General features: G+C 40.4%; 1 protein-coding gene across 1 annotated transcript; it reads left to right on the top strand.

The window, feature by feature from the left end:
• Window positions 1-23,079: 23,079 nt before the first annotated feature.
• Window positions 23,080-24,561, top strand: LOC140871070 (uncharacterized). Its single transcript, XM_073273513.1, has 4 exons — window positions 23,080-23,268; window positions 23,317-23,510; window positions 24,063-24,170; window positions 24,300-24,561. The coding sequence occupies exons 1-4, from the start codon at window positions 23,080-23,082 to the stop codon at window positions 24,559-24,561; spliced, it is 753 nt and encodes a 250-aa protein (XP_073129614.1).
• The last annotated feature ends 47,528 nt before the right edge of the window (window positions 24,562-72,089 follow it).

Raw genomic sequence — 72,089 nt, 5'->3', positions numbered from 1 at the left:
AATTTTTTCCTTCGTTTGTAGCCATAAGCCCAGCTTGACGTTATAAGCCGAATAAGACCTATGGACCGAGTCACAGTCGCCTAATATACTAGTAGAGAGAGGTTGTGAGAGTTTAGCCTATGGATTGTCGATTGACATTTTTGATGAATATGCATTTTGATCAAAACACGCACACACTTTATTCTTTCTTGAGCTAATTTGATTGTGAGCGGTTTTGATTGAATGTCCTTCGTGTTGATCCCGAGTTACCTTGAAAGTCCTCATGATCTATAGATGTTTGAATTGAGTTTGGTGGAGAATGTTGTGAACGTGAGTTGCGGAGTCTAAAAGCCTATAAGGTTGAGCTATGTTTTTTTTGCTTAAACAATTTTTCAATGTTAGGAGGATGTGATGTGATTGGATTTAAAAATTTTGGATTTCATTGCTGAGGCTATTGATACACGATAATTCTTGATGATTCTGGGGTGTTGTGTAAGTTTCTTTTTAGACATTTGGTTTTGTTCGGGACGAACAAGAGTTCAAGTTTGGGGGAATTTGATAAGTGCATTTTATGCGCTTATATTGTTAGTATTTTGCTTGACTCTTGTGTTTTATTGGTCGATTTTATGCGTTTTTCTGTTTTTTTTTTGTTATATGAAGGAAACGAGGCGTGAGAATCGAGTTGATGGATATAAGTGCAAAAGAGGGAAGAAAAGATCAAGAATTGAAGGCTTAAAGACTTGAAGAAAAGGAGAAATTCGAGAGCAAGGAGCGCCCGCCCTGCTAAATGGCGCGCCCGCGCGATGATCTAGAGGAACATGGAATTTTTGCGTGAGGGTTGAGCTCCCGCTCTATACCAAGGCGCGCCCGCGCCATTGCTGAGAAGAAAAGAGGAGAAAGTGCGTAGACACTGAGAGCCCGCGCAGGAACAATGAGCGCGCGCGCCATTCTTAGGAATGAAAGAGCGTAGAGGTTGAGCGCGCGCACCGATATATGGATCGCCCGCCCCGTTGGTGTCACAGACTTATTTTTGGAAGAATTTTATGTTTTTGTAACTCTTGTTTTAATTCCTAGGCTTATATTTGGACGATTTGCTACAAAGATAGGGAGTTTTTATTATTGAAAAAAAAGAAAAAACGTAGAAGGGAGACTAGGTTTTTTCTAAGAATTCTAGAATTCCATTTTTTCTTATGATTTTTATCTTGTTCTTCATGAATTGTGTTGGCTAGTTTTTAATACTTGGTTAAGGAAGACGAAGCCCTTGATTAATTTACTCGTGAGATTTTTGTTTTAAAGAGTTTGATTATTGTTGAGTATCAAGTATTATTCATATTTATTTCATGATTGTATGTTTGATTATTAGATTGATCACCTGATAATTCTTATATATAATCTACTGCTAAATTAGAGTTTGAATCCGTAATTGTTCGAATTATCTGATTTGCGAAGCAACTACAATTAATAATCGTCCGCTTGTGAGGTTAGGAATTGTAGGGATAATAATTGACTAGGCTAAATTCATCCGCTTGTGTATGAGTTGTCTAGATTTATCAGTTTTACTAGTTAGCATGCTATCGTGAGTTTAAATCTAATCGCTTGTATTGGGTTGATTCATTGATAAGGGTTATTTTAGAACGCTTGTGTCTAGTTAACTAAGATTAAGGTAAAACAGGAATTTAATTTCCAATGATGAATATTCAACGTGATTAAAGATTTTTAGATAATCGATGATCGAAGGAATGAAATCAAGGGTGTAGTTGACCGAAACCAAGTCTCGTCTCCTATTGAATTTCTCCAATCTTTATTTAATTTTTGCATGCCAGTGAATTTTAGTTGCTTAAATTTCTTAGTAGTTAATCCAAACTTGAAAACCCCCCTTTTTATTTTAAAGAACACTTTTAAATTTCCCTTTCCTCGTGGGAACGATCCCTACTCACACTACTACATTAATTTGTTTATCTGATTGTGTCGGGTAATTTGGGCATACGCGATAAGCGCTACCAAATTTTGGCGCCGTTGCCGGGGAATTCTTTAGGATGCTAGGTGTTGCTTTGTTTTGCTTTGTTTAATTGAGCGTCAGTTGTCTTTGTGTCCATGTCTAGTTTGTTAATTTATTGATTAGTGGTTTTTGTGTGAGTTGTATGAGTTGCATCACTTTTGAGAACAATGGTAAGATAACCAATGTTTAGTTGTTTTAATTGGGAAATTGAATCCTTGAATGTCTGCCTCCTAACAAACAAATTTTTTTGAAACTTCGACCAAGTGGACTTGAAATTCTTATATACTCTGTGAATTTCGTTTGACCCTGAATTTGAAACAGACAGAAATAAAAAGGATTGAGGCGTCGTTTGGATCAATTGGGCCTTTACTTATTTATTCATGCATTATCCATAGTTGCCCTTTGAGCCATCACATATACATGAGCACAAGAGGTGCATTTGCTGAGTTTTTTTTAGTTGTGCAAAATCACCGTTTACTGTTGGTGATTTCTTCTTTTTCTGCACTGGTCGAATTCATATGAGTTAATTGTGGAGAGAGATTAATCTAGAACTAGCTTGAACATCCCTCGAGGCGCAATACGGGTATACTGTGACTTAGGAATGAGATAGACAATTTTTCTAATTCGATTGAGCCTTTCAAGCCACCCTTAATACATTATGTCCCTAGTACCCCTTTTGAGCTAATTGAAAACGAATGGCATGCATGAAAACGTGTGATAAACCCCCATTCGGCATTATTTCAAGGTCCTACAATTACTACCTGCAGCTTAAACACTATTTCCTACCTTTAGGGAGTAATTGCATGTTTGATTTTTATACTCTTGATTTGAATACTTAAATGGATAGTGTGTTGAGAATTGCAATAAAAAATCGACAGAAGTGTAGTAGTAGAGGGAAAGAAAAAAAAAAGAAAGAAAGAAATAAGTTGGGTGGAGAAATCTAAAAAAAAAAAGAAAAGAAAACTGTGAAAAAGAAAAAAGCGGGATGAAAATGCAAAGAAAAAAAAAATGGAGTTGAAAAAAATGAAAAGAGTTTGCCGTGTGAGTGAAAAGGAGTGGATTAAGAGATAAGATCATATTTTACTCCCTCTTTGAATTTTTTCCTTCGTTTGTAGCCATAAGCCCAGCTTGACATTATAAGCCGAATAAGACCTATGGACCGAGTCACAGTCGCCTAATATACTAGTAGAGAGGGGTTGTGAGAGTTTAGCCTATGGATTGTCGATTGACATTTTTGATGAATATGCATTTTGATCAAAACACGCACACACTTTATTCTTTCTTGAGCTAATTTGATTGTGAGCGGTTTTGATTGAATGTCCTTCGTGTTGATCCCGAGTTACCTTGAAAGTCCTCATGATCTATAGATGTTTGAATTGAGTTTGGTGGAGAATGTTGTGAACGTGAGTTGCGGAGTCTAAAAGCCTATAAGGTTGAGCTATGTTTTTTTCTACTTAAACAATTTTTCAATGTTAGGAGGATGTGATGTGATTGGATTTAAAAATTTTGGATTTCATTGCTGAGGCTATTGAAACACGATAATTCTTGATGATTCTGGGGTGTTGTGTAAGTTTCTTTTTAGACATTTGGTTTTGTTCGGGACGAACAAGAGTTCAAGTTTGGGGGAATTTGATAAGTGCATTTTATGCGCTTATATTGTTAGTATTTTGCTTGACTCTTGTGTTTTATTGGTCGATTTTATGCGTTTTTCTGTTTTTTTTTTGTTATATGAAGGAAACGAGGCGTGAGAATCGAGTTGATGGATATAAGTGCAAAAGAGGGAAGAAAAGATCAAGAATTGAAGGCTTAAAGACTTGAAGAAAAGGAGAAATTCGAGAGCAAGGAGCGCCCGCCCTGCTGAGTGGCGCGCCCGCGCGATGATCTAGAGGAACATGGAATTTTTGCGTGAGGGTTGAGCGCCCGCTCTATACCAAGGCGCGCCCGCGCCATTGCTGAGAAGAAAAGAGGAGAAAGTGCGTAGACACTGAGAGCCCGCGCAGGAACAATGAGCGCGCGCGCCATTCTGAGGAATGAAAGAGCGTAGAGGTTGAGCGCGCGCACCGATATATGGATCGCCCGCCCCGTTGGTGTCACAGACTTATTTTTGGAAGAATTTTATGTTTTTGTAACTCTTGTTTTAATTCCTAGGCTTATATTTGGACGATTTGCTACAAAGATAGGGAGTTTTTATTATTGAAAAAAAAGAAAAAACGTAGAAGGGAGACTAGGTTTTTTCTAAGAATTCTAGAATTCCATTTTTTCTTATAATTTTTATCTTGTTCTTCATGAATTGTGTTGGCTAGTTTTTAATACTTGGTTAAGGAAGACGAAGCCCTTGATTAATTTACTCGTGAGATTTTTGTTTTAAAGAGTTTGATTATTGTTGAGTATCAAGTATTATTCATATTTATTTCATGATTGTATGTTTGATTATTAGATTGATCACCTGATAATTCTTATATATAATCTACTGCTAAATTAGAGTTTGAATCCGTAATTGTTCGAATTATCTGATTTGCGAAGCAACTACAATTAATAATCGTCCGCTTGTGAGGTTAGGAATTGTAGGGATAATAATTGACTAGGCTAAATTCATCCGCTTGTGTATGAGTTGTCTAGATTTATCAGTTTTACTAGTTAGCATGCTATCGTGAGTTTAAATCTAATCGCTTGTATTGGGTTGATTCATTGATAAGGGTTATTTTAGAACGCTTGTGTCTAGTTAACTAAGATTAAGGTAAAACAGGAATTTAATTTCCAATGATGAATATTCAACGTGATTAAAGATTTTTAGATAATCGATGATCGAAGGAATGAAATCAAGGGTGTAGTTGACCGAAACCAAGTCTCGTCTCCTATTGAATTTCTCCAATCTTTATTTAATTTTTGCATGCCAGTGAATTTTAGTTGCTTAAATTTCTTAGTAGTTAATCCAAACTTGAAAACCCCCCTTTTTATTTTAAAGAACACTTTTAAATTTCCCTTTCCTCGTGGGAACGATCCCTACTCACACTACTACATTAATTTGTTTATCTGATTGTGTCGGGTAATTTGGGCATACGCGATAAGCGCTACCAAATTTTGGCGCCGTTGCCGGGAATTCTTTAGGATGCTAGGTGTTGCTTTGTTTTGCTTTGTTTAATTGAGCGTCAGTTGTCTTTGTGTCCATGTCTAGTTTGTTAATTTATTGATTAGTGGTTTTTGTGTGAGTTGTATGAGTTGCATCACTTTTGAGAACAATGGTAAGATAACCAATGTTTAGTTGTTTTAATTGGGAAATTGAATCCTTGAATGTCTGCCTCCTAACAAACAAATTTTTTGAAACTTCGACCAAGTGGACTTGAAATTCTTATATACTCTGTGAATTTCGTTTGACCCTGAATTTGAAACAGACAGAAATAAAAAGGATTGAGGCGTCGTTTGGATCAATTGGGCCTTTACTTATTTATTCATGCATTATCCATAGTTGCCCTTTGAGCCATCACATATACATGAGCACAAGAGGTGCATTTGCTGAGTTTTTTTTAGTTGTGCAAAATCACCGTTTACTGTTGGTGATTTCTTCTTTTTCTGCACTGGTCGAATTCATATGAGTTAATTGTGGAGAGAGATTAATCTAGAACTAGCTTGAACATCCCTCGAGGCGCAATACGGGTATACTGTGACTTAGGAATGAGATAGACAATTTTTCTAATTCGATTGAGCCTTTCAAGCCACCCTTAATACATTATGTCCCTAGTACCCCTTTTGAGCTAATTGAAAACGAATGGCATGCATGAAAACGTGTGATAAACCCCCATTCGGCATTATTTCAAGGTCCTACAATTACTACCTGCAGCTTAAACACTATTTCCTACCTTTAGGGAGTAATTGCATGTTTGATTTTTATACTCTTGATTTGAATACTTAAATGGATAGTGTGTTGAGAATTGCAATAAAAACTCGACAGAAGTGTAGTAGTAGAGGGAAAGAAAAAAAAAAGAAAGAAAGAAATACGTTGGGTGGAGAAATCTGAAAAAAAAAAAAAGAAAAAACTGTGAAAAAGAAAAAAGCGGGATGAAAATGCAAAGAAAAAAAAATGGAGTTGAAAAAAATGAAAAGAGTTTGCCGTGTGAGTGAAAAGGAGTGGATTAAGAGATAAGATCATATTTTACTCCCTCTTTGAATTTTTTCCTTCGTTTGTAGCCATAAGCCCAGCTTGACATTATAAGCCGAATAAGACCTATGGACCGAGTCACAGTCGCCTAATATACTAGTAGAGAGGGGTTGTGAGAGTTTAGCCTATGGATTGTCGATTGACATTTTTGATGAATATGCATTTTGATCAAAACACGCACACACTTTATTCTTTCTTGAGCTAATTTGATTGTGAGCGGTTTTGATTGAATGTCCTTCGTGTTGATCCCGAGTTACCTTGAAAGTCCTCATGATCTATAGATGTTTGAATTGAGTTTGGTGGAGAATGTTGTGAACGTGAGTTGCGGAGTCTAAAAGCCTATAAGGTTGAGCTATGTTTTTTTCTACTTAAACAATTTTTCAATGTTAGGAGGATGTGATGTGATTGGATTTAAAAATTTTGGATTTCATTGCTGAGGCTATTGAAACACGATAATTCTTGATGATTCTGGGGTGTTGTGTAAGTTTCTTTTTAGACATTTGGTTTGTTCGGGACGAACAAGAGTTCAAGTTTGGGGGAATTTGATAAGTGCATTTTATGCGCTTATATTGTTAGTATTTTGCTTGACTCTTGTGTTTTATTGGTCGATTTTATGCGTTTTTCTGTTGTTTTTGTTATATGAAGGAAACGAGGCGTGAGAATCGAGTTGATGGATATAAGTGCAAAAGAGGGAAGAAAAGATCAAGAATTGAAGGCTTAAAGACTTGAAGAAAAGGAGAAATTCGAGAGCAAGGAGCGCCCGCCCTGCTGAGTGGCGCGCCCGCGCGATGATCTAGAGGAACATGGAATTTTTGCGTGAGGGTTGAGCGCCCGCTCTATACCAAGGCGCGCCCGCGCCATTGCTGAGAAGAAAAGAGGAGAAAGTGCGTAGACACTGAGAGCCCGCGCAGGAACAATGAGCGCGCGCGCCATTCTGAGGAATGAAAGAGCGTAGAGGTTGAGCGCGCGCACCGATATATGGATCGCCCGCCCCGTTGGTGTCACAGACTTATTTTTGGAAGAATTTTATGTTTTTGTAACTCTTGTTTTAATTCCTAGGCTTATATTTGGACGATTTGCTACAAAGATAGGGAGTTTTTATTATTGAAAAAAAAGAAAAAACGTAGAAGGGAGACTAGGTTTTTTCTAAGAATTCTAGAATTCCATTTTTTCTTATAATTTTTATCTTGTTCTTCATGAATTGTGTTGGCTAGTTTTTAATACTTGGTTAAGGAAGACGAAGCCCTTGATTAATTTACTCGTGAGATTTTTGTTTTAAAGAGTTTGATTATTGTTGAGTATCAAGTATTATTCATATTTATTTCATGATTGTATGTTTGATTATTAGATTGATCACCTGATAATTCTTATATATAATCTACTGCTAAATTAGAGTTTGAATCCGTAATTGTTCGAATTATCTGATTTGCGAAGCAACTACAATTAATAATCGTCCGCTTGTGAGGTTAGGAATTGTAGGGATAATAATTGACTAGGCTAAATTCATCCGCTTGTGTATGAGTTGTCTAGATTTATCAGTTTTACTAGTTAGCATGCTATCGTGAGTTTAAATCTAATCGCTTGTATTGGGTTGATTCATTGATAAGGGTTATTTTAGAACGCTTGTGTCTAGTTAACTAAGATTAAGGTAAAACAGGAATTTAATTTCCAATGATGAATATTCAACGTGATTAAAGATTTTTAGATAATCGATGATCGAAGGAATGAAATCAAGGGTGTAGTTGACCGAAACCAAGTCTCGTCTCCTATTGAATTTCTCCAATCTTTATTTAATTTTTGCATGCCAGTGAATTTTAGTTGCTTAAATTTCTTAGTAGTTAATCCAAACTTGAAAACCCCCCTTTTTATTTTAAAGAACACTTTTAAATTTCCCTTTCCTCGTGGGAACGATCCCTACTCACACTACTACATTAATTTGTTTATCTGATTGTGTCGGGTAATTTGGGCATACGCGATAAGCGCTACCAAATTTTGGCGCCGTTGCCGGGGAATTCTTTAGGATGCTAGGTGTTGCTTTGTTTTGCTTTGTTTAATTGAGCGTCAGTTGTCTTTGTGTCCATGTCTAGTTTGTTAATTTATTGATTAGTGGTTTTTGTGTGAGTTGTATGAGTTGCATCACTTTTGAGAACAATGGTAAGATAACCAATGTTTAGTTGTTTTAATTGGGAAATTGAATCCTTGAATGTCTGCCTCCTAACAAACAAATTTTTTTGAAACTTCGACCAAGTGGACTTGAAATTCTTATATACTCTGTGAATTTCGTTTGACCCTGAATTTGAAACAGACAGAAATAAAAAGGATTGAGGCGTCGTTTGGATCAATTGGGCCTTTACTTATTTATTCATGCATTATCCATAGTTGCCCTTTGAGCCATCACATATACATGAGCACAAGAGGTGCATTTGCTGAGTTTTTTTTAGTTGTGCAAAATCACCGTTTACTGTTGGTGATTTCTTCTTTTTCTGCACTGGTCGAATTCATATGAGTTAATTGTGGAGAGAGATTAATCTAGAACTAGCTTGAACATCCCTCGAGGCGCAATACGGGTATACTGTGACTTAGGAATGAGATAGACAATTTTTCTAATTCGATTGAGCCTTTCAAGCCACCCTTAATACATTATGTCCCTAGTACCCCTTTTGAGCTAATTGAAAACGAATGGCATGCATGAAAACGTGTGATAAACCCCCATTCGGCATTATTTCAAGGTCCTACAATTACTACCTGCAGCTTAAACACTATTTCCTACCTTTAGGGAGTAATTGCATGTTTGATTTTTATACTCTTGATTTGAATACTTAAATGGATAGTGTGTTGAGAATTGCAATAAAAACTCGACAGAAGTGTAGTAGTAGAGGGAAAGAAAAAAAAAAGAAAGAAAGAAATACGTTGGGTGGAGAAATCTGAAAAAAAAAAAGAAAAGAAAACTGTGAAAAAGAAAAAAGCGGGATGAAAATGCAAAGAAAAAAAAATGGAGTTGAAAAAAATGAAAAGAGTTTGCCGTGTGAGTGAAAAGGAGTGGATTAAGAGATAAGATCATATTTTACTCCCTCTTTGAATTTTTTCCTTCGTTTGTAGCCATAAGCCCAGCTTGACATTATAAGCCGAATAAGACCTATGGACCGAGTCACAGTCGCCTAATATACTAGTAGAGAGGGGTTGTGAGAGTTTAGCCTATGGATTGTCGATTGACATTTTTGATGAATATGCATTTTGATCAAAACACGCACACACTTTATTCTTTCTTGAGCTAATTTGATTGTGAGCGGTTTTGATTGAATGTCCTTCGTGTTGATCCCGAGTTACCTTGAAAGTCCTCATGATCTATAGATGTTTGAATTGAGTTTGGTGGAGAATGTTGTGAACGTGAGTTGCGGAGTCTAAAAGCCTATAAGGTTGAGCTATGTTTTTTTCTACTTAAACAATTTTTCAATGTTAGGAGGATGTGATGTGATTGGATTTAAAAATTTTGGATTTCATTGCTGAGGCTATTGAAACACGATAATTCTTGATGATTCTGGGGTGTTGTGTAAGTTTCTTTTTAGACATTTGGTTTTGTTCGGGACGAACAAGAGTTCAAGTTTGGGGGAATTTGATAAGTGCATTTTATGCGCTTATATTGTTAGTATTTTGCTTGACTCTTGTGTTTTATTGGTCGATTTTATGCGTTTTTCTGTTGTTTTTGTTATATGAAGGAAACGAGGCGTGAGAATCGAGTTGATGGATATAAGTGCAAAAGAGGGAAGAAAAGATCAAGAATTGAAGGCTTAAAGACTTGAAGAAAAGGAGAAATTCGAGAGCAAGGAGCGCCCGCTCTGCTGAGTGGCGCGCCCGCGCGATGATCTAGAGGAACATGGAATTTTTGCGTGAGGGTTGAGCGCCCGCTCTATACCAAGGCGCGCCCGCGCCATTGCTGAGAAGAAAAGAGGAGAAAGTGCGTAGACACTGAGAGCCCGCGCAGGAACAATGAGCGCGCGCGCCATTCTGAGGAATGAAAGAGCGTAGAGGTTGAGCGCGCGCACCGATATATGGATCGCCCGCCCCGTTGGTGTCACAGACTTATTTTTGGAAGAATTTTATGTTTTTGTAACTCTTGTTTTAATTCCTAGGCTTATATTTGGACGATTTGCTACAAAGATAGGGAGTTTTTATTATTGAAAAAAAAGAAAAAACGTAGAAGGGAGACTAGGTTTTTTCTAAGAATTCTAGAATTCCATTTTTTCTTATAATTTTTATCTTGTTCTTCATGAATTGTGTTGGCTAGTTTTTAATACTTGGTTAAGGAAGACGAAGCCCTTGATTAATTTACTCGTGAGATTTTTGTTTTAAAGAGTTTGATTATTGTTGAGTATCAAGTATTATTCATATTATTTCATGATTGTATGTTTGATTATTAGATTGATCACCTGATAATTCTTATATATAATCTACTGCTAAATTAGAGTTTGAATCCGTAATTGTTCGAATTATCTGATTTGCGAAGCAACTACAATTAATAATCGTCCGCTTGTGAGGTTAGGAATTGTAGGGATAATAATTGACTAGGCTAAATTCATCCGCTTGTGTATGAGTTGTCTAGATTTATCAGTTTTACTAGTTAGCATGCTATCGTGAGTTTAAATCTAATCGCTTGTATTGGGTTGATTCATTGATAAGGGTTATTTTAGAACGCTTGTGTCTAGTTAACTAAGATTAAGGTAAAACAGGAATTTAATTTCCAATGATGAATATTCAACGTGATTAAAGATTTTTAGATAATCGATGATCGAAGGAATGAAATCAAGGGTGTAGTTGACCGAAACCAAGTCTCGTCTCCTATTGAATTTCTCCAATCTTTATTTAATTTTTGCATGCCAGTGAATTTTAGTTGCTTAAATTTCTTAGTAGTTAATCCAAACTTGAAAACACCCCTTTTTATTTTAAAGAACACTTTTAAATTTCCCTTTCCTCGTGGGAACGATCCCTACTCACACTACTACATTAATTTGTTTATCTGATTGTGTCGGGTAATTTGGGCATACGCGATAAGCGCTACCAAATTTTGGCGCCGTTGCCGGGGAATTCTTTAGGATGCTAGGTGTTGCTTTGTTTTGCTTTGTTTAATTGAGCGTCAGTTGTCTTTGTGTCCATGTCTAGTTTGTTAATTTATTGATTAGTGGTTTTTGTGTGAGTTGTATGAGTTGCATCACTTTTGAGAACAATGGTAAGATAACCAATGTTTAGTTGTTTTAATTGGGAAATTGAATCCTTGAATGTCTGCCTCCTAACAAACAAATTTTTTTGAAACTTCGACCAAGTGGACTTGAAATTCTTATATACTCTGTGAATTTCGTTTGACCCTGAATTTGAAACAGACAGAAATAAAAAGGATTGAGGCGTCGTTTGGATCAATTGGGCCTTTACTTATTTATTCATGCATTATCCATAGTTGCCCTTTGAGCCATCACATATACATGAGCACAAGAGGTGCATTTGCTGAGTTTTTTTTAGTTGTGCAAAATCACCGTTTACTGTTGGTGATTTCTTCTTTTTCTGCACTGGTCGAATTCATATGAGTTAATTGTGGAGAGAGATTAATCTAGAACTAGCTTGAACATCCCTCGAGGCGCAATACGGGTATACTGTGACTTAGGAATGAGATAGACAATTTTTCTAATTCGATTGAGCCTTTCAAGCCACCCTTAATACATTATGTCCCTAGTACCCCTTTTGAGCTAATTGAAAACGAATGGCATGCATGAAAACGTGTGATAAACCCCCATTCGGCATTATTTCAAGGTCCTACAATTACTACCTGCAGCTTAAACACTATTTCCTACCTTTAGGGAGTAATTGCATGTTTGATTTTTATACTCTTGATTTGAATACTTAAATGGATAGTGTGTTGAGAATTGCAATAAAAAATCGACAGAAGTGTAGTAGTAGAGGGAAAGAAAAAAAAAAGAAAGAAAGAAATACGTTGGGTGGAGAAATCTGAAAAAAAAAAGAAAAGAAAACTGTGAAAAAGAAAAAAGCGGGATGAAAATGCAAAGAAAAAAAAATGGAGTTGAAAAAAATGAAAAGAGTTTGCCGTGTGAGTGAAAAGGAGTGGATTAAGAGATAAGATCATATTTTACTCCCTCTTTGAATTTTTTCCTTCGTTTGTAGCCATAAGCCCAGCTTGACATTATAAGCCGAATAAGACCTATGGACCGAGTCACAGTCGCCTAATATACTAGTAGAGAGGGGTTGTGAGAGTTTAGCCTATGGATTGTCGATTGACATTTTTGATGAATATGCATTTTGATCAAAACACGCACACTTTATTCTTTCTTGAGCTAATTTGATTGTGAGCGGTTTTGATTGAATGTCCTTCGTGTTGATCCCGAGTTACCTTGAAAGTCCTCATGATCTATAGATGTTTGAATTGAGTTTGGTGGAGAATGTTGTGAACGTGAGTTGCGGAGTCTAAAAGCCTATAAGGTTGAGCTATGTTTTTTTCTACTTAAACAATTTTTCAATGTTAGGAGGATGTGATGTGATTGGATTTAAAAATTTTGGATTTCATTGCTGAGGCTATTGAAACACGATAATTCTTGATGATTCTGGGGTGTTGTGTAAGTTTCTTTTTAGACATTTGGTTTTGTTCGGGACGAACAAGAGTTCAAGTTTGGGGGAATTTGATAAGTGCATTTTATGCGCTTATATTGTTAGTATTTTGCTTGACTCTTGTGTTTTATTGGTCGATTTTATGCGTTTTTCTGTTGTTTTTGTTATATGAAGGAAACGAGGCGTGAGAATCGAGTTGATGGATATAAGTGCAAAAGAGGGAAGAAAAGATCAAGAATTGAAGGCTTAAAGACTTGAAGAAAAGGAGAAATTCGAGAGCAAGGAGCGCCCGCCCTGCTGAGTGGCGCGCCCGCGTGATGATCTAGAGGAACATGGAATTTTTGCGTGAGGGTTGAGCGCCCGCTCTATACCAAGGCGCGCCCACGCCATTGTTGAGAAGAAAAGAGGAGAAAGTGCGTAGACACTGAGCGCCCGCGCAGGAACAATGAGCGCGCGCGCCATTGTGAGGAATGAAAGAGCGTAGAGGTTGAGCGCGCGCGCCGATATATGGAGCGCCCGCCCCGTCGGTCGCACAGACTTATTTTTGGAAGAATTTTATGTTTTGGAAACTCTTGTTTTAATTCCTAGGCTTATCTTTGGATGATTTGCTACAAAGATAGGGAGTTTTTATTATTGAAAAAAAGAGAAAAAACATAGAAGGGAGACTAGGTTTTTTCTAAGAATTCTAGAATTCCATTTTTTCTTATGATTTTTATCTTGTTCTTCATGAATTGTGTTGGCTAGTTTTTAATACTTGGTTAAGGAAGACGAAGCCCTTGATTAATTTACTCGTGAGATTTTTGTTTTAAAGAGTTTGATTATTGTTGAGTATCAAGTATTATTCTGATTTATTTCATGATTGTATGTTTGATTATTAGATTGATCACCTGATAATTCTTATATATAATCTACTGCTAAATTAGAGTTTGAATTCGTAATTGTTCGAATTATCTGATTTGCGAAGCAACTACAATTAATAATCGTCCGCTTGTGAGGTTAGGAATTGTAGGGATAATAATTGACTAGGCTAAATTTATCCGCTTGTGTATGAGTTGTCTAGATTTATCAGTTTTACTAGTTAGCATGCTATCGTGAGTTTAAATCTAATCGCTTGTATTGGGTTGATTCATTGATAAGGGGTATCTTAGAACGCTTGTGTCTAGTTAACTAAGATTAAGGTAAAACAGGAATTTAATTTCCAATGACGAATATTCAACGTGATTAAAGATTTTTAGATAATCGATGATCGAACGAATGAAATCAAGGGTGTATTTGACCGAAACCAAGTCTCGTCTCCTATTGAATTTCTCCAATCTTTATTTAATTTTTGCATGCCAGTGAATTTTAGTTGCTTAAATTTCTTAGTAGTTAATCCAAACTTGAAAACCCCCCTTTTTATTTTAAAGAACACTTTTAAATTTCCCTTTCCTCGTGGGAACGATCTCTACTCACACTACTACATTAATTTGTTTATTTGATTGATTCGGGTAATTTGGGCGTACGCGATAAGCGCTACCAAATTTTGGCGCCGTTGCCGGGGAATTCCGTAGGATGCTAGGTGTTGCTTTGTTTTGCTTTGTTTAATTGAGCGTCAGTTGTGTTTGTGTGTCCATGTCTAGTTTGTTAATTTATTGATTAGTGGTTTTTGTGTGAGTTGTATGAGTTGCATCACTTTTGAGAACAATGGTAAGATAACCAATGTTTAGTTGTTTTAATTGGGAAATTGAATCCCTGAATGTCTGCCTCCTGACAAACAAATTTTTTTGAAACTTCGACCAAGTGGACTTGAAACTCTTATATACACTGTGAATTTTGTTTGACCCTGAATTTGAAACAGACAGAAATAGAAAGGATTGAGGCGTCGTTTGGATCAATTGGGCCTTTACTTATTTATTCATGCATTATCCATAGTTGCCCTTTGAGCCATCACATATACATGAGCACAAGAAGTGCATTTGCTGAGTTTTTTTTTGTTGTGCAAAATCATCATTTACTGTTGGTGATTTCTTCTTTTTCTGCACTGGTCGAATTCATATGAGTTAATTGTGGAGAGAGATTAATCTAGAACTAGCTTGAACATCCCTCGAGGCGCAATACGGGTATACTGTGACTTTGGAATGAGATAGGAAATTTTTCTAATTCGATTGAGCCTTTCATGCCACACTTAATACATTATGTCCCTAGTACCCCTTTTGAGCTAATTGAAAACGAATGGCATGCGTGAAAACGTGTGATAAACCCCCATTCGGCATTATTTCAAGGTCTTACAATTACTACCTGCAGCTTAAACACTATTTCCTACCTTTAGGGAGTAATTGCATGTTTGATTTTTATACTCTTGATTTGAATACTTAAATGGATAGTGTGTTGAGAATTGCAATGAAAAATCGACAGAAGTGTAGTAGTAGAGGGAAAAAAACAAAAAAAAAAGAAAGAAAGAAATACGTTGGGTGGAAAAATCTGAAAAAAAAAAAGAGAAAACTGTGAAAAAGAAAAAAGCGGGATGAAAATGCAAAGAAAAAAAAATGGAGTTGAAAAAAATGAAAAGAGTTTGCCGTGTGAGTGAAAAGGAGTGGATTAAGAGATAAGATCATATTTTACTCCCTCTTTGAATTTTTACCTTCGTTTGTAGCCATAAGCCCAGCTTGACGTTATAAGCCGAATAAGACCTATGGACCGAGTCACAGTCGCCTAATATACTAGTAGAGAGAGGTTGTGAGAGTTTAGCCTATGGATTGTCGATTGACATTTTTGATGAATATGCATTTTGATCAAAACACGCACACACTTTATTCTTTCTTGAGCTAATTTGATTGTGAGCGGTTTTGATTGAATGTCCTTCGTGTTGATCCCGAGTTACCTTGAAAGTCCTCATGATCTATAGATGATTGAATTGAGTTTGGTGGAGAATGTTGTGAACGTGAGTTGCGGAGTCTAAAAGCCTATAAGGTTGAGCTATGTTTTTTTTGCTTAAACAATTTTTCAATGTTAGGAGGATGTGATGTGATTGGATTTAAAAATTTTGGATTTCATTGCTGAGGCTATTGATACACGATAATTCTTGATGATTCTGGGGTGTTGTGTATGTTTCTTTTTAGACATTTGGTTTTGTTCGGGACGAACAAGAGTTCATGTTTGAGGGAATTTGATAAGTGCATTTTATGCGCTTATATTGTTAGTATTTTGCTTGACTCTTGTGTTTTATTGGTCGATTTTATGCGTTTTTCTGTTGTTTTTGTTATATGAAGGAAACGAGGCGTGAGAATCGAGTTGATGGATATAAGTGCAAAAGAGGGAAGAAAAGATCAAGAATTGAAGGCTTAAAGACTTGAAGAAAAGGAGAAATTCGAGAGCAAGGAGCGCCCGCCCTGCTGAGTGGCGCACCCGCGCGATGATCTAGAGGAACATGGAATTTTTGCGTGAGGGTTGAGCGCCCGCTCTATACCAAGGCGCGCCCGCGCCATTGCTGAGAAGAAAAGAGGACAAAGTGCGTAGACACTGAGCACCCGCGCAGGAACAATGAGCGCGCGCGCCATTCTGAGGAATGAAAGAGCGTAGAGGTTGAGCGCGCGCGCCGATATATGGAGCGCCCGCCCCGTCGGTCGCACAGACTTATTTTTGGAAGAATTTAATGTTTTGGAAACTCTTGTTTTAATTCCTAGGCTTATCTTTGGACGATTTGCTACAAAGATAGGGAGTTTTTATTATTGAAAAAAAGAGAAAAAAACGTAGAAGGGAGACTAGGTTTTTTCTAAGAATTTTAGAATTCCATTTTTTCTTATGATTTTTATCTTGTTCTTCATGAATTGTGTTGGCTAGTTTTTAATACTTGGTTAAGGAAGACGAATCCCTTGATTAATTTACTCGTGAGATTTTTGTTTTAAAGAGTTTTATTATTGTTGAGTATCAAGTATTATTCTGATTTATTTCATGATTGTATGTTTGATTAATTGATCACCTGATAATTCTTATATATAATCTACTGCTAAATTAGAGTTTGAATCCGTAATTGTTCGAATTATCTGATTTGCGAAGCAACTACAATTAATAATCGTCCGCTTGTGAGGTTAGGAATTGTAGGGATAATAATTGACTAGGCTAAATTCATCCGCTTGTGTATGAGTTGTCTAGATTTATCAGTTTTACTAGTTAGCATGCTATCGTGAGTTTAAATCTAATCACTTGTATTGGGTTGATTCATTGATAAGGGTTATTTTAGAACGCTTGTGTCTAGTTAACTAAGATTAAGGTAAAACAGGAATTTAATTTCCAATGATGAATATTCAACGTGATTAAAGATTTTTAGATAATCGATGATCGAACGAATGAAATCAAGGGTGTAGTTGACCGAAACCAAGTCTCGTCTCCTATTGAATTTCTCCAATCTTTATTTAATTTTTGCATGCCAGTGAATTTTAGTAGCTTAAATTTCTTAGTAGTTAATCCAAACTTGAAAACCCCCCTTTTTATTTTAAAGAACACTTTTAAATTTCCCTTTCCTCGTGGGAACGATCCCTACTTACACTACTACATTAATTTGTTTATCTGATTGAGTCGGATAATTTGGGCATACGCGATAAGCGCTACCAAATTTTGGCGCCGTTGCCGGGGAATTCTGTAGGATGCTAGGTGTTGCTTTGTTTTGCTTTGTTTAATTAAGCGTCAGTTGTGTTTGTGTGTCCATGTCTAGTTTGTTAATTTATTGATTAGTGGTTTTTGTGTGAGTTGTATGAGTTGCATCACTTTTGAGAACAATGGTAAGATAACCAATGTTTAGTTGTTTTAATTGGGAAATTGAATCCTTGAATGTCTGCCTCCTGACAAACAAATTTTTTTGAAACTTCGACCAAGTGGACTTGAAACTCTTATATACTCTGTGAATTTCGTTTGACCCTGAATTTGAAACAGACAGAAATAGAAAGGATTGAGGCGTTGTTTGGATCAATTGGGCCTTTACTTATTTATTCATGCATTATCCATAGTTGCCCTTTGAGCCATCACATATACATGAGCACAAGAGGTGCATTTGCTGAGTTTTTTTTAGTTGTGCAAAATCACCATTTACTGTTGGTGATTTATTCTTTTTCTGCACTGGTCGAATTCATATGAGTTAATTGTGGAGAGAGATTAATCTAGAACTAGCTTGAACATCCCTCGAGGCGCAATACGGGTATACTGTGACTTAGGAATGAGATAGGAAATTTTTCTAATTCGATTGAGCCTTTCAAGCCACCCTTAATACATTATGTCCCTAGTACCCCTTTTGAGCTAATTGAAAACGAATGGCATGCGTGAAAACGTGTGATAAACCCCCATTCGGCATTATTTCAAGGTCCTACAATTACTACCTGCAGCTTAAACACTATTTCCTACCTTTAGGGAGAAATTGCATGTTTGATTTTTATACTCTTGATTTGAATACTTAAATGGATAGTGTGTTTAGAATTGCAATAAAAAATCGACAGAAGTGTAGTATTAGAGGGAAAGAAAAAAAAAAGAAAGAAAGAAATACGTTGGGTGGAGAAATCTGAAAAAAAAAAAAAGAGAAAACTGTGAAAAAGAAAAAAGCGGGATGAAAATGCAAAGAAAAAAAAAATGGAGTTGAAAAAAATGAAAAGAGTTTGCCGTGTGAGTGAAAAGGAGTGGATTAAGAGATAAGATCATATTTTACTCCCTCTTTGAATTTTTTCCTTCATTTGTAGCCATAAGCCCAGCTTGACGTTATAAGCCGAATAAGACCTATGGACCGAGTCACAGTCGCCTAATATACTAGTAGAGAGGGGTTGTGAGAGTTTAGCCTATGGATTGTCGATTGACATTTTTGATGAATATGCATTTTGATCAAAACACGCACACACTTTATTCTTTCTTGAGCTAATTTGATTGTGAGCGGTTTTGATTGAATGTCCTTCGTGTTGATCCCGAGTTACCTTGAAAGTCCTCATGATCTATAGATGTTTGAATTGAGTTTGGTGGAGAATGTTGTGAACGTGAGTTGCGGAGTCTAAAAGCTTATAAGGTTGAGCTATGTTTTTTTTGCTTAAACAATTTTTCAATGTTAGGAGGATGTGATGTGATTGGATTTAAAAATTTTGGATTTCATTGCTGAGGCTATTGAAACACGATTATTCTTGATGATTCTGGGGTGTTGTGTAAGTTTCTTTTTAGACATTTGGTTTTGTTCGGGACGAACAAGAGTTCAAGTTTGGGGGAATTTGATAAGTGCATTTTATGCGCTTATATTGTTAGTATTTTGCTTGACTCTTGTGTTTTATTGGTCGATTTTATGCGTTTTCTGTTGTTTTTGTTATATGAAGGAAACGAGGCGTGAGAATCGAGTTGATGGATATAAGTGCAAAAGAGGGAAGAAAAGATCAAGAATTGAAGGCTTAAAGACTTGAAGAAAAGGAGAAATTCGAGAGCAAGGAGCGCCCGCCCTGTTGAGTGGCGCACCCGCGCGATGATCTAGAGGAACATGGAATTTTTGCGTGAGGGTTGAGCGCCCGCTCTATACCAAGGCGCGCCCGCGCCATTGCTGAGAAGAAAAGAGGAGAAAGTGCGTAGACACTGAGCGCCCGCGCAGGAACAATGAGCGCGCGCGCCATTCTGAGGAATGAAAGAGCGTAGAGGTTGAGCGCGCGCACCGATATATGGAGCGCCCGCCCCGTCAGTCGCACAGACTAATTTTTGGAAGAATTTTATGTTTTGGAAACTCTTGTTTTAATTCCTAAGCTTATCTTTGGACGATTTTGTTGGAGAACGCGGTGATCAGATCAATTAGGATTGATACCCGGTGCAGCGGAAGTTTAAAATTTTTGTATGGAACGATTCCATAATAGGTATCAACCTTACGATTAAATTGTGTGTGTGTAAAAATTAAATAACGATTATAAAATTTTTACCTTTAATCTCGAATCGAGATTTTGGACACCAACAGATTGCTCTGCTCTTGTTGTATATCCCTGGAACTGATGGACGAACTGTTCTTCAATCAGGTCCACGAACGGATATTTAATCCCTCTGATAAATTGCACTAGAAAATCTATCAGAAGTTTCTACGAAGAGATTAACGAATTTGATCCGTTAAACCAGACTGCAAATTCAAAATTCACAGGCTGGGTTTTTCGAGCAGAGAGGGGAGAGGGGGGCGGCGGCCACTAGGTTTCAAAACCCTAGTTAATTTCGAAAATTATGCCTGTTGTGTTTAATTTCTGTACTGCAATAACTTATTTATAATGTAGGCCACTAACAGCTTAGGGCCCATTAGTCATAAGTTCAAGCCCGACAAGCAAAGCCCGCATGTTCAGAAATTAATATAAAATTCATCGTGACTCCGATTGATAAACCGATTTCATAAATGTGCACAGAAACCATTTCTGCACCTTTTAAAGTCAAGATAAATTTTTCTGAATCCGAATTCAGTGGTTTTCAAAAATGTCCATCCCTATGTCATTTTAGGAAATCTTACTCCTCTACTCATAATTAAGAAGTCCAACTTCTTTGTTCATTAAATTTAACTCTTTAAATTTAACTATCTCAACGGGGATTAAAAATCCATTACACTGTGTGACCCTAAATGGTTCAGGGATACAGCTAGCCGTGGGCTCACAACTCCTTGTGACTCGGAACAACAATTTCCGACTTGCCCATCGAATCATGGTAAGAGCGTCTAGCAACATCGCCCCATGATTCCCTAGGTATCACTGATAGTGCCTACAAGAACCAATAGATTTTGGTTAGCGTACAGTACGGTCCCTTCATCCATATATCCCGATCGAATCAACAACCATTGGTATATCGAGAGTCGTTCGAGATTCGATAACTATGCAATACATCTTGAAGATCAAATAGTGACATCGCATGTGCTACTAAGAAACCATTTCTTAAACCACATCATGTACTCTGGCCAGAGATTCGTCACACTAATATCTCCTCAGATCGCATAGGATATCCACACTCGCAAGTATGTGGTGAATCCTTGACAACAAAGCATCGACTCCTATATGTGTTGTAACTGTACCCAATCCCGACACCTGATGACCCCAATAGAGTCGGTAAACGAGTCAAAGAACAGTACTAGCATATAGAGTCTCAATGATGTTTCAAGTAGTAAGGACTAATGGTGTACAACCAAAACCGCGGACTATATCCACTCGATAAGTGATAACCACTTGGAAAGTCCGGATAGGGTAGTTCGATCATTCATCATATGAATATCCATTTGCATGCTTCGAACATCTCTATATTCCTTACCAATGAAATGTGGTACTCCGCATCGCAAATGCTAGTCTCAAACTCGAGCGATCCTTATCCTTATTATCGGACGGCTCAATCGACTAGGAACAGTTTAGAATATACAGTGACTATAAGATGTGTTTCATGATAGACATCTCCATGTTCTACCACATCTTACATACACTATAGTATATTCAAGGTCTTTATCAAAACAACAATAGTATATCACAATATAACAATATGAAGAAAGATAAAGTCATTGCCATTAATAAAAGTGTAAATAATATTAAACAAAAGATTGTTTATACAAAGAGTCATCAAAGCCCTTAGCCACAAGTTGGCTCACCGGGCACCCACTCTTTCAGATTTGCTACGAAGATAGGGAGTTTTTATTATTGAAAAAAAGAGAAAAAACGTAGAAGGGAGACTAGGTTTTTTCTAAGAATTCTAGAATTCCATTTTTTCTTATGATTTTTATCTTGTTCTTCATGAATTGTGTTGGCTAGTTTTTAATACTTGGTTAAGGAAGACGAAGCCCTTGATTAATTTACTCATGAGATTTTTGTTTTACAGAGTTTGATTATTGTTGAGTATCAAGTATTATTATGATTTATTTCATGATTGTATGTTTGATTATTAGATTGATCACCTGATAATTCTTATATATAATCTACTGCTAAATTAGAGTTTGAATCCGTAATTGTTCGAATTATCTGATTTGCGAAGCAACTACAATTAATAATCGTCCGCTTGTGAGGTTAGGAATTTTAGGGATAATAATTGACTAGGCTAAATTCATCTGCTTGTGTATGAGTTGTCTAAATTTATCAGTTTTACTAGTTTGCATGCTATCGTGAGTTTAAATCTAATTGCTTGTATTGGGTTGATTCATTGATAAGGGTTATCTTAGAACGCTTGTGTCTAGTTAAATAAGATTAAGGTAAAACATGAATTTAAGTATGTTTTCCTTGGAGAAGGAGAAACGCTACCTATCATCATCTCCAGCAGCTTGGAAGCCGAGCAAGAAGAACAACTGGTCAAGGTTCTAAAAGAAAATAAAACTGCTATTGGGTGGACCATAGCAGATATCAAGGGAATTAGCCCTTCCACATGCATGCACCGAATTCTGATGGAAGATGGTGCAAGTCCCTCACGACAACCACAGAGGAAGTTGAATCCACCTATGATGGAGGTGGTAAAAGCTGAAATTCTGAAGCTACTTGAAGTTGGGGTCATCTACCCAATTTCTGACAGTCAGTGGGTCAGTCCGGTACAGGTGGTACCCAAGAAAACTGGAATTACAGTGGTGAAAAATAAGGACGACGAATTGGTTCCCACCCGCATTCAAAATGGGTGGAGGGTTTGTATTGATTATAGGAAGCTTAATGCAGGAACCCGAAAGGACCACTTCCCTCTCCCCTTTATTGATCAAATGATTGAGAGGTTAGCATGTCATCCTTACTATTGTTTTCTTGATGGTTATTCTGGTTATTTTCAGATTGCAATTGCACCGGAAGATCAGGAGAAAACGACATTCACATGCCCATTCGGAACTTTTGCATACCGCCGCATGCCCTTTGGACTATGCAATGCACCGGCTACTTTCCAACGGTGTATGGTTAGTATATTTTTTTATTTTGTAGAGCACATATTAGAAGTCTTCATGGATGATTTTACTGTCTATGGTGACTCATTTGAAGATTGTCTGTCTAATCTTGCTCTAGTTCTTAAGAGGTGTGTCGAAACCAACCTGGTTCTTAATTCTGAAAAATGTCATTTTATGGTTGGGCAAGGTATAGTGTTGGGTCATGTCGTCTCATCTAAGGGGATAAAGGTAGATAAAGCAAAAATTGATATTATTCAGTCTCTACCTTACCCCGTAAGTGTGCGGGAGGTGCGCTCTTTTCTTGGCCATGCAGGTTTTTACAGGAGGTATATTCAGGATTTTGCCAAGATTGCATCTCCTATGTGCAATCTGCTGCAGAAGGATGTGTCGTTTGAATTCAATGAGTCATGCAAAACTGCTTTTGATAAACTCAAGGACTCATTGACTTTAGCGCCAATCATCCAACCACCGGATTGAACCAAGCCATTTGAAATCATGTGTGACGCCAGTGATTATGCCGTAGGAGCGGTATTGGGACAAAAAGTTGGGAAAGCATCGCACGCTATTTACTACGCTTCGCGCATTCTGAACGATGGCCAACGAAACTACTCCACTACTGAAAAGGAGCTTTTAGCATTAGTTTTTGCTTTACAGAAATTTCGTTCATATTTACTTGGTGCTAAAGTTATTGTTTATTCTGATCATGCAGCTCTTCGTTTTCTGATGGCAAAGAAGGAGGCAAAACCAAGACTGATACGATGGATACTACTGCTGAGCGAATTTGATGTGGAGATTAAGGATAAGAGAGGAACCAAAAATCGAGTGGCTGACCATTTGAGTCGCCTAGTTCATGTTGAAGAAGAGCTGAAGTTGCGAGAAGAATTTCCCGATGAGCAGTTATTCTCAGTCAGCACGGAATTACCATGGTACGCAAATATTGTGAATTATTTAGTTACTAATGGATTTCCGTCTGAATTCTCTAAGGCACAAAAAGATAAGGTCCGAAGTGATGCTAAATATTATGTGTGGGATGATCCATACTTGTGGAAGCACTGCGCTGATCAAGTCATACGACGATGTGTATCTGCAAGCGAGGTAATCCCAATTCTCACATTTTGTCACTCATATGCTTGTGGTGGCCATTTTGGAGCAAAAAGAACAGCTAGGAAGATATTGGACTGTGGATTTTTCTGGCCATCCATATTTCGAGACGCTTACATGTTTTGTAAGTCATGTGCTCAATGCCAAAAGATAGGTAATATATCCCAGCGTAAGGAGATGCCTCAACAACCCATTTTAATATGTGAAATCTTTGATGTATGGGGTATCGACTTCATGGGTCCTTTTCCTAGTTCGTACGGATTTATTTATATATTACTTGCTATGGATTATGTCTCGAAATGGGTGGAAGCCAAGGCCACCCGTACTGACAATTCGAAAGTGTTTGCAGATTTCATTCAACATAATATTTTCTCTAGGTTTGGAATCCCAAGAGCCCTCATTAGTGATAGAGGAACGCACTTCTGCAACCGGACTGTGGCTAGTTTATTGAAGAGATATCATGTGACGCACAAACTCTCCACTGCGTATCACCCGCAATCGAATGACCAAGCCGAGGTCTCAAATCAAGAAATCAAATCCGTTTTGGAGAAGACAGTGAATCCTACTAGGAAAGACTAGAGTTTGCGTTTGGATGATGCACTGTGGGCATACAGAACCGCGTTCAAGACACCGATTGGGATGTCCCCATATAGGTTGATTTTTGGGAAACCATGCCATCTGCCTGTCGAATTGGAGCATCGAGCCTACTGGGCTATTAAAAATTTCAACATGCGGATGGATGAGAGTGGAGCGCATAGGAAGCTGCAGTTGCAAGAACTAGAAGAGATACGCAATGATGCATATGCGAGCTCAAAGATTTATAAGGAAAAGACAAAGACTTTCCATGACAAGATGATTTCTAGAAGGGTCTTTTAAGCCGGTCAAAAAGTTTTGTTATATCACTCACGACTTCGATTATTCCCAGGTAAGTTGCGTTCTAGATGGATTGGCCCGTTTGTTATCACTAATGTTTTTCCTCATGGTGCAGTAGAGATAAAGTGCTTGGAAACGTCGAAAATATTTAAGGTGAATGGCCAACGCCTGAAGCATTACTTTGAAGGGGTCCAAGAGAATGAGGGAGAGGATGCGCATGATCTCACACTCGATGATCCGCCACAGATTGATTAACTCATAGCATCTAGTCGGGCTGACGACTATAAACCAAGCGCTTTTTGGGAGGCAACCCAAATTTTTATTTTTCTCGTCTTTGCACCTCTGTTTCATTCATTTCTTTTGTCATTTTATCTTAGTTTTTACTTTATTATTTTTGCGTAACTTGAGAGTTGATATGGTTTTACTTTTCCACAGGTTTTGTCGCAGAAAATTGGACAATTCGAAGCCATAGAGCGCGCGCGTTTGGATCTTTGATGAGACCTTGGTTCCTTTGCCTGAGCAACGGCACCCGTGTTGTCACAGTGCACCGGGACTGGACCAACAACTTCAGGAATAACGCCCAACTCTTGGACGAAATTCCTCATCCAAACGGCCTCTTTAGCAACAGCTGATGCTGCAATGTATTCTGCCTCAGTGGTGGAATCCGCTGTGGTGTCCTGCTTGGAACTCTTCCAAGAGACAGCACCGCCATTGAGCATGAACACAAATCCAGAGGTTGACTTCGAGTCATCCACGTCACTTTGGAAGCTAGAGTCGGTATAGCCTTCCAATTTTAGTTCTCTTCCTCCATATACCATGAACATATTCTTAGTCCTTCGTAAGTACTTAAGAATGTCCTTCACGGCTTTCCAATGCATTTGACCGGGATTAGCTTGATATCTGCTCGTGACACTCAGAGCAAATGCTACATCTGGTCTGGTAGATATCATCCCATACATGATACTACCTATGGCTGACGCATATGGTACATGTGTCATTTTATCTATCTCTTCATCAGTCTTGGGACACATAGACTTGGATAGAGAAACTCCATGACACATAGGTAGATGTCCTCTCTTGGACCCATCCATTGAAAACCGTTTCAATATGGTGTCGATGTAGGTTGCTTGAGTGAGTCCTATCTTCTCTTAGATCTATCTCTATAGATCTGTATCCCTAGAATATAGGATGCCTCACCCAAATCCTTCATCGAGAATCTACCTGATAACCATATCTTTGTTGACTGCAACATCCCTACGTCATTCTCAATGAGTAGGATGTCATCAACATAAAGTACTAAGAATGTCACAGCATCCTTAACTACTTTCTTGTACACGCATGGTTCCTCCGGGTTCTTGATGAAACCAAAATCCTTTATTATTTCATCAAATTTCTGGTTCCAACTTCTTGATTCCTGTTTGAGACCATAGATTGATCTCTGAAGCTTGCATACCTTATGCTCGCTTCCCATGGATGTGTATCCCTCAGGCTGCGTCATATAGATCTCTTCCTTAATGTTTCCATTAAGAAATGCAGTCTTCACATCCATTTGCCATATCTCATAGTCATACCAAGCAGCTATGGCAATAAGGATTCTTATGGACTTGAACATTGCAACTGGTGAAAAGGTTTCATCATAGTCAACTCCTTGTCTTTGAGTATAACCTTTCGCCACCAATCGTGCCTTGTAGGTCAATACCTTACCATCAGGCCCAAGCTTTCTCTTGTAGATCCATTTACACCCTATTGGAATAATTCCATCGGGAGGATCTACTAAAGACCAAACTTGGTTTGTATGCATCGAATCTATTTCCGACTGCATAGCTTCAAGCCATAAATTTGAATCCGCATCAGAAATTGCTTCCTTGAAGTTTCTTGGATCACATCCAACATCGGATTCATCTTGATCCCCTTCAAGAAGAAGACCATATCGAATAGGAGGTCTAGAAGTCCTCTCGGATCTGATAGCTCCAATTTTGTATTTCGGGTTCTTCTCGAATTTCTTCGAGTTCCATCATCTTGCCTTTCTTATCCAATAAGAACTCCTTCTCCAAGAAGGTGGCATTCCTTGAAACAAACACCTTTGTTTCAGCAGGATGATAGAAATAATATCCGATTGAATTCTTCGGATACCCTACAAAATAACATAAGGTGGATCGACTATCCAACTTATCTCCCACTGTCTGCTTCACGTAAGCAGGAAATCCCCAAATCCTCAAGTACGAATACTTAGGAGCTTTGCCATTCCATAACTCGTATGGTGTTTTGTCCACTGCTTTGGTGTGAACGTTGTTCAACAACAATACCGCCGTTTCAAGCGCATAGCCCCAAAACGAAGGTGGAAGCTCAGTGAAGCTCATCATGGATCGAACCATGTCCAACAAAGTTCGATTACGACGCTCTGATACACCATTCAGCTGAGGTGTCATAGGAGGAGTCCACTGAGAGAGAATCCCATTCTCTTTCAGATAGTCCAAAAACTCGGTACTTAAGTATTCTCCACCTCAATCCGATCGAAGTGCTTTAATACTTTTACCTAGCTTGTTTTCTACTTCAGCCTTGAATTCTTTGAACTTTTCAAATGCTTTAGACTTATATTTCATTAAATATAAATACCCATACCTTGAATAATCATCAGTAAAGGTAATGAAGTAGGTGTGGCCAAATTGAGTACCAATTCTAAATGGACCACAAACATCTGTATGGATCAAATCCAACAGATTTTGACTACGCTCAGGTTTCCCTTTAAAAGGAGATTTAGTCATTTTTCCTTTCAGGCAGGACTCACAAGTAGGTAGAGAGTTAATATCAGACATATCAAACATGCCCTCTCCCACTAGCTTGTTCATCCTCCTTGAGGAAATATGACCTAGCCTAGCATGCCAAAGGTTTGCCGGGTTTTGACTATCGATTTTCCTTTTGTTCGTTGTTACCGGTTTATCAACATAATTTATTGGAACGTCTTTTAATTTTAAGTTATATAGATCGTTTTCAAGTTGTCCATTTCCAATCAAACATTCATTCTTGTAAATATTGCAAATCCCATTCACAAAATTGCAAGAATAACCATCTCTATCAAGCATAGAAACAGAAATAATATTTTTAATCAAATCTGGAACAAATAAAACATCTCTCAAAAGTAACTTAAAATCGTTCTGCAAAATTAAATAAACGTCTCCTACAGCTTTGGCTTCAACTCTAGAACCATTTCCGAGCCTCAGCTGGGTCTCACCCATTCTAAGCTTGCGACTTCTTGTCATAACCTGCAAATCATTGCAAATGTGAGATCCACATCCGGTATCCAATACCCAAGAAGTAGTATTAAGTGAAAAGTTTATTTCAATATAGAACATACCCTTCGCAGTTCGCAACTGCTCTACATATTCCTTGCAGTTACGTTTCCAATGACCGGGTTTCCTGCAGTGATGGCAAACATCCTTGGACTTGTCCATGTTTGAAGCCTTTGTCTTGTTCTTCTTCTCGGGTCCGGTTTTCTTGGGTGGGGCAGAACGTTTCTTACCCTTTGTACTTGGTCCCTTCTTAGCAGGGGAAGAGGAGCCCACCAAGAGAATCTTGGAGAACGCGGCGTTCAGATCAAACAAGATTGATACCCGGTGCAGCGGAAGTTTAAAATTTTTATTATATGGAACGATTCCATATTGGGTATCACATCTTTACGATTAAATTGTGTGTGTAAAAATTCAAATAACGATTATATAATTTTTACCTTTAATCTCGAATCGAGATTCTGGACACCAACAGATTTCTCTGCTCTTGTTGTATCTCCCTGGAACCGATGGACGAACAGTTCTTCTATCAGGTCCACGAATAGAGATTTAATCCCTCTGATATATTGCACTAGAAAATCTATCAGAAGTTTTCTACGAAGAGATTAACGAATTTGATCCGTTAAACCAGACTGTAATTCAAAATCACAGGCTGGATTTTCTCGAGCAGAGGGGAGAGGGGTCGGCCACTTTAAGAAAAATAGCTTAGGGTTTTCGAAAATTTTGTGCCTTGTTATGTGTAATTTCTGTACTGCAATAACTTATTTATAATGTAGGCCACTAACAGCTTAGGGCCCATTAGTCATAAGTTCAGGCCCGACAAGCAAAGCCCGCATGTTCAGAAATTAATATAAAATTCATCGTGACTCCGATTGATAAACCAATTTTACCAATGTGCACAGAAACCATTTCTGCACCTTTAAAGTCAAGATAAATTTTTCTGAATCCGAATTCAGTGATTTCCAAAAATGCCCATCACTATGTCATTTTAGGAAATCTCACTCCTCTACTCTTAAATAAGAAGTCCAACTTCTTCGTTCATTAAATTTAACTCTTTAAATTTAACTATCTCAACGGGGATTAAAAATCCATTACACTGTGTGACCCTCAATGGTTCAGGGATACAGCTAGCCGTGGGCTCACAACTCCTTGTGACTCGGAACAACAATTTCCGACTTGCCCATCGAATCATGGTATGAGCGCCTAGCAACATCGCCCCATGATTCCCTAGGTATCACTGATAGTGCCTACAAGAACCAGTAGATTTTGGTTAGCGTACAGTACGGTCCCTTCATCCATATATCCCGATCGAATCAACAACCATTGGTATATCGAGAGTTGCTCGAGATTCGATAACTATGCAATGCATCTTGAAGATCAAATAGTGACATCGCATGTGCTACTAAGAAACCATTTCTTAAATCACATCATGTACTCTGGCCAGAGATTCGTCACACTAATATCTCCTCAGATCGCATAGGATATCCACACTCGCAAGTATGTGGTGAATCCTTGACAACAAAGCATCGACTCCTACATGTGTTGTAACTGTACCCAATCCCGACACCTGATGACCCCAATAGAGTCGGTAAACGAGTCAAAGCACAGTACTAGCATATAGAGTCTCAATGATGTCTCAAGTAGTAAGGACTAATGGTGTACAACCAAAACTGCGGACTATATCCACTCGATAAGTGATAACCACTTGGAAAGTCCGGATAGGGTAGTTCGATCATTCATCATATGAATATCCATTTGCATGCTTCGAACATCTCTATGTTCCCTACCAATGAAACGTGGTACTCTGCATCGCAAATGCTAGTCTCACACTCGAGCGATCCTTATCCTTATTATCTGACGGCTCAATCGACTAGGAACAGTTTAGAATATACAGTGACTATAAGATGTGTTTCATGATAGACATCCCCATGTTCTACCACATCTTACATACACTATAGTATATTCAAGGTCTTTATCAAAACAACAATAGTATATCACAATATAACAATATGAAGAAAGATAAAGTCATTGCCATTAATAAAAGTGTAAATTATATTAAACAAAAGATTGTTTATACAAAGAGTCATCAAAGCCCTTAGCCACAAGTTGGCTCACTGGGCACCCACTCTTTCAGAGAACCGGTTTATCCTTCTTTAAAGTGGCTTCATATGTTACAAGCATATTGACCATCTCTTCAAGGGAGGCCTCTATCTTGTTCATATTGAAATTCACCACAAATCCGTCAAACGAAGAAGGAAGAGAGAGAAGTAATAAGTCCACGTTGAGTTCATGCTCCAACACCAAATCAAGCGTTACCAACTTCTTTATGAGCCAAATCACTCGTACCCCATGATCACGGACCGAAGCCCCTTCACGCATGCGACACGTCATTAGCTCTTTTACAGTAGCGAACCTTTCAGCTCTCTATTGAGCCCCAAAAAGTTCCTTGAATTGTACGTGAATGTCAGCAGCATGCACGGTGTCCTCAAATCGCCTCTGGAGTTCATCAGACATCGAGGCTTGCATATAGCATTTGGCCTTGATATCATGGTCCCACCATGTATCAAGTTTGGCCAACTCTTCCGGACTTATGTCAGCTGGTGCTTCCTTCGGAGGAGATTTTTCTAACACGTAGAGCATCTTCTCCGAGGTCAAGACAATCTTCAACTTACGGAACCATTCCGTATAGTTTGCTCCAGTCAGTTTATTTTGTTCGAGAATAGAGAATAGTGAATTGCGCGAATTTATCTTAATAAAATACTGAAAAAAAACAGACAATTATCAGTGATTGTTTAATTAATTTACTAAGACATAAAATAGGCGAAATTTATTTTATGAATCTCACTCCCACTATTTTAACGATTTCACTACCCTCTAGTGAAAAAGGGAAACTGTTTTTCTTAGTGGGAACATGGAGTCCAATTGACAAACTATGGTCCCGAATAATATCAGCCAACCATAATTTTCAAAAGGTAGAACCCAATTGCTTCCAAAGAAACCTCCACGTTTTTACCTCATGTCCAATAAGGGCCCAATAATATGACGCCGTTTATTGTGACATGTCAAGATGACCCATCAATATTAAGTTGTGATGGACGGTCGCGGGTCATACCGATGGTCAGAGTCCAATGGCTGAATCACTCGGAGGAGGAAGCTACCTGGGAGACCGAGGCAGACATGAGGACTCGCTACCCGAAGTTGTTCGGGTAAGTACTTTAATTTCGAGGACGAAATCCCATTTAAGGGGGGGAGAATTGTAACACCCGGTGTTTTTAATACGTAAATTCGCATGCATAATTAGGAAATTTATTTATTTAAAATTTTAGATTATGGGTTAAATATTTATGGGAATTATTTGTGCATGATTTAAATGATTTTCAAGCATTTAACCCATAATTAGAGATTTTTCATAATTTATGGAAATTTAATTATTTTATCGCGTAGACGGGACCGTAGACGGACGAGATGACAACTTTTATCCAATTTATTTCATGAGCCTTTTAAGAGCCCAAAAATATTAATTTGAGTTTTTAGTCCTCAAAATTATCAGTATTTAATTTTATATATTTTTAGGAGTCCGTTTTTATCCAAATTTAGCCAAAATATTGACTTTTAATTACCTTTAAAATTCCCTAAAAATTTTATTTCGGGATTTTAAGTTAGTTATCAGATTTTTACTTATTATGTAGAGTTTTAAGTTATATATTTTATATTTAAAAACCCTTATTAATATTTTAATTATCCTAAACCTTATTTTATTCTAATTACCCTAAACCTACCCCAAAAATCCTATGCTCAAAGCTCCCAACCGCCAACCCCACCTCTCCTTCATCTTCTTCAGTCGGTTTTAGCTCCAAGCCTCCATTGTTGAACAGTTTTTGAAGCTCCAAGTTGGTTGTCATCGCCCCGTCATCCCGAAATCGTCATCTACGTCTTCTTATTTTCATTCCACGGTGCAAGGCATGTTTCTTTCTCTTATTTTTACACCATATCAGTGATTATACGTGTGAGTGTGTAGACATCAGATTTTTCAATGAGACTTTCAAGAGAGGATCGGTTTTTACGATTATTTGCACATGGTTCTTTGGTTTCTTAACATACTCACATTTTTCTTGTTATGGGTGTGCATGGCTGCTGGTCAGAGGTTGCAGGGGGTGCCTTAGGGTCCCTAGGTTCATGTGTGATGGCTAGGTTGAGGCGTGAATGGGCTGAGGGGAGGCTGGTTCAGACTTGGGATTGAGGGAGTGCAGTTTAGGGTTCAGTGGAAGAGGGCTTCGGGTTTGAGGCAGGGACCATGGCTCGGGCTGAGCCATGGTGGGTTAGGACCGCCCAGACGTGGGATACGTCTGGGCGGCGGCGCTCCGGTCGGAGCTGGCCGGCAGCAGGCCATGAAGGCCTGCTGCTCACGGCCGAGGGGAAGATGGGTAAGGGGGGGGATCGGGTTAGTGTTTAGGGTGGATTCGGGTCGGGTTGTTGGGTCTGGGTCAGGTCTGGAAAGTCATGGGTTATGTTAGTTGGGTCCGGGTCCGGGTTCGGGTTAAGTGAGTCGGGCTCGGGTATTTTTATTTTTAAGTTTTAAGTTTAATTAAGTGTTAAATGGGCCTAATTAAATCCAAAAATTTAATTGGGTTTCATTTAATTATTTAAGTTGAATTTAATTTTTATTGGGCTAATTAAGTTAAATTAAGTTAGCCCGATAATTTTTATGGGCTTGGGAGCCCATGGAAGTAATTGGGCCAGTCTTAGAGCTTTTGGGCCCATTGGGCCAGATTAAGTTGTTATTGGGCCAAGTATGTGCTAATGGGCTTTAATTGATTTATTGGGCTTAGAAATGTGATAATGGACTTAAGTATGTTAATGGGCCAGTCTCAGTGTTAATGGGCCAGAATTTAAAAAAATGTGCTTGAGTGTTAGGGCCAGCAGTTCAGCACAAACCATGAGAAATTGCATGTGTCCTAATTATATATTTAATTATTTTATGCATGAATGTTATTTTAGTATTTATATGTTAGTATAAAAATTAAATTAAAAATATAGGAAGGACACACATTTTATTTAAGTACATGCATTCATGAAATAATTTTATGGCATGATTTAATGTTTAAGGTTGAGCTAGAAAATAATTTTTATGTTGGAGGTTGAAGTAGTGTGACAATTTAAGGGGGACAAGTCCCCACATGTTAAGGGTAGTTTACTACCAGCAAGAGGTGATTCGTCACCGTCGCGTACGTTGGTTTTAAGAGACTGATCAGTCGAACCTTTTAAGTTTAAGGTTACACTATGGATATGACCATGCGATATTAGAAAAATGTTATGCTCAACAATTTTTATGTATGTATTATATGATTATATTTAAGATCAAGTTTAAGTAAGATTTTAAGTTATGATTCATGATTTTTAAGCATGCCCATTCATGTATATGTTATGTATTAGTATTTCTGTGATTTAAATTATTTTAAATCCTTGTTATGTTAGCATGTTGGGCCTCTAGGCTCACTACACTTATATGGTGCAGGTGAGTACGTAGAGGAAGATGTAGTACCTACCGGCGGCAAGGACGTATGAGCAGACAGGCAGTGATCCCCCGCAGCCGTCGTTTGAGTCAATATGAATATTTTTAAGAATTTTTAAACCCTGTTATTTATTTATTTCTTTTAAGTCATTTCAGTGGCGAATTTTAATACTATTTTTATTAAGTAATTTATTACATGCAAAATTTTAAGTTAATTGTTTTGACAGTATTTTATTTAAGTTTGACTCAGATATTTAAGTATAAAATGTTGCATTTTATTTAAGTTATTTTTAAATCTGTTTATTGTTGTGCATATATGTATGGGCATGTATGTACATCTATTTTACTTAGGATAAAAAATAAATAAATTTTCGCATATATTATTTTAGAAAATTTGGTCGTTTCACAGGTGATGACACCATTGATGATTATATTGATGATTATGAAACCGGGCATGAAGAGGAGCAAACGGTTGGGCCGACGGGTGATGCATGAACGCTATGTTTATGTTAGGCCCAATAGACCAAGCAGGCCCAAAAGAGGCCCAAGCTCTTATATTAAGATTCATAAGGAGGAATAAATAGAGAGGAGATAGTTAGTTGGATTCATTCACGTTTATTGTATTTTGTTCTTACTAGCTTGTGCTAGGGTTTCTACTGGCTTACGCTAGGGGCAAGAGAGTGTTTGCATTTGTGAGACCTCGGTTCTAAAAAACTAATCTCGGATTAAACAACAAATAATCAAACCAGAACCCAAGATTAAAAGCAAGTCAAAAGTTTTTTTTTTTTTTTTTGAAAGGAACGCCTCGCGCTCGCGTGAGATAACCATCTCGCGCGCGCGGGCTTCTCAACCCGAGCCCAACCGAGGGCTCGCACGCGCGCGAGCCAACAAAACCGAGGCCACGCGTGAGGCACCACGTCGCTCACGCGCGGAAGGCCTGGGCAGAATGCTCAGGCTAACAAACAAAGATCTTCTGACGTGCATTCAATTACAAATACTAAAACAGGGTGTAGAGAATACTCAAAATCAAACATGCTTTCATAAATCCTAAGATAAACAAAGATCTAAATCGATACAACGTCAACATGCTTCGATTCTAGATTACAATCCAAATACAAAACAAATTCGAATAACAAACATAACAAGTTCGAGTTTTAACATGCTTCAATCTTAAACTAGATAAACATGCTGATTCGACTTCTAAACCGAGTCCCACTACTAACTCTCCCTCTTGCTGTTAACCAGGTTTTCGTTGACTCGATCCTGCCCCGCCTGTTGCCAAGTACACATACAAAACAAAGCAACAACCGAATAAACCGGTGAGAATGATAATCCCAGTAAAAGCAACATAACAAGTAATACAACAACAAACATGCTTTCAAGGCAACAACGTAATCAATATCAACGTAATGAAATGTATGTGTTTAAATCGGGATATCAATTCTAATAAACAAGGGATTACTGCTGTGCTTTCGGGATCCCGAGGATGAGACCACGTAACGACTCACCGACTCTCCCAATCGAGGTGGTGTCACGTATCTCAATCCCCTAGACTTTGGTGCGACTATGAAGAGTATGCTGACACTAGGTGAACTTCTACAACCCAAGCCACTCGCAACATAGCCCCCAAAACGTCTAAACAAAAAGGGCTGTTCTGCCCGCTGAAATCAAAGTTGGCTCAAGTTGAATGCATAACAAAACATAAAACATAAGCCACATAACAAAAGCTCAATCAATAAGCAAAGTACAAGTTCCATATGCTAGAACAAGTATTGACGCAAGAATGTGATTTTAAGGGAAACTCGAGAACCAACTGTCCCGAGTATGCTATCCCGCTAACGATGAATGCTTTTACCTTTCAAGGCAAGTAGTTCCAACTTTGGAAAAGCTACAACAAAATATTGTATCAACAACTATGCAACCTAAACAATAATCAACGGCTCAAGGAAAACTCTTTACCGATCTTTCTCCAACTCTTGACGATCAACAGCTGTTAACTCCGGGCTTGACAACTCCAAACAAAACTGTTCAGATACAAATAAATCATCAATAACCACGATCAACTTACAAGCCAAGTTCAACAACTCAAAATGGTTCGAAATCTCGAAACTCAATCTGACGGCATAACGACTATAAACTGAACAAACCGGAAACGCAGACAACATTTCAATATCGATATCAACTCATATCAATGCCCAAAACAACAACAATAAAGCAAACCCATCAATCCCAAACTCCAATTTTTTTAACAAGGCTTCCAAAAATCAAAACAATTCCGAACGTCGCTCTATTTCAAAATCGACAGATAATAAACGATCAGAACTCTGCCAAGAACAACATACTCGAATCTCAAATGATTCTAACAACATCCAAAAAAAAGAACGTATCTGATCGTAGAAAAACTTACGATATAACGGAGCTCTTGCTGCAGTGATCGCTAATCTGCCTTCAGAAATAATTTCCGACGGCCGGATCGAGCTCAGACTGAAATCAGAAAGCTTGGAAGCTCAATGAATTGGATTCAATGGAGGGTAACGATTTGGGGAAGGAGATGGAGTGGTTGAACTAGTCAACACATGCTAGATATAATAACAATTTCAATATTTGCATTTTAGTCCCTGAAATTTCCAAAATTTGCAAAATAGACACTGATAAAAAATAAGTAGGCTCGAGAACTCCGAAATCTCTGATTAACTCAAATAAACTTATTTAAGATGAAAATGGGGCGTTACAATTCTCTCCCCTAAGAAGAGATTTCGTCCTCGAAATCAATATGAATCACAACTCATAAGATAGAATAAAGAACTAAAGACAGTAAGAAGAACTCACGTCATCCGAATAACTCCGGAAATCGCTGTCTCATGTCAGATTCTGTCTCCCAAGTCGCTTCCTCGACCCCGTGATGGCTCCACTGCACTTTCACCAACGGAATCAACTTGGTTCTGAGTTGCTTCTCCTTTCGATCAAGGATCTGAATTGGTCGTTCAAAATAGCTCAGAGTCTCGTCTAACTCGGCTTCGTCAGGCTGAATAATATTTGAAGGATCTGGATGATACTTTCGCAGCATAAAGACGTGAAAAACGTCATGAATACCCGATAAAAACGGAGGAAGTGCAAGTCTGTAGGCAAGATCGCCTATCTTCTCGAGAATCTTATACGGTCCGATGAATCTCGGAGATAACTTCCCTCTCTTGCCAAATCTGACAGTACCTCTGAAAGGAGAAATCTTAAGGAATACACAGTCTCCCTGCTCGAAACTCAGAGGTCTACGTCTGACATTCGCATACTTCGCCTGTCTATCTTGAGCTGACTTCATTCTAGACTGAATGATCTTAACTTGCTCTGCCATATTTCTAAGCATATCCAATCCCAAATTAGGTGACTCGGACAAATCATCCCAAAACAACGAGATCGGCATTTCTTACCATACAATGCTTCAAAAGGCGCCATACCGATACTCGCTTGGAAGTTGTTGTTGTAAGAAAACTCGACGAGAGGCAAAGAGTCTTGACAACTAGTGCCAAAGTCTAGCACTACCGCTCGAAGCATATTCTCTAACGTCTGGATAGTCCGCTCTGACTGTCCGTTGGTCTGAGGATGATAAGCTGTACTCAGGTGCAATCGAGTATCAAGTGCCTCCTGAAGACTGTGCCAAAAGTGCGAAGTGAATCTAGGGTCTCGGTCTGAAACAATCGACTTCGGCACCCCATGCAATCTCAAAACATTGCTAACATACAACTCAGCCATCTGATCGTGACGATACGTCATCCTGTACGGAATAAAAAATGCAGACTTCGTCAATCGGTCGATCACTACCCAAATAGAATCGCATCCTCAAACAAATCGCGGTAGCTTCGTGATGAAATCCATAGAAATGTGATCCCATTTCCATTCAGAAACAGATAGACTGTGCAACAGACCACCAGGTCGCTTCCGATCTTCTTACACTTGCTGACAGTTCAAACATCGCGATACAAACCTCCCAAAATTGCTCTTCATTTTCTTCCACCATAACTGGTTCCTCAGATCGTTGTACATCTTACGACCTCCAGGATGAACACTGAACCGACTGCAATGAGCCTCTCGGAGAATACACTGTCTCAACTCCGAAATATCAGGCACAACAATACGATTATTCACAAACAAAACTTCATCTCTAACCTGGAATTCAGACTGATGCCCCGATCTGAATTTCTCCACTGAAACCTGAATGCTCGGATCAGACTTCCGTGCTTCTTTGATCGCAATAAACAACTCCGGCTCGGCTTGAATAGAAAACACTCTGATAGTCTCTCTATCTGTTTCAAACACGAAACCAGAAGTGCAACAATCATCGATCAACTGAGAAACACCAATAGTAGAAAGAGATAAAGAACAAAGCTTTTGGCTCAAGGCATCTGCAACTGCATTCGACTTTTCGGGATAATACTTGATTTTGCAATCGAAATCCTTCAACAGATCTAACCATCTTCTCTGTCTCATATTCAATTCTGCCTGTGAAAACAAGTATTTAAGACTCTTATGATCAGAAAAGATCTCGAAAGACTCACCATAAAGATAGTGACGCCAGATCTTTAGAGCGAAAATGATCGCAGCTAGTTCAAGATCATGAACCGGATAACGAGTCTCGTGCGGCTTCAGCTGCCTCGATTCATACGCTATCACATGCTTATGCTGCATAAGAACACAACCCAAGCCTCGGTTAGAAGCATCACAATAGACTGTGAAACCTTCAGTACCTTTTGGAATAGAAAGAATCGGAGCACTGGTCAGTCTCCTCTTCAGATCAACAAAGCTAGCCTCACAATCCGCAGTCCAGATAAAAGGTGCATTCTTCTGAGTCAGCTGGGTAATCGGCTTGGCAATAGAAGAGAAACCCTCGATGAATCTGCGATAATAACCAGCTAAACCCATAAAGCTTCGGATCTCAGGTACTGATGTCGGTCTAGGCCAATTCATAACCGCTTCAATCTTGCTGGGATCGACAGAAATTCCATCTCCAAAAATAATATGACCAAGAAATACAACTCGATCCAACCAGAATTCACATTTAGACAACTTTGCAAACAACTGTTCAACTCGCAAAATCTGCAATACGGTCCTCAAATGCTCAGCATGGTCAGTATGGTTCTTTGAGTAGATAAGAATATCATCGATGAAGATAATAACAAACTCATCTAAATAACGCTGAAAGATACGGTTCATCAAACCCATAAAAATTGTTGGACCGTTAGTCAAACCGAACGACATGACTATAAACTCGAAATGACCATACCTCGTTCTGAATGCGGTCTTAGGAACATCTTCCTCTCGCACTCGCAGCTGATGATAACCTGACCTCAGATCAATCTTCGAATAGACAGAAGAACCCTGCAGCTGATCAAAAAGTTCATCTATTCGGGGTAAAGGATACCTGTTATTGACTGTAGCCTGATTCAGTTGGCAGTAGTCAATGAAGAGCCACATAGAACCATCCTTCTTCCGAACAAACAGAACAGGAGCACCCCAAGGCGATACACTAGGTCTAATGTATCCCTTTGCAATCAAATCCTCAAGCTGCTCCTTCTACAACCCAAGCCACTCGCAACATAGCCCCCAAAACGTCTAAACAAAAAGGGTTGTTCTGCCCGCTGAAATCAAAGTTGGCTCAAGATGAATGCATAACAAAACATAAAACATAAGCCACATAACAAAAGCTCAATCAATAAGCAAAGTACAAGTTCCACATGCTAGAACAAGTATTGACGCAAGAATGTGATTTTAAGGGAAACTCGAGAACCAACTGTCCCGAGTATGCTATACCGCTAACGATGAATGCTTTTACCTTTCAAGGCAAGTAGTTCCAACTCTGGAAAAGCTACAACAAAAGATTGTATCAACAACTATGCAACCTAAACAATAATCAACGGCTCAAGGAAAACTCTTTACCGATCTTCGTCCAACTCTTGACGATCAACAACTGTTAACTCCGGGTAAAGGATACCTGTTATTGACTGTAGCCTGATTCAGTTGGCAGTAGTCAATGAAGAGCCACATAAAACCATCCTTTTTCCGAACAAAAAGAACAGGAGCACCCCAAGGCGATACACTAGGTCTAATGTATCCCTTTGCAATCAAATCCTCAAGCTACTCCTTCTACAACCCAAGCCACTCGCAACATAGCCCCCAAAACGTCCAAACAAAAAGGGCTGTTCTGCCCGCTGAAATCAAAGTTGGCTCAAGATGAATGCTTAACAAAACATAAAACATAAGCCACATAACAAAAGCTCAATCAATAAGCAAAGTACAAGTTCCACATGCTAGAACAAGTATTGACGCAAGAATGTGATTTTAAGGGAAACTCGAGAACCACGATGAATGCTTTTACCTTTCAAGGCAAGTAGTTCCAACTCTGGAAAAGCTACAACAAAAGATTGTATCAACAACTATGCAACCTAAATAATAATCAACGGCTCAAGGAAAACTCTTTTCCGATCTTCGTCCAACTCTTGACAAACAACAACTGTTAACTCCGGGCTTGAAAACTCCAAACGAAACTGTTCAGATACAAATAAATGATCAATAACCACGATCAACTTCAACAACTCAAAACGGTTTGAAATCTCGAAACTCAATCTGACGGCATAACAGCTATAAACTGAACAAACCGGAAACGCAGACAACATTTCAATATCGATATCAACTCATATCAATGCCCAAAACAACAACAATAAAGCAAACCCGTCAATCTCAAACTCCAAATTTTTTAACAAGGCTTCCAAAAATCAAAACAATTCCGAATGTCGCTCTATTTCAAAACCAACAGATAATAAACGATCAGAACTCTGTCAAGAACAACATACTCGAATCTCAAACGATTCTAACAACATCCAAAAAAAATAACGTATCTGATCGTAGAAAAACTTACGATATAACGGAGCTCTTTCTGCAGTGATCGCTAATCTGCCTTCAGAAATAATTTCCGACGGCCGGATCGAGCTCAGTTTGAAATCAGAAAGCTTGGAAGCTCAATGAATTGGATTCAATGGAGGGTAACGATTTGGGGAAGGAGATGGAGTGGTTGAACTAGTCAACCCATGCTAGATATAATAACAATTTCAATATTTGCGTTTTAGTCCCTAAAATTTCCAAAATTTGCGAAATAGACACTGATCAAAAATAATTCGGCTCGAGAACTCTGAAATATCTGATTAAATAAACTTATTTAAGATAAAAATGGGGTGTTACAATTCTCCCCCTCTAAAAAGAGATTTCTTCCTCGAAATCAATACGAATCACAACTCATAAGATAGAATAAAGAACTAAAGACAGTAAGAAGAACTCACGTCATCCGAATAACTCCGGAAATCGCTGTCTCATGTCAGATTCTGTCTCCTAAGTCGCTTACTTGACCCCGTGATGGCTCCACTGCACTTTCACCAACAGAATCAACTTGGTTCAGAGTTGCTTCTCCTTCCGATCAAGGATCTGAATTGGTCGTTCAAAATAGCTTAGAGTCTCGTCTAACTTGGATTCGTCAGACTGAATAATATTTGAAGGATCTGGATGATACTTTCGCAGCATAAAGACGTGAAAAACGTCGTGAATACCCGATAAAGACGGAGGAAGTGCAAGTCTGTAGGCAAGATCGCCTATCTTATCGAGAATCTTGTACGGTCCGATGAATCTCGGAGATAACTTCCCTCTCTTGCCAAATCTGACAGTACCTGTGAAAGGAGAAATCTTAAGGAATACATGGTCTCCCTGCTCGAAACTCAGAGGTCAACGTCTGAAATTCGCATACTTTGCCTGTCTATCTTGAGCTGACTTCATTCTAGACTGAATGATCTTAACTTGCTCTGCCATATTTCTAAGCATATCCGGTCCCAAATTAGGTGACTCGGACAAATCATCCCAAAACAACGAAGATCGGCATTTCTTACCGTACGATGCTCCAAAAGGCGCCATACCGATACTCGCTTGGAAGTTGTTGTTGTAAGAAAACTCGACGAGAGGCAAAGAGTCTTGACAACTAGTGCCAAAGTCTAGCACTACCGCTCGCAGCATATTCTCTAACGTCTGGATAGTGCGCTCTGACTGTCCGTTGGTCTGAGGATGATAAGCTGTACTCAGGTGCAATCGAATATCAAGTGCCTCCTGAAGAGTGTGTCAGAAGTGCGAAGTGAATCTAGGGTCTCGGTCTGAAACGATCGACTTCGGCACCCCATGCAATCTCAGAACATTGCTAACATACAACTCAGCCATCTGATCGTGACGATACGTCATCCTGTACGGAATAAAACATGCAGACTTCGTCAATCGGCCGATCACTACCCAAATAGCATCGCATCCTCAAACAAATCGCGGTAGCTTCGTGACGAAATCCATAGAAATGTGATCCCATTTCCATTCAGAAAAAGATAGACTGTGCAACAGACCACCAAGTCGCTTCCGCTCTTCTTACACTTGCTGACAGTTCAAACATCGCGATACAAACCTCCCAACATCGCTCTTCATTTTCTTCCACCATAACTGGTTCTTCAGATCGTTGTACATCTTACGACCTGCAGGATTAACACTGAACCGACTGCAATGAGCCTCTCGGAGAATACGCTGTCTCAACTCCGAAATATCAGGCACAACAATACGGTTATTCACAAACAAAACTTCATCTCTAACCTGGAATTCAGACTGATGCCCCGATGACTTTCTCCACTGAAACCTGAATGCTCGGATCAGACTTCCGTGCTTCTTTGATCGCAATAAACAACTCCGGCTCGGCTTGAATAAAAAACACTCTGATAGTCTCTCTATCTGTTTCGAACACTAAACCAGAAGTACAACAATCATCGATCAACTGAGAAACACCAATAGTATAAAGAGATAGAGAACAAAGCTTTCGGCTCAAGGCATCTGCAACTGCATTCGACTTTCCGGGATAATACTTGATTTTGCAATCGAAATCCTTCAACAGATCTAACCATCTTCTCTGTCTCATATTCAGGTCTGCCTGTGAAAAAAAGTATTTAAGACTCTTATGATCAGAAAAGATCTCGAAAGACTCACCATAAAGATAGTGACGCCAGATCTTCGGAGCAAAAATGATCGCAGCTAGTTCAAGATCATGAACCGAATAAAGAGTCTCATGCGGCTTCAGCTGCCTCGATTCATACGCTATCACATGCTTATGCTGCATAAGAACACAACCCAAGCCTCGGTTAGAAGCATCACAATAAACTGTGAAACCTTCAGTACCTTTCGGAATAGAAAGAATCGGAGCACTGGTCAGTCTCCTCTTCAGATCAACAAAGCTAGCCTCACAATCCGCAGTCCAGATAAAAGGTGCATTCTTCTGAGTCAGCTGGGTAATAGGCTTGGCAATAGAAGAGAAACCCTCGATGAATCTGCGATAATAACCGGCTAAACCCATAAAGCTTCGGATCTCAGGTACTGATGTCGGTCTAGGCCAATTCATAACCGCTTCAATCTTGCTGGGATCGACAGAAATCTTATCTCCAGAAATAATATGACCGAGAAAGACAACTCGATCCAACCAGAATTCACATTTAGACAACTTTGCAAACAACTGTTCAACTCGCAAAATCTGCAATACGGTCCTCAAATGCTCAGCGTGGTCAGTATGGTTCTTTGAGTAGATAAGAATATCATCGATGAAGATAATAACAAACTCATCTAAATAACGCTGAAAGATACGGTTCATCAAACCCATAAAAATTGCTGGACCGTTAGTCAAACCGAACGACATGACTATAAACTCGAAATGACCATACCTCGTTCTGAATGCGGTCTTAGGAACATCTTCCTCTCGCACTCGCAGCTGATGATAACCTGACCTCAGATCAATCTTCGAATAGACAGAAGAACCCTGCAGCTGATCAAAAAAGTCATCTATTCGGCGTAAAGGATACCTGTTATTGACTGTAGCCTGATTCAGTTGGCAGTAGTCAATGAAGAGCCACATAGAACCATCCTTCTTCCGAACAAACAGAACAGGAGCAGCCCAAGGCGATACACTAGGTCTAATGTATCCCTTTGCAATCAAATCCTCAAGCTGCTCCTTCAACTCTCTCAATTCAATAGGTGCCATACGATAAGGAGCTTTGGAAATAGGTTGAGTACCTGGCACTATGTCAATGCTGAATTCGATCTCTCGAATAGGCGGCAATCCAGGAACATCTTCCGGAAACACATCCTCAAAATCTATAACCATTGATATATCAACCAATGCTGGGCTAAATTTCAGTACATCAAATGCATAGAACAAAAATCCCTCTGCACCTCTCTGTAACAAACTAGTAATAGATAACACTGAAATCAAAGGAATTCTAGATCGAGAACCTTACTAAAGAATTTCCACTCGTCTGCCATTTCAGGTCTGAACATAACAACTTTCAGAAAACAATCGACTATTGCCATATTGCAATATTAGGCTTATTCTTTAACTTTTTTCAAAAGTTAGAATTTTCATAAACTCGGATTAGTAAAACCCAATTTAATATTTTAATTTGGGGTTTTTAAACGTAGGAGTTTTATTAGTGTAAGTTAGTAGGCAAAAGTTGTACTTTTAAAGCAACACTCACACCTACTTTTAATTACTTACACACACATGTACACACTACACAATACACACTCAACTTTTAAACACAAATTAAAACATTTTTGGAAAACCCTAGCCCCATTTCTATCAAAAGAGCTGATCCCCCCCCCCTCTCTCTTTTCCTTCTTCCCTTCCCTTCGGCCGTCCCCTTCTCCAAGCTCCAGCCGCCGCCGCCTCCTGCCACCACAGCCGTCACCGAAGGACCACCTAGGGAGGTTGTTCTTGAATTTAGTCAAGTGTTTCCAGCCTTCATCCCTCTCATTTCAATTTTCTTGGGTTTTTGGTAGGCAAGGAAAGTATGAGCATTCCTTGGGCATTCAAGCTAGCTATTATGTTCTTGCTCCTAGATTTTTCTTAAATTTTGAAATGATTGTGATTTTTCAACATGTAGGGCTCGATTTTACCTCTGAAAATTCAGATTTGCATGTGTGATTTTCGAATTTATGCTTTAGCTTGGGTTTTAAGTTGTTGTATGGTGATTTGTGATTGGAGGCATGAGGTATTTTGAATGTTTGATGTAATTTCGATTTTTCCAGAAGTTGTGTGCCTTAGAACTCGAAATTTTGCATGTGTAAGGGCTGGAATTTAAGTGAGTTTGAAGAATTTTAATGATTTTCATTGGTCTTGATTGATTATTAATGAGTTTGACGCATTTTGGTGCATGATCACGTGATTTTCGAAATGTGGAGTTAGAGTGTGGTTGAGGGCTGCCTAAGTGTTTGTGGAAAGTCCTAAGACATGTCTATAGGTGTTTTTGGTTGTTTGGAAGGAGTTAGAGGCAAGGGAAAAGGGCTTGGGATGGTTTCCTCCTAGTAGAAGGGTTGTAAGGTGTGATCTCCATGGGCAGGGCAGTGTGGTTTCGGGGAAGGGGAGGAACTGAACGAGGTCTGGGCGTGGTTAGGGCTGTTTCTAGGTCTAGTTTATGATGTTGTGGTCGCTTCGGTATAAAATGGGCTCGTTTCGGTTAAGTATTCAATGAGTTATGGGTCTTTAAAGTTGAGGTGTCGGTGCAGAATTTTTGGAAGAAATAAGGGGCTGTCCAAAGTTGAGTTGTGTATGCATTGTTTGAGCTGTCAAATGAGGATACAATCTGATCCTAGGGGTAGTTGGTAGTGTATTGAGGGTGTCGGTTTGAGCGGAGTCGGATTCGGTTAAGGTAAGAATGAGATATGGGCTTTTGGGTGCGATTGCTCGGGTTATGCCTTGGTTGTGAGCAATAGAGTTAAGTATGGGTCTTAGCACCTAGGGGCAGCCACTCTCCCACCCTATGTCCACAATTTTTTGTTGATTCTCATTTCCTAAAGTTGCATACTTGTATTTTTGGGTCTCACCATTGAGCCGAGAAAATGTTTATAATGGAAATCGCATTTAACCATGCATGCTAAGTATTTTGAGCCGAGTCAAAGAAGGAAAAGGAAAACATATTTTTTTAAACGAAGTGATTTGATTGTGACAAGAAATGGTATTTATGGGTGGGGGATGCCTCACTCACTTACCATATACGGGTAGATCGTGATCGGGAGACATCCCGGGATCCCTACCAAAATAGACGGGTAGTGTGAGATCGGGAGAAATCTCGGGATCCCTTTCAAATGACAGATAAAGGGGTAAGTCGCGTCGGGAGGAATCTCGGCGTCTTGTCCGCATAGTGCACTGCAACCATTGATTGATCAAAACAGAGGGTCAAAATTCAAGGATCTAAGTTTACAATTTACAGTTTACAATTTCATTTTCAGTATCAGTTTGACTCGTCTTATTGCATTCATTTTTCAGTCATGCATGAGTTTCCGTTAAGTTAAGAAAGTTCAAGAGTTTCATAGTGTGAGTTGGCGTGTGTTCATCATTTACATGTTGTCTCATTCCCTTGTAGCATGCGCATTCTTACAGCTTATGTTTCAAGTATATTATGTACCGTAATTTGAGTATTACTGCAGTTATTTTAAACCCTTGTTATTACACTGTTTATACTTGCTGTGTCATTAGACTCACTATGCTTGTTTGTTTACCAGGTAAGGAGGAGTTCCTAGGGACCGAGGGGTAGGTCCTCGAGGTTGAGGACGCTGGCGGTGCAAGGCCCTATGACCGTCGCTGTTTTTATTTTAGTTCCGCATTAGACTATGTTTTGAAATAAAGGATTTGTCTATGAGTACTTTCAGTATTAGCCAGGATGTGTTTCCCTGTGCTTGAATTTTTATGATTTGAAGTTTGTTATCGCTATTATTGCAACCGTGTGGGGTTGCCTTTTATTTTGAAGATTATGGTTATCGCAACTTGGTTTTCTTTTATCACTTTTACTCTGTTTTGTTAGAATTGCTGCGTGTGACATGGTGGTTTGTTTATTTTCAAACAAGTCATTGCAAAATATTTTTAAAAATCCGTATTTTCTTTTATTATTTAATTAAGTATAGAGGATAGGGTTGTTTCAGGTTTGGCATGTGTACTTATGTAGAGAGGTCACGTGATAGCATATGCATCCAGACCGTTGAATCCACACGAGACTAGATATCCTATTCATGATCTTGAACTCGTAGCTATCGTATTTTCTTTGAAGATCTCGCGTCATTACTTATACGGTGAGACGTTTGCAATCTATTTTGATCACAAAATCTAGAAGTATTTGTTTTCGCAATCTGAATTGAATATGCGACAGAGACGTTGGTTAGATTTGCTGAAAGATTTTGATTATGAAATCAAGTACTATCCGGGAAAATCTAATGCCGCTGCTGATGCTCTGAGTAGAAAGATATGTTCTTTATCATTATCTACGATAGGATTGTCTGATTTGATTGAGGATTGTTTTACTTTTGGTTTATAATTTGGAATAGGTATACAGCCTATCAGAATTTTTTCTATTCAAGCTGAACCAAAATTGTTTGTTAAGATCAAAGCAGTACAGAAAGCTGATCAGAATATTCAGAATTTAATAGAGAAAGTCAGATCTGGACATCAATCAGAATAACAGGTCAGTGATGATGGTATGTTATTTGTGAATAATTATATTGTGGTGCCAGATATTTCAGAATTCAGACAGCAAATATTAAAAGAGGCACATTGCAGTTAATAAGTACTCATCCCGGTGACAGAAAGATGTATAATGATCTGAAGAACCAGTTTTGGTGGAAACAGATGAAAGCAGATGTGACTGAATTTGTATCCAGATGTCTGAATTGTCAATATGTGAAAGCAGAAAGAATGAGACCAGGCGGTCTGTTGCACAGTTTATCTTTTCCAGAATGGAAATGGAATCACATTTCTATGGATTTCGTCACAAAGCTACCCGTATCCTCAAGAAATTGCGATGCTATTTGGGTCATTATTGAAAGATTGACCAAATCTGCTTTTTTTTTTTTATTTCGTACAAGAAGACTTACAGACATGATCAGATGGCCTAGATCTATATCAGAGATGTGGTAAGATCTCATGGTGTGCCTAAATCTATCGTTTCAGATCGAGACCCTAGATTTACATCTCATTTTTGCATAGTCTGCAACGAGCTCTTGGTACTCAACTTCATCTGAGCACATCATATCATCCTCAGACTGACTAACAGTCAGAACAGACTATCCAAACTATAGTAGCCCGGCTCCATTTTACTAGATTAATTAAGTAAAAAATGGTTAAGCATGGATTAGGGGCTTAATTTTGAATTAATCAGACAAAATATGAAGTTTTGGACTAAGGATAGTTCGGAGCTTCCGAACTCAGGACCAGAGCCTCAGATCAGTTCCGAAGAAATGTTGGTAGTTCGGAAGTTACGTCTGGATCAGAGCTTCCGAAGTGATATTGGAGCTTCCAATCTACTCTCAGCCACACATGCAATGAGGTGTCAAGATTTATTGGACATGTGCAGGATTGGAGCTTCCGATGGCAGGATCAGAGCTTCCGATCATAGCCAATCCACATGTGGCCTGCATGAGAGATCGGAGCAACCGATCAGGTGATCGAAGCTTCTGATCGTTGCCTATAAATAGGCCATCCGAGATTTCATTTTTTCACACCTTTTCCAAGTTCTCTCTCCCGGTGTTATTGTATTTTTAGGTGGTTTTGGGTGTTTCCAGCCTTCCTAGGCTTGGTCCGGAGGTTGGCAAGGTGCTCCAAGGTTGCCACGGAGAGGTGCCCAAGTTTTGGGGCAGTCGTCATCAGAGGGCTGACGACGGATGCATGTATAGCTCTGGCTCCTTATAGTATATAGGGAGTATGATATAGCATAGTTAAGGATTTTAGAATGATTATAATGCATGAGTACTTCGCATTGTAGTACGGACGATATGCTTGGACTTAGAGCTCGTCTAGCTTTGCTTAGTATATGAGGTACGGAAGTATTATTCGAGATATCCAGATTGAGTATGCATGTATTATGTGTTTTCATGGATTATATGATTACATGTTTTATATGCCTTTATATATATACAGCATGTCACGACTGTATGTTGCATACATGAGGATATTGAGCCTTTACCTTAAAGGTATACTTAGTAGGGCGCTCACCCTACGAGTCTGTGGATGGTTGGGTGCATGAGTCTTGTGTTAGGTCACCGTGATGGTTGGACACTTGTACTAGTATCAGGTCACCATTATCCACCGGGTTTAGGAGCCACCTCCTGATGCGATGGCGCAGCGTGCTATATACACTGGGCCCGGTCTATGAGCTTGTTTCTTGAACTGAATGTCTTGGTACCCAGTTCACTTGCATACATGAACATATAATATCGTATAATCATACTCTCGTACTGAGATTTTCATGCTCATGTCTCGTACCTTGTTGTGTCTGGACACCCTATTCCAAGGGGCAGACCTGTGGCTGGATAAGGCAGGTGGTTCCAGGAGAGCTTAGGCGATGGATGGCCAGCAAGGTTTTTTCTAGGATTTTGTTTCTGATGTATTTGGGTTAATACACTAGATTATTCGATATGGTTGTATAAAAATATTTTAATTGTTTTTTAAGATTTCTACTGTCATTTCTATGTGTTATTTGATTAATTTAATTGGATGCTTAAGCTTCTGATTTGTAGGTGATCACGGCGCGGTTCACAACATTTATGGTATCGGAGCATGCATAGTAATCTTGGGATCTAGATTGTTGGAATTGGTTTTAACCTTTAATCATCATGTAGATGTCGGGTCATGGTGAAGAGAGTAGCCATGGTAGCGTAGGTGGACGCTAGGGTGATCGTGATGATCGGGAGCATCATCGGGGCCATCATCACCATCGCCATGATGATCGCAAGCATTTTAGTATGCATAGGTTTATGCAGATGGGTCCAAAACCTTTGGTTGGAGGTGAGTCACCGGAGGATGCACAAAATTGGCTGCGGCGTATGGAGGTTTGTTTCTAGGATTTCCGATGCACTGAGGAGTAGAAGATGGAGACTCTTGATTTCCTGGTGGAAGGACGAGCTCGGAAGTGGTGGAATTCTGCATCTGCACCTTTTATTGCAACCCAAAGATTTTCTACCTAGGATGAGTTCCGCACAGCTTTCCATAAGCTATATTTTATTCCTGCACTCCGACAGGCGAAGGCGAGCGAGTTTCTGAGTTTGAGGCAAGGATCGATGTCGATCCATGAATATGAACTGGAGTTCTTTGAGTTGCTTCCGAATTGCCCCCCGATTTCTGATAGCACAGAGGCGAAGTATAATCTGTTCCTCGAAGGCCTTAATCCGGAGATCCATGACTGAGTTGCTATGGGAGAAGACATGAGTTACGAGGGATTAGTGAGTCGATGTCACCAGGAAAATGACAGCATCCGTCGTAACAGATAATTTTTCTCGTCAAGACCCATGATCTCCTTGGGTCCCCGTGCTTAGTCCTTCAAGAAGTCTGATTATACTTCTTCTTCCTCAGGATCAGGATATGTGATGCGCTTTCGCAGGAAGAATCAGGGCCCTTGCAGACTTTATGGCGGGAGTCATCCTGCCAACAGGTGCCGAAAGGTTTCAAGGGAATGTTTTTGATGCAGAGAGATTGGCCACCTAAAGAAGGATTTTCCACAGGCGGGGGGAGCTGGTTCTGGCTCAGTTTCAGGTTCAGGTTCTCAGTCTTTAGTGCAGCAGAGACCACAGGCACAGCCGACAGGGGGTTCTAATCTGAAACCTCGTGCTTCCATCCAAGTGTTTGCCCTGAGGCATTGTAGTAGCCCGTATCCAGAATTAATGATTAATGAGTAATTAATCTTGTGATCATGTTTAGATTTAGTAAAATAGGATTAAGGAAATTTCTATTGGATTAACGGACTTCAGAAATGGATTCAAAATGACCAGAAATGGCCCGAAGGGTGACCTAGAACGGAAGCAACGTCCGGGGAACGGATGCAACGTTCGTGCCAGCTGATGTCATCCATGATGTCAACAAGATGACGTCATTGCTTACGAACATGATGTGACATCGGACGCAATGATGGAGGAACGGACGTTCCGTTTCACGTCTATAAATTTGGGATCCGAGGCTTCATTCCAACTCGCACCTCTACTCTCTTCTCTCTCGTTTCTTAGCCTTTCTAGTCAGATCTAGGGAGTTCTAGGTGTCCTATTGGGAATCCAAAAGTAGCGGAGCGATCCGGCGGCGAAGCAGAGCTGTGCCTAAGTTTTGAGGTAGTTTTCATCAGTGAGCTGACGACGGACGCAGGTATAGGTATGGTCTCTTTAAATTATTTAGGAGTATGCAATAGCTTAGTTAAGGCTTTTAAAGCTTAATAGATGATGCATGAGTATTTTCATTGTAGAGTTGATGATAGGCTTGGAACCTAGAGTGGGACTACTAGAACTGCCTGTAGTAAGGTACGTAAGTACTGACTGAGATTGTCAGCGGATATGCATGCTTATATGTTGCATTTATGTGTTTCCATGTTATTGTTATTGATATATGGCATGTACATATCATCTTGTTCCTGTACGTCTGTACATCTTTTGAGATGAGCCAGTTAGGGTTGCTCAGCCCTGTTTGGACGTTTGATATCGAGTACCCTTAGGTACTGGTAACTATAGGACTTCGTGGTCCGCGTCCGAGATTCGGGAGTGAGTGGTCGCACACAGTGGTTAACTACCCCGATGTGATGAGCTCATATCTCAGGCCAGTTTGAGCAGTTTGTATACAGTTATCCCATATATGGATACCCTGTCATTTGCATCCATCATATTTGTATGTTTATCCGCATTTGCGTATTGAGCTTAGAGCTCACGTCAAGTATTTTCTGTGTATCTGGACACCCTATTCGATGGGGCAGGTGTAGGTGCTAGGGGTGATCATGGTGCGGTTTGGCGGTTTTTCATAAGAAATTCAAACCGAATAGCCAATTGCGGTTCGGTTATATTTTATTTTTTTTGTTGCGGTTTTATATGTAAAATCGTTTTCGCGGTTTTCGGCGGTTTTAAGCGGTTGCGGTCGGTTCGCGGTTTTTTTAATGATAGGTAAAATGGAAAAAAAAATTATTCAAATTATTAGAATAATGAATGAAAACTATAATAAACAAAATAAAACTAAATAAAATAACAATCAAGCGACAAAATAAAGTTAATCAACTATAATATGTTTAGGAAAGGTTGAAAATTAATATTTGGATAGAGAAGTAGTAAATAGATTATGAAAGAAAGAGGGGAAAATTTTTTGAAGAAGAGTTGGGAGAGAAGAGAATGGAGGCGGCATAAGATCGAATCTATTGTGTATAATGTATATACAATGTTCTATAAATATAACCCTAGCTAAATACCACTATACACGGCAGTGCGGTGCGGAACGGTTTGGGCCAAAAATTATAACCGAACCATGGCGGCGGGGCGGTTTTTATTTTTTTTAAAAACCGCGGTTATTTCAAAAAATGAGATACGACGGTGCGGAGCGGTGCGGGGTGGTCGGTTCGGGCGGTTTTTTAAAAAATGTGATCACCCCTAGTAGGTGCAGGGTTGAGCACCAGGAGCTTGGAGTTGCCAGTGACCTTGAAGATAGTAGGAATAGCTGTAGGTTTTATTTAAGATAATTCGATTGGGTTGTATAATCGAGTTTGTTTAGCCGGTTGTATTCTTCCGGTCTACATGTATTTAAGTCTTCCGCAGCGATTTATTTAATGCATGCTTAATTATGCTCTTAACTCTTATTAGGTAATGGATCTGGGTCGGGTCGCTACATTTATTTGTATCAGAGCTGCATGCAAGAAACTTCGGAAATAGTAATAAGACTTTTTGGGTTATCCTTGTAGGATTGATGAAACCAGGGAAGAGATAATGACGTGGTGATTAGGTTGCCCAAATACTATCATCATCAGCAGAATTTCTGAAGATTTGATTTATAGGATTCCAGCAAGTGCGGACAGGAGCGATGGATCGTGTCCGAGCTTTTGAGACTTCTACTCATATGGATCCTAGATTTGGATCAAGTACCGGATGCTAGAGGCAGTGGCAGAGGATTGGTGGGGACTTACTTGATGTTTGCATCTGTACAGTCATTACCATGATGACACTACTCTGAAGATTCTCCAGTCATAGTTGGAAAGATTGTCAGATAGACCTTCACCAGGGGATGCCTCAAGTGTCTAAGACATGACTTGTTGTGAACGTAAGGTCATTAAATTCATGCAGGACATGATGTTATCTGTATGCTTGTATCGATGCTTTCGGTAGGCGCACAGGAAACTTCATGTTCAAAAGCTTGAAATAGTTACAAGAAGAAAGCTGACGGTAGATCATGAGCAGAAGAGGTGGACTGACAGGCATTGATGCAGAGCATAGCTGGTTAGCGAGCACGGATCATTTCTCTGGATGTCTTTGTAGGAGTACAGGTAGAGAGATTTGGTCAGGAGTATGCTTGCATTGATGCGTATGCCTATTAGAAGCTTCATGCTCAAGGAACAAATACTAGTATGATGATTTTAAATATTGTATTTTTGTAGTTGTAAACAGTATTTCAGTTGTAATGAATCATCAGAATCTGGTTGTATCATTTCAAATTATTGGTTGTACATTTTTGTTGTTTTTTCGGAATACTGTAATTGTATTACATGGGATTGTAATAAAGGGAATTGTACATAACTTGAAGAAATGATACATGTATTGTTATCCAGAAATTTGTGAATGAATGCGGTGATTTTCTAAGTTTGGCTTGATTCTAATTGATTAGTGATCAACTATGCTAGCCCATGGGTTTTGAGTAAGCCAGCTGTAACTGATAGACATGGGGTTAGTCTAGGTGTTTTCCTAGGATTGACCTAATTAGTCGTTTGAATGGGTTAATGCCAGTGATGAGGTGATTCATCTGGAGGCGTGTAAATATTGTTCGGTTTGGAACTTTGGGCTTTGTTCTAGGTTGTTTCCTTAGAACGGTAGTCTGTTTGACCTTCGTAAGGTTGAGAATTGCGATGATGGGATTTCATCAGGAACAAGGTCGAGTATATGTCGAGAGTTGTGGACTATGACCATGACTAGATATGATGGGGCGCGACCTTATGCCAGTGTTACTCTGGGAGTCTTTGTACTTCGGAGGTTTCCTGGAAGCCTTTGTGCTTCCGGATCGGCGGTGGGAAGGCTTCTCAGTATAGAGTCTTGGTAACAGTCATGATGGGGTATGACCTTGGATTAGATCCCTAGTTAGGTATAAGTGGTTTAGATATCATCTGACTGTCGTCGGATATATTGGTTTGGATTTCTTCCGTGAGGACCAGTCATGGAGGGATTTCCTTGACGAGCGTGTACTCTGAGCAGATAGTTTTAGTCTATGGGATACTGCTAGACTAGTGAATCTAGTCAGTGATTGGGTTCCCTTGTGATAGGGGTTATCCAAGACATAAGTTTGGAAATTGTCTGGAACATTGACTCGGGGGTGAGTATTTTCTAGCAATGAGGGTTTCCTTCAGTATGGGATTATATCGGATGCTAAGAATTGCACAGGACTATTTGAGGCATGAGGGAAGCATGACTTATGTCATACACTTGGTGGTGATCTCGGGAGGGACATCGTGGTAGGTTACCTCAGTCATGATTTGTTGCAGTCTTAGCTAGGTATATAATTATCAGGAGCATGTTCAGCGTTAGTTGGAATCTTTCGGACTTGTAGTGCATTTTGGGTTTGGAAAGTCCTAATGATCATCTTTAATGAATATAGACAGTGGATAGTATGTCTAGACGGGTGTAGGCTTGGCACTAGTGACTACTCGTAGCTGTTGTATGACTCTATCAAGAGGTAAGTGATTGAATCAGCTGTGATTCTTTTGATTCCAAGTATTTGAGATTTGCGGACGTGTGGCAGTGAGATCATCGATATTGATCGAGCCATGAGAGTTTTCATTGATCAGTGATTGTCTGATTAGAGTTGATATTGTCAGGCAGAGCGAGAGCTACAGTAGATCGATTTGATCGATCAAGATTATTCCAATCGGTACTGATTGGGATATAGTGAATCAAGAAGTACTGAGAATAGTACTATAAGTATGGTATACTTTGATACAACGATTACAGTGCATTTAGGGAATCCTTTAGTCGTTAAGGATCTACAAGAATGCGGGAATCAGGACTTCTGGATTCTACGAATCACGAAAGTGGTCATAGATTGACTCTTGTGATCATAGTTCGTTGGTAGCGTTGCTGAGGTGATCAGTGACGGATTTTGATCTAAGCATTGCTTGGTGTTAGCAATGATTTATCCAGCTTGAGGAAATAGAATTCAATGATTGTCCCAGGATTGTCAGCGGAAATATGTTGGGGACTGTTAGTCGGAGTGTTTTGCTTGGGTGCATCCTATAGTAGCCCGTAACCAAAATCAGTAATTGAGGGATTAATCATAATTACTTGGGTAAAGTTTGGAAGCTCCGAAGGTGAGTTCGAAAGCTCCGATCAGGATTGGAAGCTCCGAACAGGATCGGAAGCTCCGATCGGTATTACATCAGGCATGACGTGTGGCACGATCGGAAGCTCCGATCAGGACCGGAAGCTCCGATCACCCCTATCCGGAGTCAACAAGTGATATTTTGACACATGGCAGATCAGGATCTTCGGAAGCTCCGATGGTAGGATCGGACGTTCCGATCGAGGTTCGGACGTTCCGATCAAGGATCGGAAGTTCCGATCATTGTCTATAAATAGAAGGCCGAGGCTTCACTTTCATTTGCCAATTCTGAGTTCTCCTTTCCATTCTAGAGCTTCTGGAGCTTGTTTCCGTTGTGGAGAGACTGGTCACATTCGGAGGGATTGTCCACTGTCTGGGGGAGGCGGTTCTGGATCTGGTTCAGGATCGGGTTCCCAGGCCACCGTACAGCAGAGGTCGCAGTGACAGTCTGCTGGGAGTTCTCATTTGAAGCCATGAGCTTCTGGCCAGGTGTTTGCCCTGAGACATGATCAGGCTGTGGAGGAGAATGAGAAAGTCATCGCAGGTACATTTCTGCTTTATGGTATCAGAGCATGCAAAAGAATTCTTGGGATTTAGTCTCATCTTAAGGTATTTTTGTAGATGTCAAATCGTGACGACCAGAGTTCTCATGGCAGTGTTGGTGGGCGTTGGGGTGATGCCGACCGGGAGCCTCGTCGAGAATGGCGTCATCGTCACCATGACGACGAGCGTTTCACTGTGCATCGATTCTTAGCTATGGGTCCTAAGCCCTTAGTTGGGGGTGAGTCTCCAGAGGATGCGAAGAACTGGTTAGACCGCATGGAGACGACTTTTCAGACTTTCCAATGCACCGAGGAGCAGAAGGTGGAGACCCTTGGCTATCTTCTGGATGGGCGTGCGCGCAGGTGGTGGAGGTTTACTTCTGCACCTTTTGTTGCGGCGAGAGGAGTGGCCACCTGGGCCGAGTTCCGCACAGCTTTCCAAAAGCGGTATTTTCCTCCTGCACTCCTTCAGTCAAAGGCAGGCGAGCTACTGAGTCTGCGACAGGGAGCCATGTCTATCGATGACTATCAGCAGAGGTTCTTTAATCTGCTATCCTATTGCCCCGAGATTGCTGATAGCTCAGAGATGAAGTATAATCTGTTCCTTCAGGGCCTTAACCCTGAGATCCATGACCGTGTGGCGGTTGGCGACGACATGTCCTACGAGGGTTTGGTGAGCCGTTGTCACCAGGCAGAGGACAGCATTCGGCGGAACAGGTCTTTCCCTCAGTCGAGGCCTTCTAGTTCTTTGGGTCCCCGTGCCCAAACTTTCAAGAAGTCTGGATCTTCTTCTTCCTCTGGTTCTGGAGGTGTTGTTCGTTACGGTAAAAAGGTCAAGTGTGATCACTGTGGGAAGAACCATCCATCCGACAAGTGCCGTAGAGCTACTTGGGAGCTCGAGGACAGGATGCGCAAAGACCATCCTGAGTTGTTTTGATTTCATTCTTTAAGTTATATTCATTTGCAAACTCTGTAAACGTTTGATTTGAATAAAGAATGTTTTTGATTCCTGTATTTGCATTCGGTACTTAAGATTTGATTTCGAGGACGAAATATCTTAAGTGGGGGAGAATGTAGTAGCCCGTAACCAAAATCAGTAATTGAGGGATTAATCATAATTACTTGGGTAAAGTTCGGAAGCTCCGAAGGTGAGTTCGGAAGCTCCGATCAGGATCGGAAGCTCCGAACAGGATCGGAAGCTCCGATCGATATTACGTCAGGCATGACGTGTGGCACGATCGGAAGCTCCGATCAGGACCGGAAGCTCCGATCACCCCTATCCGGAGTCAACAAGTGATATTTTGACACGTGGCAGATCAGGATCTTTGGAAGCTCCGATGGCAGGATCGGACGTTCCGATCGAGGTTCGGACGTTCCGATCAAGGATCGGAAGTTCCGATCGTTGTCTATAAATAGAAGGCCGAGGCTTCACTTTCATTTGCCAATTCCGAGTTCTCCTTTCCATTCTAGTCCTTTTGGAGCTGTTCTAGTCTTCTTAGGTTTGGTCCGGAGGTCAGCGAGGCGTTCGGTAGTCGTAGCGGAGTTGTGCCCAAGTTCTGGAGGCATCGACATCAAATGGCTAACGACGGACGAAGGTATAGCTTTTGCTTCTTATAAATATTTGGGAGTATGCAATAGCTTAGTAAAGGCTTTTAGAGCACTTTAATGATAGTAGTATCGTTTGGCAGTGTAGAGCAGACTATAGGCGTGGACCTAGAGTTGGTAGAGCTTGCTCTTTTTTGAGGTACGAAAGTACTGTTCAAGATATCCTGACTGAGTATGCATGTATTATGTGACTGCATGATTTATATGCCATGATATTATGCTGCATTCATTTGCATCTTGCTGTATCTCTTTCGAGATGTCTGTTAGTAGGGTTGTACCCTATCCTGTTAGTGGATGGACTTCCATCGATTTGGGTCCGGCATATCCACGGTTATCTCGGTATGGGAGCCACCTCCTGAAGCGATGGCACAGCGTGCTACATACCAGGGCCCGATCTGTCTCTGTTATCTGATCCTTGACCTCGAGTCTATAGGGAGTTCACTTTGCATGCATGTATACTCATACTCTCGCACTGAGCGTTTTATGCTCACGTCTCGTACTCTGTATTTTCTGGACACCCTATTCCATGGGGCAGATTTGCGATTGGACGAGGAGGGTGGATCCAGGAGGGGCTAGTCAGTGGTTGGCCAGCTGGAGCTTCGCTTAGGTTTTACTACTGTTGTTTGGGTTTATACAGCTATTCGATTTGGTTGTGTATTATTGGATAAATTACAGATTCCTTTTCTTGGGATTGTATATTTTGTTTATGGATTCCGCAGTTTTATTCTGATATCTGTTTAATTAAGTTAATTGCATGCCTAAGTTCTGTTTAGTAGGTGATCCAGGTAAGGGTCACTACACATCCAGCAGATTTCTCAAGAGTTGTTCTTGAGAGGAGATTCTACAAGTGCTTATGGATTTTAATGAGCATTTGTAGTGACCCTTACCCGGATCACCTACTAAACAGAACTTAGGCATGCAATTAACTTAATTAAAACAGATATCAGAATAAAACTGCGGAAACCAATAACATTATACAATCCCAAGTAAAGGAATCTATAATTATCCAATAATATACAACCAAATCGAATAGCTGTATAAACCCAAACAACAGTAATAAAACCTAGACGAAGCTCCAGCTGGCCAACCACTGACTAGCCCCTCCTGGATCCACCCTCCTCGTCCAATCGCAAACCTGCCCCATGGAAATAGGGTGTCAAGAAAATACAGAGTACGAGACGTGAGCATACAACGCTCAGTACGAGAGTATGAGTATACATGCATGCAAAGTGAACTCCCTATAGACTCGAGGTCAAGGATCAGATAACAGAGACAGACCGGGCCCTGGTATGTAGCACGCTGTGCCGTCGCTTCAGGAGGTGGCTCCCATACCGAGATAACCGTGGATACGCCAGACCCAAATCGATGGAAGTCCATCCACTAACAGGATAGGGTACAACCCTACTAACAGACATCTCGAAAGAGATACAGCAAGATGCAAATGAATGCAGCATAATATCATGGCATATAAATCATGCAGTCACATAATACATGCATACTCAGTCAGGATATCTCGAACAGTACTTTCGTACCTCAATACAGTGCAAGCTCTACCAACTCTAGGTCCACGCCTATAGTCTGCTCTACACTGCCAAATGATACTACTATCATTAAAGTGCTCTAAAAGCCTTAACTAAGCTATTGCATACTCCTAAATATTTATAGGAAGCAAAAGCTATACCTTCGTCCGTCGTTAGCCCTTTGATGTCGATGCCTCCAGAACTTGGGCACAACTCCGCTACGACTACCGAACGCCTCTCCGACCTCCGGACCAAGCCTAAGAAGACTAGAACAGCTCCAAAAGGACTAGAAAGGAAAGGAGAACTCGGAATTGGCAAATGAAAGTGAAGTCTCGGCCTTCTATTTATAGACAACGATCGGAACTTCCGATCCTTGATCGGAACGTCCGAACCTCGATCGGAACGTCCGATCCTGTCATCGGAGCTTCCGAAGATCCTGATCTGCCACGCGTCAAAATATCACTTGATGACTCCGGATAGGGGTGATCGGAGCTTCCGGTCCTGATCGGAGCTTCCGATCCAACCACACGTCATGCCTGACGTAATATCGATCGGTGCCTCCGATCGCTCATCGGAGCTTCCGATCCTGTTCGGAGCTTCCGATCGTGCCTTCGGAGCTTCCGATCCGTCCAATACCCAATTGAATTAATTAGCATTAATCCTTTAATTACTCAATTAGGGCACGGGCTACTACAGCATTAGCAGGTTAGCATTAGTTGTTTCATGGGATGAGACAGTAGCTGAGACTTGTGTTTCTGAGTCTGGAGGGATTGTTGTCGCTGATATCCCGTTGCGTTCTGATATGCTGTCATTGAGAGGTTGAGATTGAGGGATTGCCGCTAGTATTGATAGATTTTTTGTGGGATCAAGTTGAACCAATTTGGTTATCCTAGTTAGTGAGTCAAGGATTTTCGTCGGTGCTCTTCCTTGACCTGTTGACACACCAAACATCTCGAAACAAACTGATAAACACTGTGTTTCATTCCCTTCCACCAGAAACGAGTACGTAGATCCTTATACATCTTGTTGCTCCCAGGATGAATACTCAACTTAGTGCGATGTGCCTGAGATAAAATCTCCTCTCGCAACTCTTCATCCTGTGGAATCACAAGCCTACCAGACAAACACAGAAAGCCGTCTGACTGATAATGAAATCCAGACGAGCTACCCTCGTTAGCTAGACGAGCTAAACGCTGGGTCTTTGAATCAGACATCTGAGCATCTCGGATCCGCGAATACAAGGCTGGCTCAGATAATATCGCAAACATCTGGATACTCTGCATACCTTTCTTATGCTTGAAGGTAAAACCTGAAGTACAACAGTCACTGATCGCACTAGACATCGAACAAGTCTGAAGTGCGGATAGTCGCACCTTGCGACTCAAAGCATCGGCGGTGAGATTAGCAGCTCCCGGATGGTACTTAATCTCGCAATCATAGTCCTTAAGCAAGTCCATCCAACGTCTCTGTCTCATGTTCAATTCTGCCTGAGTGAACAAATACTTGAGACTCTTATGGTCAGTGAAGATCTCAAATTTCTCGCCATAAAGATAATGACGCCAGATCTTCAAAGCGAACACAATGGCTGCCAATTCCAAATCATGGACTGGGTAGTTGTCCTCGTGAAGCTTCAGCTGTCTAGAAGCGTATGCGATCACTTGCCCATTCTGAGTCAGGACACAACCTAACCCCTGAAGAGAAGCATCCGTGTAAACTACATACCCTCCATATCCTAACGGTAATGCTAACACCGGCGCAGAAGTCAACCGCCGTTGAAGCTCACGGAAATTCTCCTCACACTCGGAGGACCACTCAAAATCCACACCCTTGCGGGTAAGCTGCGTCAACGGTCGAGCTAACTGAGAGAAGTTCAGAATGAAGCGACGATAATACCCTGCTAGACCCAGAAAACTACGGATCTCAGCAACTGTCGTCGGACGCGACCAATTAAGTACCGCTTCAATCTTGCTTGGATCAACAGAAATCCCCTCCCTGGATATGATATGGCCAAGAAAGACCACTCTATCCATCCAGAACTCACACTTGCTCAGCTTGGCGTATAATTGCTCATCTCGAAGAGTCTACAGTACCAACCGCAAGTGAGAAACATGCTCTTCCGTATTACGCGAATAAACCAGGATGTCGTCAATGAAGACCACGACAAACTTGTCCAAATACTCCCTGAAGACACGGTTCATCAGATCCATGAATATAGCCGGCGCATTAGTCAAACCAAATGGCATCACTAGGAACTCGTAATGCCCATAGCGAGTACGGAATGCAGTCTTGGCTACGTCCTGATCACGGACTCTCAACTGATGATACCCAGATCTCAAGTCAATCTTGGAGTAAATTGATGTGCCCTGCAGCTGGTCAAACAAGTCATCAACACGAGGCAACGGATACTTGTTCTTCACAGTGACTCGATTCAGCTGCCGATAGTCAATGCACAGCCGCATCAACCCATCCTTCTTCTTCACGAAGAGAACAGGAGCTCCCCAAGGAGATACACTAGGATGAATGTACCCCTTGTCCAAAAGATCCTGTAGCTGATTCTTTAACTCACGCATCTCTGACGGGGCCAGACGATACGGTGCTCTAGAAATAGGTGAAGTACCCGGCATCAACTCTATGCCAAACTCGACTTCCCTAGCAGGAGGAAAACCCGGAATCTCATCAGGAAACACATCTGGAAATTCATCCACAACAGGAATGCTCTCTATCCCAATACTCTCAGCGGACAAATCAACTGCATAGATAAGGTAGCCTTCCCCGCCAGACTCCAGAGCTCGACAGGCTCTCAAAGCTGATACCAAAGGCATCGGGGGTCGCGCTCCCTCACCATAGAAAAACCAACTCTCACTCCCTTCTGGATGAAAGCGTACTAATCTCTGATAGCAGTCCACTGAAGCTCGATAGGTAGTCAACATATCTATTCCCAGAATGCAATCAAAGTCATCCATCGCCAGGACCATGAGATTCGCTAACAGAATGTTCCCTTCGAACTCTAAAGGGCAACCCATCACTAGACGCTTAGCCAAAGCAGATTGGCCCGTCGGAGTAGAAACAGACATCACTACTTCTAGTGCAATGCATGGTAACTTATGCCTCTTAACAAAACGTGCAGAAATGAAGGAATGAGATGCACCAGTGTCAATAAGTACAAGATAAGGTATACCATAAAGCAGAAATGTACCTGCGATGACTTTCTCATTCTCCTCCACTGCCTGATCATGCCTCAAGGCAAACACCTGGCCAGAAGCTCGTGGCCTCAAATGAGAAATCCCAGCAGGCTGTCCCTGCTGTACGGTAGCCTGAGAACCCGATCCTGAACCAGAACCAGAACCACCTCCCCCAGAAATTGGACAATCTCTCCGGATATGACCAGTCTCTCCACAACGGAAACAAGCTCCAGAAGCTCTGCGGCACTTGTCGGATGGATGGTTCTTCCCACAGTGATCACACTTGTCCTTCTTACCGAAACGGACAACACCTCCAGAATCAGAGGAAGAAGAAGATCCAGACTTCTTGAAAGCTTGGGCACGGGGACCCAGAGAACTAGTAGGCCTCGACTGAGGGAAAGACCTGTTCCGCCGAATGCTGTCCTCCGCCTGGTGACAACGGCTCACCAAGCCCTCATAGGACATGTCGTCGCCAACCGCCACACGGTCATGGATCTCAGGGTTAAGGCCCTAAAGGAACAGATTATACTTCATCTCTGAGCTATCAGCAATCTCGGGGCAATAGGATAACAGATCAAAGAACCTCTGCTGATACTCATCGATAGACATGGCTCCCTGTCGCAGACTCAGTAGCTCGCCTGCCTTCGACTGACGGAGTGCAGGAGGAAAATACCGCTTTTGGAAAGCTGTGCGGAACTCGGCCCAGGTGGCCACTCCTCTCGCCGCAACAAAAGGTGCAGAAGTAAACCTCCACCACCTACGCGCACGCCCATCCAGAAGATAGCCAAGGGTCTCCACCTTCTGCTCATCGGTGCATTGGAAGGTCTGAAAAGTCATCTCCATGCGGTCTAACCAGTTCTCCGCATCCTTCGGAGACTCACCTCAAACTAAGGGCTTAGGACCCATAGCTAAGAATCGACGCACAATGAAACGCTCGTCGTCATGGTGACGATGACGCCGTTCTCGACGAGGCTCCCGGTCGGCATCACCCCAACGCCCACCAACACTGCCATGAGAACTCTGGTCGTCACGATTTGACATCTACAAAAATACCTCAAGATGAGACTAAATCCCAAGAAATCTTTTGCATGCTCTGATACCATAAATGTAGTGACCCTTACCCGGATCACCTACTAAACAGAACTTAGGCATGCAATTAACTTAATTAAAACAGATATCAGAATAAAACTGCGGAAACCAATAACATTATACAATCCCAAGTAAAGGAATCTGTAATTATCCAATAATATACAACCAAATCGAATAGATGTATAAACCCAAACAACAGTAATAAAACCTAGACGAAGCTCCAGCTGGCCAACCACTGACTAGCCCCTCCTGGATCCACCCTCCTCGTCCAATCGCAAACCTGCCCCATGGAAATAGGGTGTCCAGAAAATACAGAGTACGAGACGTGAGCATACAACGCTCAGTACAAAGTATGAGTATACATGCATGCAAAGTGAACTCCCAATAGACTCGAGGTCAAGGATCAGATAACAGAGACAGACCGGGCCCTGGTATGTAGCACGCTGTGCCGTCACTTCAGGAGGTGGCTCCCATACCGAGATAACCGTGGAAATGCCGGACCCAAATCGATGGAAGTCCATCCACTAACAGGATAGGGTACAACCCTACTAACAGACATCTCGAAAGAGATTCAGCAAGATGCAAATGAATGCAGCATAATATCATGGCATATAAATCATGCAGTCATATAATACATGCATACTCAGTCAGGATATCTCGAACAGTACTTTCGTACCTCAATACAGTGCAAGCTCTACCAACTCTAGGTCCACGCCTATAGTCTGCTCTACACTGCCAAATGATACTACTATCATTAAAGTGCTCTAAAAGCCTTAACTAAGCTATTGCATACTCCTAAATATTTATAGGAAGCAAAAGCTATACCTTCGTCCGTCGTTAGCCCTTTGATGTCGATGCCTCCAGAACTTGGGCACAACTCCGCTACGACTACCGAACGCCTCTCCGACCTCCGGACCAAGCCTAAGAAGACTAGAACAGCTCCAAAAGGACTAGAAAGGAAAGGAGAACTCGGAATTGGCAAATGAAAGTGAAGTCTCGGCCTTCTATTTATAGACAACGATCGGAACTTCCGATCCTTGATCGGAACGTCCGAACCTCGATCGGAACGTCCGATCCTGTCATCGGAGCTTCCGAAGATCCTGATCTGCCACGCGTCAAAATATCACTTGATGACTCCGGATAGGGGTGATCGGAGCTTTCGGTCCTGATCGGAGCTTCCGATCCAACCACACGTCATGCCTGACGTAATATCGATCGGTGCCTCCGATCGCTCATCGGAGCTTCCGATCCTGTTCGGAGCTTCTGATCGTGCCTTCGGAGCTTCCGATCCGTCCAATACCCAATTGAATTAATTAGCATTAATCCTTTAATTACTCAATTAGGGCACGGGCTACTACAGCATTAGCAGGTTAGCATTAGTTGTTTCATGGGATGAGACAGTAGCTGAGACTTGTGTTTCTGAGTCTGGAGGGATTGTTGTCGCTGATATCCCGTTGCGTTCTGATATGCTGTCATTGAGAGGTTGAGATTGAGGGATTGCCGCTAGTATTGATAGATTTTTTGTGGGATCAAGTTGAACCAATTTGGTTATCCTAGTTAGTGAGTCAAGGATTTTCGTTATCTAGGACAAGATAACTGGAAATCATTTTCGTCGATACTATCTCTAGTGCCGAGATAGAGGTAAGCGTTCGATACAGACTACCAATGCTGAAGATGGTGTTAGTCCATTTGAGAGCTTCAACAGGATGGTAGTGTATTTTGAGGCGACGACCTCTAAGAGTGAATCAAGATAAGAAATTGTGTAGAAGGATGTTGACACAATTGGAGTTAGTAAACAGAGAGTTTGTCAACTGTTTACTTAGTTGGTGTTCTTTAGAGAAAAATTCGTTGACATCAGGCAGGGTATGTACTGAAGGTACATATTATGATGCCAAGAATTGTCAGGATTTGGTTGTTATCCGTGGCAGGATTACTAGTGTGATCGAGTAGATGCTATCTACGATAGCGAGATTCGGATCAAGGTTGATTGCAATCAGTCTAAGGATTCCAAATGGTTAGAGTGATGTGCAGTGATGCGATTGATTTGAGAGATGGTGGCCGGTAGTTTCCATTTCCCTTTCATAGGGTACTGTTTCGGGAATAAATATTTTATCCTTAGTGATAAAGAGTAACTCACACGAGTTCTTGGAAAGGGATATCTAGTATTTGACCGAGATTTGAATCTAGATCGATTGTTTAGCGCTTTGCGATAACATCGAGGGGTGCGATGTTATCGTTAGACCAGTGAGATACAATGTGTTGCATCTTGTTTCTCTCGTTGGGAAGCGATGAAGTTCGTGCATGTCTAGAGAGATAGCTGATGACCAGTTATGATCTTATCAGGAGTGTCATCGCTAAGATTTGTAGGCAGTGTGGCTGATACAGTCGGCAATTTGGACTGAATGAGTCGTGTCATTCGCGGTTAACAATGGATAACTGACGGTAGTCAGTAGAGTTACACAATTCTAGCAGGATTGCGGATAAGAAGACATTGACTGCCAAGGTAATCGTTTAAGGCGTACGAGTTTAGAATCAGAGCGGATTCTAAACAGAGTATAAGTTCTGATGTGGTTCAGTGATTAAACATACCCTACAGGTTGAGCGAGTTCTGGGGTTGTCGAAGGTCGTTCGACCAAATGCTTCGAACCGAAACTATTGGTGGATTGGACAAGTGGTCTATGTTAAGTTCTCGAGGTTTACCCTAGATTTCGAGGACGAAATCTTTCAATGGGGGGAGAATATAGTAGCCCGTATCCAGAATTAACGATTAATGAGTAATTAATAGTGTGATCATGTTTAGATTTAGTAAAACAGGATTAAGGAAATTTCTATTGGATTAACGAACTTCAGAAATGGATTCAGAATGATCAGAAATGGCACGAAGGGTGACCTAGAACGGAAGCAACGTCAGGGGAACAGATGCAACGTTCGTGCCAGCTGATGTCATCCGTGATGTCAGCAAGATGATGTCATTGCTTACAAACATGATGGGACATCGGACGCGAAGATGGGACATCGGATGCAAAGATGGAGGAACGGACGTTCCGTTCCGCGTCTATAAATATGGGATCCGAGGATTCATTCCAACTCGCACCTCTCCTATCTTCTCTCTCGTTTCTTAGCCTTTCTAGTCAGATCGAGGGAGTTCTAGGCGTCCTATTGGAAATCCGAAGTAGCGGAGCGATCCCGCGTCGGCTAAGCATCTAGTGTTGGGTTGCCCTTTATAGTTTGAAGAGAATGTTTTAATGGTGAATCTCGTGATATTAGAAATGGAGGATTTCGATTGCATTTTGGGAAACGATGTGTTGACTACATACCGAGCTTCAGTGGATTGTTACCAGAGATTGGTAATATTTCATCCAATTGGTGATGATAGCTTGTTCTTCTATGGTCAGGGAGCACGACCTCATATGCTACCTGCTGTCAAAATAATGATCTTCTCAATTCTGCTCATTCAATTTTGATAGCTCCTTCAATCGTCTCGTTGATCTATTTCTAGATTCATCTTCTGTAAGGCCCTGAAATTAATTATTTCGTGATTAACAGAGTTGACTATTATTTATTTTGGGAATTAATTGAGCCGGGATTGAATCGATTTAATTTGGAGTTTCAGGGACCGGTTTGCAATTAAGCCGGTTGACTAGTCAATGGGGATTAATATATTATTTGATATATATATATTATCTATCCCTCAACTCCATCACATCCCATCCTCTCCTTCTCTCTTCCTCCTCCATCACGTCGACCGAGAGGAAGCCATGGCCGATTCTCAAGCCTTTTGCTCCGTTCGATTCACGCGATCCAACCGTTACATTTCAGATTCGAGTTGGGATTCACGATCACCGCAACGAAGGCTTCGTTTGAACGTAAGTTTTGATATGATCCATGAACTTTGATTTTTGTCGGGTTGTCAGAATTTGATAAGCTTCGAGTATGTTGTTCTTGAGCTAGCATAGATCGTGTATTCGAAGTCGGTTCGGAAAAAGAACGAAGTTTGGATTTTATATGATTTTAGAGGCTAAATTCAAAAATGGGGTTGTTGGTTATTGTTGGATTTTGGATGATTTTGGATTGTTTTATTGATTGAGAAGTTGATATGGATGGATTGGAGTTGATTGTTGTTGTTGTTGGTTTTTGGTTTGACCGGTTATAGCCGTTATGCAGTCGAAATCGAGTTTTGAACTATAGATTGTTTGTTTTGGTTTGATTTCCGGGTTTGGTTGAGTTGTTGAATTGATATCGAATCCGTATGTTCAACATTTCAGATTTGGGTTGACGATTCGGGTTTGGAATGAACTTGGAAGTTTGAATCGATTCAAGAATTGAAGAACGATTTGAATCCTCGACGGATTGAAAAAGGTAAAATGACGACATTCGAATGATTGGGACGATTAACTCGAATTTGATTTAATTCGAGTGTCCAAGAGAAATCACATACTTGTATGTTATTTGAATTAGTTGATTTTATTTGAATGAGTTTAATTGCACTTGCATACATCTTGAGCCGAAGATTCGATTCGTTTTGAATTTAGACGATTTAGGGAACTATATTGAAGTGGCTTTGGATTTCGAGTTTTTCCAATTGCTAGAATACTTCTTATAGTTGCTCTAAAGTCTAGGGGTTTGAGTTGAATGTTGGAAAACTGGCGAGTTCCCAGACCAATTACGATTGATACCCGGTGCAGCGGAAGTTTAAAAATTTTCTCATGGAACGATTCCATGGTGTGGGTATCAACCATACAACGATTGAATTATTGTGTGTGTAAAATTTAAATAACAATTAAATAAATTTTACCTCAAATCTCGCAACGAGATTAATGGACACCAACAGAACAATTCTGCTCTTGTTGTCTCTCCCTGGAACCGATGAACGCCTTCAATCAGGTCCACGAACAGAGGTTTAATCCCTCTGATAGATTGCACTAGAAAATCTATCAGAAGTTTTCTGCGAAGAGAATACACGACTTTGATTCGTTATTCCTTACTGTGATTCAAAATCACAGACCGGAATTTCTCTGTGACAGAGCAAGGGGGCGGCCGAAATATTATTTGTGAGAGCTAGGGTTTTTCGATTTTTTGCTCTCAAAAATTATGACCTGTTGTGTGTAATTTCTGTACTGAAATAACTTATTTATAATGCAGGCCACTAACACCTTAGGGCCCATTAATCATAAGCTGGGGCCCGACAAGCAAAGCCCGCTCGTTCAGAAATTAATATAAAATTCATCGTGACTCCGATTGATGAACTGATTTCACCAATGTGCACAGAAACCATTTCTGCACATTTTAAAGTCAAAATAAATTTTCCTGAATCCGAATTCAGTGGTTTCCAAAAATGTCCATCCCTATGTCATTTTAGGAAATCCTACTCCCTTACTCTTATTTAAGAAGTCCAACTCCTTAGTTCATTAAATTTAACTCTTTAAATTTAACTATCTCAACGGGGATTAAAACTCCATTACACTGTGTGACCCTCAATGGTTCAGGGATACAGCTAGCCGTGGGCTCACAACTCCTTGTGACTCGGAACAACACTTTCCGACTTGCCCAACGAATCATGGTAAAGCGCCTAGCAACATCGCCCCATGATTCCCTAGGTATCACTGATAGTGCCTACAAGAACCAGTAGATTTTGGTTAGCGTACAGTACGGTCCCTTCATCCATATATCCCGATCGAATCAACAACCATTGGTATATCGAGAGTCGCTCAAGATTCGATAACTATGCAATGCATCTTGAAGATCAAATTAGTGACATCGCATGTGCTACTAAGAAACCATTTCTTAAATCACATCAAGTACTCTGGCCAGAGATTTGTCACACTAATATCTCCTCAGATCGCATAGGATATCCACACTCGCAAGTATGTGGTGAATCCTTGACAACAATGCATTGACTCCTATATGTGTCGTAACTGTACCCAATCTCGACACCTGATGACCCCCTCAGAGTCGGTAAACGAGTCAAAGCACAGTACTAGCATATAGAGTCTCCATGATGTTTCAAGTCGTAAGGACTAATGGTGTACAACCAAAACCGCGGACTTTATCCACTCGATAAGTGATAACCACTTGGAAAGTCCGGATAGGGTAGTTCGACTATTCATCCTATGAATATCCATTTGCATGCTTCGAACATCTCCATGTTCCCTACCAATGAAACGTGGTACTCCGCATCGCAAATGCTAGTCTCAAACTCGAGCGATCCTTATCCTTATTATCGGACGGCTCAATCGACTAGGAACGGTTTTAGAATATACAGTGACTATAAGATGTATTTCATGATAGACATCTCCATGTTCTACCACATCTTACATACACTATAGTATATTCAAGGTCTTTATCAAAACAACAATAGTATATCACAATATAACAATATGAAGTAATATAAAGTCATTGCCATAAAAGTGTAAATAATATTAAACAAAAGATTGTTTATACAAAGAGTCAACAAAGCCCATAGCCACACAGTTGGCTCACTGGGCACCCACTCTTACAATCTCCCACTTGCCCTATAGCCAACTAGTCATACTACGTAGACCCATTGCTTCGCGATGTTTGTCAAACAATGGTCCTGGCAAAGGCTTAGTAAGTGGATCAGCGATATTGTCTGCAGAGGCCACTCGTTCGACACTGATGTCTCCTCTTTCCACAATCTCCCGGATTATGTGGTATTTCCTCAGTACGTGTTTGGATCTTTGATGAGACCTTGGTTCCTTTGCTTGAGCAACGGCACCCGTGTTGTCGCAGTACACCGGGACTGGACCAACAAATTCAGGAATGACGCCCAACTCTTGGACGAAATTCCTCATCCAAACGGCCTCTTTAGCAGCAGCTGATGCTGCAATGTATTCAGCCTCAGTGGTGGAATCCGCTGTGGTGTCCTGCTTGGAACTCTTCCAAGAGACAGCACCACCATTGAGCATGAACACAAATCCAGAGGTTGACTTCGAGTCATCCACATCACTTTGGAAGCTAGAGTCGGTATAGCCTTCCAGTTTGAGTTCTCGTCCTCCATAAACCATGAACATATTCTTAGTCCTTCGCAAGTACTTAAGAATGTCCTTCACGGCTTTCCAATGCATCTGACCAGGATTAGACTGATATCTGCTCGTGACACTCAGAGCAAATGCTACATCCGGTCTGGTAGATATCATCCCATACATGATACTACCTATAGCTGACGCATATGGTACATGTGTCATATTCTCTATCTCTGCATCAGTCTTGGGACACATAGACTTGGATAGAGAAACACCATGACACATGGGTAGATGTCCTCTCTTGGACCCATCCATTGAAAACCGTTTCAATATGGTATCGATGTAGGTTGATTGAGTGAGTCCTATCATTCTCTTAGATCTATCCCTATAGATCTGTATCCCAAGAATGTAGGATGCCTCACCCAAATCCTTCATCGAAAATCTACCTGATAACCATATCTTTGTTGACTGCAACATCCCTACATCATTCCCAATGAGTAGGATGTCATCAACATAAAGTACTAAGAATGTCACCGCATCCTTAACTACTTTCTTGTACACGCAAGGTTCCTCCGGGTTCTTGATGAAACCAAAATCTTTTATTGTTTCATCAAATTTCTGGTTCCAACTTCTTGATGCTTGTTTTAGACCATAAATTGATCTCTGAAGCTTGCATACCTTATGCTCGCTTCCCATGGATGTGAACCCCTCAGGCTGCTTCATATAGATTTCCTCCTTAATGTCTCCATTAAGAAAAGCAGTCTTCACATCCATTTGCCATATCTCATAGTCATACCATGCAGCTATGGCAATTAGGATTCTTATGGACTTGAACATTGCGACTGGTGAAAAGGTTTCATCATAGTCAACTCCTTGCCTTTGAGTATAACCTTTCGCCACCAATCGCGCCTTGTAAGTCAATATCTTACCATCAGGCCCAAGCTTTCTTTTGTAGATCCATTTACACCCTATTGGAACAATTCCATCGGGAGGATCCACTAAAGACCAGACTTGGTTAGTATGCATCGAATCCAATTCTGATTGCATAGCTTCAAGCCATAAATTCGAATCCGCATCAGAAATTGCTTCCTTGAAGCTTCTTGGATCACATCCAATGTCGGGTTCATCTTGACCCTCTTCAAGAAGAAGACCATATCGAACTGGAGGTCTAGAAGTCCTCTCGGATCTTCTAGGTGCAGGCGTGTCCAGCAATGGTTCCTGAGGTGTGGGATCGTTATTTTGTATTTCGGGTTCTTCTCGAACTTCTTCGAGTTCCATCATCTCGCCTTTCTTATCCAATAAGAACTCCTTCTCCTAGAAGGTGGCATTCCGTGAAACAAACACCTTTGTTTCAGCAGGATAATAGAAATAATATCCGATTGAATTCTTCGGATACCCCACAAAATAACACAAGCTGGATCGACTATCCAACTTATCTCCCACTGTCCGCTTCACGTAAGCAGGACATCCCCAAATCCTCAAGTATGAATACTTAGGAGCTTTGCCATTCCATAACTCGTATGGTGTTTTGTCCACTGCTTTAGTGTGGACGTTATTCAACAACAATACCGCCGTTTCAAGCGCATAGCCCCAAAACGAAGGTGGAAGCTCAGTGAAGCTCATCATGGATCGAACCATGTCCAACAAAGTTCGATTACGACGCTCCGATACACCATTAAGCTGTGGTGTCATAGGAGGAGTCCACTGAGAGAGAATCCCATTCTCTTTTAGATAGTCCAAAAACTCGGTACTCAAGTATTCTCCACCTCGATCCGATCGAAGTGCTTTAATACTTTTACCTAGCTTGTTTTCTACTTCAGCCTTGAATTCTTTGAACTTTTCAAATGCTTCAGACTTATATTTCATTAAATATAAATACCCATACCTAGAATAATCATCAGTAAAGGTAATGAAGTAGGTGTGGCCATGTTGAGTCCCTACTCTAAATGGACCACAAACATCTGTATGGATCAAATCCAACAGATTTTGACTACGTTCAGGCTTCCCCTTAAAAGGAGATTTAGTCATTTTCCCTTTTAGGCAGGATTCACAAGTAGGTAGAGAGTTAATATCAGACATATCAAACATGCCCTCTCCCACTAGCTTGTTCATCCTCCTTGAGGAAATATGACCTAGTCTAGCGTGCCAAAGGTTTGCCGGGTTTTGACTATCGATTTTCCTTTTGTTTGTTGTCGCCGGTTTGTCAATACAATTTACTGGAACGTCTTTTAGTTTTAAATTGTATAGATCGTTTTCAAGTTGTCCATTTCCAATTAAACATTCATTCTTGTAAATATTGCAAATCTCATTCACAAAATTACAAGAATAACCATCTCTATCAAGCATAGAAATAGAAATAATGTTTTTAATTAAATCTGGCACAAATAAAACATCTCTCAACAATA

The sequence above is a fragment of the Henckelia pumila genome, unplaced genomic scaffold, assembly GCF_033568475.1.
Source record: "Henckelia pumila isolate YLH828 unplaced genomic scaffold, ASM3356847v2 CTG_38, whole genome shotgun sequence".
Classification (NCBI taxonomy): Eukaryota; Viridiplantae; Streptophyta; class Magnoliopsida; order Lamiales; family Gesneriaceae; genus Henckelia; species Henckelia pumila.
This window is presented reverse-complemented; position numbering and strand designations above follow the sequence as displayed.

Bases quoted from the DNA above. Each gene is read 5' to 3' on its own strand.
- LOC140871070 (XM_073273513.1), top strand. From the start codon at position 23,080: ATGTGTGACGCCAGTGATTATGCCGTAGGAGCGGTATTGGGACAAAAA. The intron at 23,511-24,062 runs GTACGCAAATAT...TATTTTCTCTAG, and splicing joins GTCAGCACGGAATTACCATG to GTTTGGAATCCCAAGAGCCC. The intron at 24,171-24,299 runs GTATCACCCGCA...GTGGGCATACAG, and splicing joins ACGCACAAACTCTCCACTGC to AACCGCGTTCAAGACACCGA.